Raw genomic sequence first — 72,089 nt, 5'->3', positions numbered from 1 at the left:
GATATACTTGCAGGAAATTTATAGCAGGATGTTTTTGGAATGAACATCTGTTGGGAATTGAAACCAACAGGATTGAACAGAGGGAAAAGATGAGCTTCTCTCTAGCTTTCATTAAAGTTACATTCATTGGTATAGTTACTTTTACTTTTTAGCAAACACAACTTGCATTTTTCACTTAGCAATTTTCTTGAATATCTGTTAGTATTAGTACCCATATAATTAAAAAAAAAATTGCCACATGTATTCCATGATATGGTTGCTTTCTTAAGAGCAAATTTAATTTAAGCATACATACTTGATGGACATTTGTTTTTTTTTTTTTTCAAGTTTTTCAGTACTGCAAACTATACTGCAGTGAGCACAGTTGTATATGTTCCTGTATATGAAACAAAGATTGATCAAGAGATCAAATATTTATTGATCAAATATTTATTTGAATAAATGAATTTGTTTCAGTATCTTAGTATCTGAATTATTTTTTCTCAAAAGCATAAATTTCATAATACCAAAGATAAAGTATATTCTTTCCCCCATGATGTGAAATGGTAACTTTTTCATAAATTATATTTTTATATACAATTATGTCTATTTCTGGATTGTTAAAATTATTAATGTCATCAATATTATAATATTTTACCTCCTTTTAATATGTTTTATACCTGGTAAAAATAAACTTTCAACCTTCTTCACACAATCTGTTTTCATATTTTCAGAATTTATTTAACTCTAGGTTATTTACTATTCCTTATGAATTTTAGAATCATTCATGTCAAGCTCCATGTAACATTTTGTTTTTTGAGATGGCATTGATTTTAGATGAATTTGGAGAAAATGTCACTTTCTTCAAGACTTCTTTTATGTCCTTCATTAAAACTTTGGCCTTTTCTATATAAAGATCTTGTCTATTGCTTATAGTGTTTAATTCTAATTATGTTTTAGTTTCTATTTTGAAAGGTATCACTTTTTTTTCTTACTATATTTTCTAATTGGTTTTGATAGTGGATATTGATTTTAATAGATTGGCCTCCTAACTAGAAACATTGCTAAACTCTCTTAAGATATAATGCAACATGTGGTTCTATGAATTTGCCTCTTTATGAGACCTGAGCATTCTCCAGCCTTCCTGGATATTTATAACCCCTATGGAGACCCCCTCTCCAAACTGAACTCTCGTCATCTGTTATCCTGACTGATGGCAAACACTTTCATTGTTGCTTAGTCTAGTTGGGGGTGAGAGGGAAATGTGTGGGCATCTTCTCACCCAGATGATCCTGCTACAGCATGGCAACTAAGAATTCTGTCAGATCCCTCAGCTCCTTCTTGTATTTATCATCTTTAAAGGTGAAATACTCTTGGTAACTCTTCCAACTTTTTCAGCATTAATCGTCTAAACATGTTCTGGACCATGATTAAAATGTTCAAACTGATCTCATCAGTTTTCTTCCATATCTCCACCACCCCTGCCAATTTCTTGTCTGTCAAGAATTTGACTTCATTTGTAAGACCAATAGTATATATGGATAAAAATAGAAATACCAAAGAGTCAGACTATTAGTTCAGTTCAGTTGCTCAGTCGTATCCAACTCTTTGTGACCCCATGAATCGCAGCAATCCAGGCCTCCCTGTCCATCACCAACTCCCGGAGTTCACTCAGACTCACATTCATCGAGTCGGTGATGCCATCCAGCCATCTCATCCTCTGTCGTCCCCTTCTTCTCCTGCCCCCAATCCCTCCCAGCATCAGGGTCTTTGCGAATGAGTCAACTCTTCGCATGAGGTGGCCAAAGTACTGGAGTTTCAGCTTTAGCATCATTCCTTCCAAAGAAATCCCAGGGCTGATCTTCAGTATGGCCTGGTTGGATCTCCTTGCAGTCCAACGGACTCTCAAGAGTCTTCTCCAACACCACAGTTCAAAAGCATCAATTCTTCGGCGCTCAGCCTTCTTCACAGTCCAACTCTCACATCCATACATGACCACAGGAAAAACCATAGCCTTGACTAGACAGACCTTAGTTGGCAAAGTAATGTCTCTGCCTTTGAATATGTTATCTAGATTGGTCATAACTTTTCTTCCAAGGAGTAAGTGTCTTTTAATTTCATGGCTGCAGTCACCATCTGCAGTGATTTTGGAGCCTCCCCCCCCAAAAAAAAAAGTAAAGTCTGTCACTGTTTCCCCTGTTTCCCCATCTATTTCCGAAAAACTGATGGGACTGAATGCCATGATCTTCGTTTTCTGAATGTTGAGCTTTAAGCCAACTTTTTCACTCTCCTCTTTCGTTTTCATCAACAGGCTTTTTAGTTCCTCTTCACTTTCTGCCATAAGGGTGGTATCATCTCTGCCATAAGGGTGTTGTCATGTGCATATCTGAGGTTATTGATATTTCTCCCGGCAATTGATTCCAGCTTGTGTTTCTTCCAGTCCAGCGTTTCTCATGATGTACTCTGCATATAAGTTAAATAAGCAGGGTGACAATATACAGCCTTGACGTACTTCTTTTCCTATTTGGAACCAGTCTGTTGTTCCATGTCCAGTTCTAACTGCTGCTTCCTGATCTGCATATAGGTTCCTCAAGAGGCAGGTCAGGTGGTCTGGTATTCCCATCTCTTTCAGAATTTTCCACAGTTTATTGTGATCCACACAGTCAAAGGCTTTGGCATAGTCAATAAAGCAGAAATAGATGTTTTTCTGGAACTCTCTTGCTCTTTCCATGATCCAGCGGATGTTGGCAATTTGATCTCTGGTTCCTCTGCCTTTTCTAAAACCAGCTGGAACATCAGGGATTTCATGGGTCATGTTTTGCTGAAGCCTGGCTTGGAGAATTTTGAGTATTACTTTACTAGCATGTGAGATGAATGCAATTGTGCAGTAGTTTGAGCATTCTTTGGCATTGCCTTTCTTTGGGATTGGAATGAAAACTGGTTTTTTCTAGTCCTGTGGCCACTGCTGAGTTTTCCAAATTTGCTGGCATATTGAGCGCAGCACTTTCACAGCATCATCTTTCAGGATTTGGAAAAGCTCAATTGGAATTGCATCACCTCCACTAGCTTTGTTTGTAGTGATGCTTTCTAAGGCCCACTTGACTTCAGATTCCAGGATGTCTGGCTCTAGATGAGTGATCACACCATCGTGATTATCTGGGTCGTGAAGATCTTTTTTGTACAGTTCTTCTGTGTATTCTTGCCACCTCTTCTTAAAATCTTCTGCTTCTGTTAGGTCCATACCATTTCTGTCCTTCAAACATTGAAGCCTATTTTTTCCCAAATGGATAGTCAATTGTTCCATTACTGTTCATTAAATCCTTCATACTTTCTCACTATTTTTTAAAGACTGCTTTTTCATAGATTTTTTTTTTGTACATACAGATTAATTTTAGTAGAATTTACATATTTTAATATTATAATATTAATTCTAAATCCTAGTGTCTATAAGCCATGGGCATGATATATATATCTCACCATCTATTCTTGCCTTTTTTATTCTGTGATAAATTCTTATGTCTTTCTCCACAGTTCTTGCAAATTTCTTCTATGGTTTATCCCTACATGCTTTATTATTTATGTTGTGATATAAATGGGATCTTCAAAAAGACAACTTTTTCTAATCAGTTATTGCTATTAAATAGGAAGTTAATTATTTTTTCCCACTCCCTTTTTTTTTGTTGCAGTTCAGTGTGGGTATCTTTATTAAGTTGTTTTCAAGTTCAGTAATCTTTCTTCTACTAGATTCAATTTTTTATTAAACTTATCTATTTAATTTTTTTTTTTTCCATTCTAGGATGTCCTTTTGATTCTGCTGACTCCAGGATCTGGATCATCGATGAATTTTCTTCCATTGGATATTTTTTTCTTGGCATGTGTCATATGGGTCCTGTGCCTTGTCATGCCTAGTAATTAGCTACTGAATGAAGGACTTGTTATTATAAGAGAAAACAGAGAGTTACCAGATGACGCTATTTCCACCAGAGAGGTTCACCCTTTCCTCTATAGAGTATGGAGATAATCCTTAAATCGAGGGAGATAATCCCTTGATTTAGCCAGAAAGTAAATGAGTCACACCTGAGCTGCACTTTAAGCGAGATCCAGTCTACCTGCTTTACCCCGATTCCAAGGCTTTCACTATTCTTGCCTTTCTCTGAGAGTGTACCAGTTATTTGTACTTCTGTTCTACTTTTAGAGATTTAAAGCTTAGCTTCCCCCCACTACCCCTTCTATTTCACATAACTATAGACTGCAATAATTATTCTAAGGGGAGACCAGCAGTGTGTTTTTGTCCCTTCAAATCTCCACTTGTATCATTCTAGCCTCCATATAGCTACCCCCTGTTTGTTTTTGTTGTTGTTGTTGTTCCTATACTGGGAACCAGATCTGGATTCTGGATTCCAAGCCTCTATGCAGCCCAAGTTGGCATATTCTCCTCACCACAAATAAATAAATAAATAACAGTTGCAGCTCATCAATGTGAATGATTTATTCCATCTAGAGATGTTTAACCTTAGAGGCTCCCCTTGTTGGCAGTTACTTTTCTCTAAGGCATCATGAGAATGCAGAAAATTATACTTTGCCTTCAGATTTTAGTCTCCGCCCCAGCACAGCTTTGGAATTCTGCAGATGTTAGGGGAAATTATCCATGTATTTGAAGCGCCTTGAGTTTGCAGCTTTGTCACCACTTCACTGTAAACTCTGCTGGCTTCTCTGCTCCCCCTCCATGGATCCTCTGCCAGGGACGAGTGCTGATTCTCCAACCCTGGCCCATAGTCAGAGTCAGCCACTGCCCATGACTGATCTTTATTTCACTCTGAAAGTGTCTCTTCTCTCTAGAATTTTAGTCCCTGTAGTTCCAAAGCCCGGGATTTTCAAATTATTTTTAGTGTGAATGTCAAGCTACTTACTGTATCTTACCCATTACTAGGAATGTCAGGCCATTTATTTGTATATTTTGGCCCTGATTTCAGCGCAACATTTTCTTTACTTGCCATCACCACCACTGCCATCCCTAAGATCAATGTTTCTCAGAATCTTAGGTTTGGTGGAGAAACCAGACATATGTGAGTAACCTTGGGTTGTGAAGTGACCGATATCCCTGGACATGAGTATTTCCACAGTTGAGACTTGGCCCACTAGAATTTACTTTCAACAGTAGAGAAACTGTAGGTATTTTTATACTGTATATTTCCAATTTGTGAACTCTCAGTGCAAATGCATTTATTGATTATCTCAGCTATTCTTCAGGTTTAAAAGCATTTGGAATATTTAGTATATTTTATACATGATGTATTTTCTGAGCCCTGTGCATTTGAGTTCTTTCTGTTGCCTTCATACATGAATGGTTTGATATCAAACTCTTGAATAATAAATGCTTTATCCCTTTCCCAGGACTCGGAGGAATTTTTCTTCCTCAGAAGGAAACCTGTTTTTCTTTGTAGATGTTGAGACTTATAGACATTTTCTATGCACTTCAACTGTTTCTATATTTTGGGTCCAGAAAGTTTCTCTAACTTTGCCTATTTGACTTTAGAAGTGCAGGCAAATCTCAGAGATATTTTGGTTCAGTTCCAGATCACTGCAATAAACTGAATATCACAGTAAAGCAAGTTACACAAACTTTTTGATTTCCCAGTGCATGTAAAAGTTGTGTTTACACTGTACTGTGCTCTGTTAAGTGTGCAACAGCATTATGTCTAAAAAGATTACCAATCATAGCCTGAACGCCAAAGAATTGATGCTTCTGAACTGTGGTGTTGGAGAAGACTCTTGAGGGTCCCCCAGACTGCAAGGAGATCCAACCAGTCCATTCTGAAGGAGATCAACCCTGGGATTTCTTTGGAAGAAATGATGCTAAAGCTGAAACTCCAGTACTTTGGCCACCTCATGAGAAGAGTTGACTCATTGGAAAAGACTTTGATGCTGGGAGGGATTGGGGGCAGGAGGAGAAGGGGACGACCGAGAATGAGATGGCTGGATAACATCACTGACTCGATGAACATAAATCTGAGTGAACTCCAGGAGTTGGTGATGGACAGGGAGGCCTGGTGTGCTGCGATTCATGGGGTCGCAAAGAGTTGGACACAACTGAGCGACTGAACTGAACTGAACTGATTATGTTAGTTTCAGATGTATAACACAGTGCTTCAATAATTATACATTATGAAATAAGGATAAGGATAAATGATCACCATAAAACTGAACTGAACTGAACTGAACTGAATGTAAAATATTTTATTGCTAAAAAATGCTAGCCATTGTCTCAGCCATCAAGTAGTTGTGGTGGTAATATCAAACGTCGCTGCTCGCAGGTCACCATGACTAATATGATAGTAGTGAAAAGCATGAAATATTCTGAGAATTACCAAAATTTGACAGAGACGCAAAGTGAGGAAATGCTGTCAGAAAAGAAATATCAGTAGACTTGCTCTATGCAGAGTTGCCACAAACTTTCAATTTGTTAAAAAAAAAAAAATCTGCCAAATAAAATGAGGTATGCTGTAATATCTTACTTTTTAAATTAAATAGGACACATGTTTGCTACAAAAGTTTTCCAGCACAATTTAAGGAATATTAAAAAAATCATAAAAGTCACCCTAAACCCCACCATCCTGAACAAATATTAACATATTTGATTATCAGTCCAGACTCAGTGTATATACACAAATATAAAGGTGGACAGATAGATAAGTAAATGTAAATAATTTCATAAGAATAACATTGTATTCTTATTAAAAACCAAATATTAGATTTTATTGTATTTTAACTTAACAAAATAAGAAAACTAAAGGAAAACAAAATGAATCATTAAACTTCAGAATAATGTGTCTTTACTTCAAGACATATTTATTTCTAAAAGATTCCCCTAATATTAAAAAAAAAAAAACCATAATAGACATGTTTCTGTTTTATTCATTGACTCCTAGCTATGCATCAATGCTAACAATGAGTGCTAACAATGCTAATCAGTTAGCATGCTCTTATTATTCCTTTTCATTTCCTGTCACCTCTGCATTTTCTGTTGTTCAATTTTATTTGGCATTTGTAACATTCAAAGTTTTTTACAACCATATTCCTTCATTCTTTGTTGTCTAAATTAATTCACCATTTTATACCAGGCCTTCTGTCACAATTTCTTGCTTGCTCTAAGCATCATTACTGCTCTTTTCTCGTTGTATGCGGCAATTTTTCAAAAAGTTCTTTGAGAATTATTATCATCCTTGAATGTTTTCACATTTGGTTGTGTCTTCCTCTTCCTTTTATAATTGAATTTTCATGTGTCTGAGTCGGGCACTGCTCGTTTCTGCTTGTTTTCCCCTAGCCATTTTGACATGTCTCCTAACCTTCAGCATTGTTACTGCTGTGGGTAAAGCTGAGGCTGGGGTGGTTTCTTACCCTTCTTGTTACCTCTCTGTATCTGGATGTCTAAAGAATTGTTTTTTATTATTAAAGTTTATTTCCCAGAAATCTTGATATTGATCCATTTGAGTCAAAAGATGACATTTTTATTTGCAGTTTCGGTTCTGCCTAAATGCTTAAAAATATTTTTGGTGTCAGTTTTGGGGTTCTTCAAAGAATTTGATTATCCTTATATTGTATTGTATTTGTTTTCCATGTACCTCATTTCTTATCTAATTGGTTTAGACTATATTCTTTCGTCTTCTTTTTCAATGTCATTAGTTTGCTTGTCAACTCTATTCTATTTTTTGCTATTTAATTTTTATGTCAGTATATTGTGCTGCTACCGCTGCTGCTAAGTCACTTCAGTCATGTCCGACTTTGTGTGACCCCATAGACAGCAGCCTGCCAGCCTCCCCCATCCCTGGGATTCTCCAGGCAAGAGTGGGGTGTCATTGCCTTCTCCGACAGTATATTGTATTTGTTATCAATTTGTTGCATTCTTTCTGTAATCTCCTTTTAAATTTTATTCTTTACTCCATGGTTTTTTTTTTTTTTTTAGCTCTTATTAGTTGAATTAAATCCAACAATTCTTTGCAAAAATATATAAGGAATCTTGTTACACAGATTATGTTTTCTTCAATTCTGAGCTGTTTCTCTCCCTTTTGCATGCTGTTTCTCTTACTTTGTTTTACTTTATTTATTACAATATATGTTTCAGTTAAGGTCCTGGCAGGAAGTAGATGGTACATGAAAACCTGGATTACTGAGGATAGTTTAATAAAGAAACTTTACAAAGGTACTGGCAGGCTTCCAAGATGCCCAAATCAGCAGCATCCCTAGGCCAGCAACACCAGGGAACCATTACCACCCTCAAGCCTAAAGGGGTGAAGAGATGGTTTACCTCCTGGAGCCTAGGGAAGGCAGCTGTGGAGAAGGGTGCCTGATAGAAACTGTGTCCTTTTAAGAAAGGGTCAGGCTTCTCCATGGTCACATGAAGTCAGATGACAGAGAATAAACTCCCCAGCCTCATTCCTCTCCTTTCTTCTAACCTTTTGCAAGTGTCTTCCAGTAGGAAGCCAGCAGATAAATGTAGTGAACATCAGCCTTCCAGGGTGTTAGTGTAGGAGGGAGATGTGTGGAAAGTGGCTGGAGAGAAGGGCCGATGTGAGCCATCCAGCATTCAGAATACTGGCAGAGGTGCCATCCCTCTGCTTTTCCTCTTGCTTATGTTTCAGTGGTTCTGCCCAGATCTTCTTATACTCCAATGTAATGTGGGTTAATTCTCTGTAGTGTTCATCACACCTAGTCTGAGTCTGTTTTCCCTTTCCCTCCAAATCATTCTCTGAGAATGAGGTTGCTTCCCTTTTACTTTCCTAGTGTTGGAGGCTACAGTTATAAATATAGGCATATGGGGAATGGCAGAGTTTAGATAAGATATGTGATCTGGATTTTACTCTCTTTGATTTCCATTAAGTTTCTGGTTTCAGTGCTGCACCAAAAGCTATTCATGGGTTTTGGACTCATTTTCCCAAGATATTTTTCTACATCTATGATTTTAAATTCTGATATAACATTTCTGCTTTTCTTTCCTTTGAACTTTCTTTCCTTTAAACTTTATCTAGTGAAATTTTCATTTCTTTATACTCTTTTGCAATGCATTAGGCTCATTTTAAATCTTAATTTAATATCTTTGCAACTTGTCCTGTTATATTTTTACCTTGCCATTAACTTCTTGTGATTTTCTTTATATATAGACAGTTGCTTCTTGGGTCCTTGAGGAACACATGTTTTCCAAAAATACTTATTTCTTGTAAGAAGTGATTTCACTCATCTGCTATTACTCTGAATGTGTAGGATAATGTTCCTTTCTCCTTATTCTGCAAATATTCTCATAGGGCCAAAGCTTTTCTCTCACTTTGATTGAAACAAGGCAGGAAATATCTATACACTTTCTTTGTCAAAGGACTGGATGTGTGGAATTCCCTGGGCTTTTCTCAGTGTCAGCTTGGGTATTGGTCAAATCCCCCTGTCAAGTCTACTGTTTAGAGGCAAGATTGAGGTGGACAGCATCCAGACAACTTCCTCGTGTTCAGCAGACGTTTGTCTAACACATCTTGGCTGTACTGAGGTGGGAGCTTCCCCTGCTCCCTCTTTTTGGCAATCTGACATTTTGAACAGATGCGATCCATGAGAAACTATAATTATAGTGCAAACCACTTGCCAGGGTTTTCTCTGCTGGGGAATTTCTATGCCTAGCTAGAGTACCTCTCGTTGTGGTCTGTATATCCTAGATTAGACTGTGCCACAGTCAGTACAGGCCTGCTTGGTTTATTGCCTCTTGATGGATGCAGAGAAACTACAGAGAAAGGGAGGCATGATCTGCTTACTTGAGGAACACCAATCAAGAACTGACAGATTATATTTAAAAATTGTTTCCTGAGTTAGAGTCTCGCATGGGGACTCAGTGGGTGGAGGAGGAACACAATATCCTTCTACCTGCTTTCAGACAGGTGGCAAATCAGAATAGCTTTTCTCAGTCTTACACTATAACCTTTCAGAGTTCATGGAAAGTCCTCAGCTTCTGCAGCGGTTTTTGTGAAAATCTGAGGTTTTATCTTTCAGGGGGCTCTTCACCATGAGAAGTTTTGAGTGTACATCACCGTGGCTGGAACTATACCATTTTCAATTGGGAGCCATACTCTCCTGGTTCCTGAAAATACAGAACATGTGAGAAAATTGGACATAAGGTGTGTAATCATTCTTTCTTGGTTTTATTAAGTCTCAGAAGTTTCCTCCTCGTCTAGACTGACTTTTCCTTGATGTTGTTGCTGTTTTTAGTTGGAAGATAGTGTGTAATTTTATTTAAATTTGCTTCATATGTGAGTTTAGGGGCATTATTTACTATCTGCAAGAGCATGCTGAGTAAAGTTAGTTTAATAATAAATTATTACTAACCAAATGAATCAGTAAAGAGAAGTAAGAAGTAACTGTGAAATTCCTTGCTTGGCTGTTTTGTAATAATGAGATGGAACTATCTGCTTAGATTCTCTGTAGTGTGACTGACAGGAGCAGATTCTAGTAATTGTGGGGCTTCTGTGACCTTTGATTGACTCCCCTGCTAACAGATGTTTAATACACTAACCAGAGATACCAGAGTGGCTCCCCAGAGAGCCATCTGGAGATTGCAGTCAGCCCTCAGGATCCATGGGGAATTGATTCCAGAACCATCAGAGATGCTGAAGTTTGCAGAGGCACGAGTCCCTTATATAAAACATAGTGTTTGGACAAAGCCAGATGCATCTTCCCATACAGTTTAAATCATCTTTAGTTTACTTATAATCCCTGATACAATGTAAATGCTATGTAAATATCACCAGCATGGGACAAATTCAAGTTTCACTCTTTGGAACTTCCTGGAATTAAAAGTTTTTTTTTTCAGTCTGTACCTGGTTGAATCCATGGACAATGAACTCACAGATACAAAGGCCCATATGTTATTCTTTTTTTTCTGTTTCTTCCTACCAATAAACATTTAGCTAAATTTCACCAATAATTTTTCTTTTGCTACTAATTTATCTTTATTTCTGTGATACTAAAAATGCAATTTTCCCTCTCAACCTCCATATATATCTATGTATGTGCCCATCCTTTCCTTTTGTCCATACAACACCAGCCTAATCCCCTCATTTTCTTCAAGTCTTACTTTTTCAGTAATCTCTACTTTATAATGCTGTGAAAAAAGTATACCTGCCTCCCATCTTGACTCTCTCAGTCTCCCTTACCTACCCCACCAAATGCTGTATTTTTTACTCGGCATTTGTCACCTTCTAACAAACCTTAATTTATATATTTATTGTGTTCTTTGTTCTATTACATCCCCCCATCAATTTTTCTAGACTATAAACTCCATAAGGGCAGGCTTCTTTGTTTGTTTTCTTCATATATATATCCCAAGGGTCTGGAACAGTGCCTGGCATATAATAGATGCTCAGTAAATATATTTTTTGAAGGTGTGAATGGTATGTCTTTTCTCTTCTATGTCATCTTCTCATTCTATACTTTAGAGCTTCATCTTCTCTGAGATTTTGCTTATTTTTCTTTTTGTCCCCTCTATAATATCTTAGCTATTATTATTCCTTTTTCTTTGGACCCTAAAAACACAATCAAATCTCTCTATTTTAAAGGAAAATGGGTACCAATCCTGCCTTGATCCTTAATGTCCCATCTCTCCTTCCTGACATCACAGGACTTCTGGAAAGGGTGCCTCTGTTTTAATTTTACTCCTGTATTCCCTGTTTTGCTATTTGATTTATCTTGGCTACTAGATCAAAAGGGCTAATGGAAACCATCACTTGTCTTCCTTCAGTTCTCATCTTATTTCATTTCTTTGTGGACTTTTGTGGTAATAACTAATCCCTTCATCTTGAAGATTTATTCCCATTGGCTTCTGATATTATTTTGGTTTTCTTCTTGTCCACTGAGCATAGTGTTTCTAACTCTGCTATATCAACTTCTCCATCTGCCTCTTGACTTGTGTCTCCAGAATTGAGGATTGTTCTTTCTTCTTTCTTTACATACTCTCTAGCCAGTTTTATCCACCCTGGTAGTGTTCGTTACTGAAGTCACCCATCAACCATGCCCCAGACCCAGCTTCACATGTGGTTTGCAAATTACTATTGAGCATTTTCAACTCAATGTGCAAACACACTTCAGTAAAACATACCTAAAATGTGTCTCACTAGTTTTTCAGTCTCTACATTTTTTTCAGCCTCATCCTCTGCTTTCATTACATTAGCTAATGATAATCCCATCTACATATTTTCCCAGGCTAGAAACATTAAGGTCATTAGTGAATCCTACCTTATACCTAAATTATTCATCCAATTCTTGTCCCTCTAAGTGAAACTTAGCTAAGCAGTTAACTCCTTTATCTCCATTCAATGTGCATTGGTTCATAGGCACTGGTTCCTATCATCTCTATCTGGATTGTTGAAATATTTCTTGATTTCACTTTCTTACTATCTACACCAAATTCAACCCAACTAAAACCTTCAAAACTAATTTCTATGCCAATAAACACTTTTTAAGTACCTACTTCAGTCTTATCAGTTAGAAATAATGGTCCCTGCTTGTAGAAGACCATGCATTTACAAGAGGCCCATGTATTATAAACAGAATGCAGTGTGGTTGAGTGAATAAACACAATACTAAAGAGATGAACAAAATGAAATGAAGTGGATGGTCTCAGAGTCACTTGCATCTGTCAGAGCAGATGCCTGCTTCTCTTGATTCCTAGTGCAGCACACTGTTCACTGTGGCAGTTCAGTTCTGTCACTCAGTCATGTCTGACTCTGCAACCCCATGGGCTGCAGCATACCAGGCTTCCCTGTCAATCACCAACTCCCAGAGCTTGTTGAAATTCATATCCATAGAGTCAGTGATGTCATCCAACCATCTCATCCTCTGTCATCCCCTTCTCCTGCCTTCAATCTTTCCCAGGATTAGAGTCTTTTCCAATGAGTCAGTTCTTCGCATCAGGTGGCCAAAGTATTGGAGTTTCAGCTTCAGCATCAGTCCTTCCAATGAATAGTCAGGACTGATTTCCTTTAGGATGGACTGGTTGGATCTCCTTGCAGTTCAAAGGAGTCTCAAGGATCTTCTCCAACACCACAGTTCAAAAGTGTCAATTCTTCGGTGCTCAGCTTTCTTCATAGTCCAACTCTCACACTGATACATGACCACTGGAAAAACCATAGCTGTGGAAGTATCATCACCATTTCCTGCACACCAGTTACAGCACAGATAATATTTCCCTTTTGTTTTGGTGATAGTAGAAGGTGTTTATTGAACTGTAGCTTATTTTTCTCTGGTATTTGTGGATAGCTCAGACTAGGGTGGCAGTGATAAGTGATAGTTGGGATGTATTTTGAAGGTAGAACCAATAGATTTTGCTAATTCGTTGTGTTTAAAAGCTTGAGAAAAGGAGTTGAATGAAAAATGATACTAAGATGTTGGACCTGACTCCAACAGGAAGGGGCAAAGTTGTTACTGATTGAGATGCAGAAGGTCACAGGAAAAAAAAAGCTGGGCAGCAAGGTGGGTGTGAGGTTGGAATCAAGAATTCAGTTTATGATATATAAAGTCTGAGACATCTATTGGATATCCAAGTTGGAGATGTTGACTAGGCAGTTAGATATCACAGATAAAGCTTCAGTGAAGAGACAGAGCTTGATACATTAATTCATGATTACTAAATATATTGTTTAGGTCCATGAATCAAGGCAAATTGGAAGTGGTCAAACAGGAGATGGCAAGAGTGAATATTGACATTCTAGGAATCAGTGAACTAAAATGGACTGGAATGGGTGAATTTAACTCAGATGACCATTACGTCTACTACTGCGAGCAGGAATCCCTTAGAAGAAATGGAGTAGCCATCACGGTCAACAAAAGAGTTTGAAATGCAGTACTTGGATGCAATCTCAAAAATGACAGAATTATCTCTGTTCGTTTCCAAGGCAAACCATTCAATATCACAGTAATCCAAGTCTATGCTCCAACCAGTAATGCTTAAGAAGCTGAAGTTGAATAGTTCTGTGAAGACCTACAAGATCTTTTAGAACTAACACCCAAAAAAAGATGTCCTTTTCATTATAGGGGACTGGAATGCAAAAGTAAGAAGTCAAGAAATACCTGGAGTAACAGGCAAATTTGGCCTTGGAATACGGAATGAAGCAGGGCAAAGGCTAATAGAGTTTTGCCAAGAGAACACACTGGTCATAGCAAACACCTTCTTCCAACAACACAAGAGAAGACTCTACACATGGGTATCACCAGATGGTCAACACTGAAATCACATTGATTATATTCTTTGCAGCCAAAGATGGAGAAGCTCTATACAGTCAGCAAAAATAAGACCAGGAGCTGACTGTGGCTCAGATCATGAGCTCCTTATTTCCAAATTTAGACTTAAATTTAAGACAGTAGGGAAAACCACTAGACCATTTGGGTATGACCTAAATCAAATCCCTTATTTGATTTGTACAGTGAAAGTGAGAAATAGATGTAAGGGACTAGGTCTGATAGACAGAGTGTCTGATGAGCTATGGATGGAGGTTTGTGATATTGTACAGGAGACAAGGATCAAGACCTTCCCCATGGAAAAGAAATGCAAAAAAGCAAAATTGCTGTCTGGGGAGGCCTTTACTAGCATGTGAGATGAGTGCATTTGTGTGGTAGTTTGAGCATTCTTTGGCATTGCCTTTCTTTGGGATTGGAATGAAAAGTGATCTTCTCCAGTCCTGTGGCCACTGCTGACTTTTCCAAATTTGCTGGCATATTGAGTGCAGCACTTTCACAGCATCATCTCTCAGGATTTGAAATAGCTCAACTGGAATTCCATCACCTTCACTAGCTTTGTTTATAGTGATGCCTGTCTGAGGAGGTGAAAAGAAGAGAAGAGAAAAGCAAAGGAGAAAAGGAAAGATATAAGCATCTGAATGCAGAGTTCCAAAGAATAGCAAGAAGAGATAACAAAGCCTTCCTCAGCAATCAATACAAAGAAATAGAGGAAAACAACACAATGGGAAAGACTAGAGATCTCTTCAAGAAAATTAGAGATACCAAGGGTACATTTCATGCAAAGATGGGCTCAATAAAGGACAGAAATGGTATGGACCTAACAAAAGCAGAAGATATTAAGAAGAGGTGGCAAGAATACATAGAAGAACTGTATAAAAAAGATCTTCACGACCAAGATAATCACTATGGTGTGATCAATCACCTAGGGCCAGACATCCTGGAATGTGAAGTCAAGTGGGCCTTAGAAAGCATCACTACGAACAAAGCTAGTGGAGGTGATGAAATTCCAGTTGAGCTATTTCAAATCCTGAAAGATGACACTGTGAAAGTGCTGCTCTGAATATGCCAACAAATTTGGAAAACTCAGCAGTGGCCACAGAACTGGAAAAGGTCAGTTTTCTTTTCTTTGTTGTTTTAAACCTGTTTTATTTTATTTTATCTGTATCACAATGACCTTTTTTTAAAAAATACAAATTTATTTATTTTAATTGGAGGTTATTACTTTACAATATTGTATTGGTTTTGCCATACATGAACATGAATCCGCCACAGGTGTACATGTGCTCCCCATCCTGAACCCCCTCCCACCTCCCTCCCCATACCATCCCTCTGGGTCATCCCAGTGCACCAGCCCCATGCATCCAGTATCATGCATCGAACCTAGACTGGCGATTCGTTTCTTACATGATAGTATACATATTTCAATGCCATCTTCCCCAGTCATCCCACCCTCTCCCTCTCCCACAGAGTCCAAAAGACTGTGGTATACATCTGTGTCATTTTGCTGTCTCATATACAGGGTTATCATTACCATCTTTCTAAATTCCATATGTATGCGTTAGTATACTGTATTGGTGTTTTTCTTTCTGGCTTACTTCACTCTGTATAATCGGCTCCAGTTTCATCCACCTTGTTAGAACTGATTCAAATGTATTCTTTTTAATGGCTGTGTAATACTCCATTGTGTATATGTACCACAGCTTTCTTACCCATTCATCTGCTGATGGACATCTAGGTTGCTTCTATGTCCTGGTTATTATGAACAGTGCTGTGATGAATATTGGGGTACACGTGTCTCTTCAATTGACAAACCATTAGGCAGACTCATCAAGAAACAAAAGGAGAAAAATCAAATCAATAAAATTAGAAATGAAAATGGAGAGATCACAACAGACAACATAGAAATACAAAGGATCATAAGAGACTACTATCAGCAGTTGTATGCCAATAAAATGGACAACATGGAAGAAATGGACAAATTCTTAGAAAAGTACAATTTTCCAAAACTGAACCAGGAAGAAATAGAAAATCTTAACAGACCCATCACAAGCACGGAAATTGAAACTGTAATCAGAAATCTTCCAGCAAACAAAAGCCCAGGTCCAGATGGCTTCACGGCTGAATTCTACCAAAATTTTAGAGAAGAGCTAACACCTATCCCACTCAAAGTCTTCCAGAAAATTGCAAAGGAAGGTAAACTTCCAAACTCACTCTATGAGGCCACCATCACCCTAATACCAAAACCTGACAAAGATGCCACAAAAAAGAAAACTACAGGCCAATATCACTGATGAACAGAGATGCAAAAATCCTTAACAAAATCCTAGCAATATGATCTTTTTAAGCTCATACACCATGATGGTGTAAAAGATCATACACCATGACAAAGTGGGCCTTATCCCAGGGATGCAAGGATTCTTCAATATCTGCAAATTAATCAATATAATTCACCACATTAACAAATTGAAAAATAAAAGCCATATGATTATCTCAATAGAAGCAGAGAAAACTTTTGACAAATTTCAACATCCATTTATGATAAAAACTGTCCAGAAAGCAGGCATAGAAGGAATATACCTCAACATAATAAAAGCTATATATGACAAACCCACAGCAAATATTATCCTCCATGGTGAAAAATTGAAAGCATTTCCCCTAAAGTCAGGAACAAGACAAGGGTGCCCGCTTTCACCATTACTATTCAACATAGTTTTGGAAGTTTTGGCCACAGCAATCAGAGCAGAAAAAGAAACAAAAGGAATTCAAATTGGAAAATAAGAAGTAAAACTCTCACTGTTTGCAGATGACATGATCCTCTACATAAAAAGCCCTAAAGACTCCAGAAGGTCAGTTTTCATTCCAATCCCAAAGAAAGGCAATGCAAAAAAATGTTCAAACTACCACACAATTTCACTCATCTCACACGCTAGTAGAGTAATGCTCAAAATTCTCCAAGCCAGGCTTCAGCAGTATGTGAACTGTGAAATTCCAAATGTTCAAGCTGGTTTTGGAAAAGACAGAGGAACCAGAATTCAAATTGCCAGCATCAGTTGGATCATCAAAAAAGCAAGAGAGTTTCAGAAAAACATCTATTTCTGCTTTATTGGTTATGCCAAAGCCTTTAGCTTTGTGGATCACAATAAACTGGAAAATTCTGAGAGAGATGGGAATACCAGACCACCTGACCTACCCCTTGAGAAAACTATATGCAGATCAGGAGGCAACAGTTAGAACTGGACATGGAACAACAGACTGGTTCCAAATAGGAAAAGGAGTACGTCAAGGCTGTATGTTGTTACCCTGCTTATTTAACTTCTATGCAGAGTACATCATGAGAAGCACTGGGTTGGAAGAAGCACAAGCTGGAATCAAGATTGCTGGAAGAAGTATCAATAACCTCAGATACACAGATGATACCACCCTTATGGCAGCAAGTGAAGAGGAACTAAAAAGTCTCTTGATGAAAGTGAATGAGGAGAGTGAAAAAGTTGGCTTAAAACTCAACATTCAGAAAACGAAGATCATGGCATCTGGTCCCATCACTTCATGTGAAATAGATGGAGAAACAGTGGAAAGTGTCAGACTTTATTTTTGGGGGCTCCCGAATCACTGCAGATGGCGATTGCAGCCATGAAATTAAAAGATGCTTACTCCTTGGAAGGAAAGTTATGACCAAGCTAGATAGCACATTGAAAAGCAGAGACATTACTTTGCCAACAAAGGTCCATCTAGTCAAGGCTATGGTTTTTCCTGTGGTCATGTATGGATGTGAGAGTTGGACTGTGAAGAAAGCTGAACACTGAAGAATTGATGCTTTTGAACTGTGGTGTTGGAGAAGACTCTTGAGAGTCGCTTGAACTGCAAGGAGATCCAACCAGTCCATCCTAAAGGAGATCAGTCCTGGGTGTTCTTTGCAAGGAATAATACTAAAGCTGAAACTCCAATACTTTGTCCACCTCATGCAAAGAGCTGACTCATTGGAAAAGACTCTGATGCTGGGAGGGATTGGGGGCAGGAGAAGAAGGGGAAACAGAGTATGAGATGGCTGGATGGCATCACCGACTCTATGGACATTAGTTTGAGTGAACTCCGGGAGTTGGTGATGGACAGGGAGGCCTGGCGTGCTGCAATTCATGGGGTCGCAGAGTCAACATGACTGAGCTACTGAACTGAACTGAAATATATTGTTTATATTCAAAACATTAGGATTAGATGTGATCACCTAGGAAGGGAGTGTAGAAAGAGCATGTTTCTGAGAAATTATTCTCAAAGACTCCAACCTTTAGACTCAGAAGGTAAGAAGAATCCAGTAAAGGAGAGAGAGAAGGAATAGCTATTGAGGGAAAGGAGATCTTTGAGAACACGGCATCCCACAATGAAACAGTTTTAGTTGCTCAGTCATGACTGACTCTTTGTGACCCCAAGGATTGTACCCTCTCAGACTCCTCTGTTCATGGGATTCTCCAGGCAAGAATACTGGCGTGAGTAGCCATTCCCTTCTCCAGGGGATCTTCCCAACCCAGGGAATGAACCTGGATCTCCTGCATTGCAGGAGGATTCTTTACCATCTGAGCCACCATGGCATCCCAAAGGGCAAGAATAAGGTGTTTTAAGGAAAAGGCAGGGGTCATATATGCAGCTGCAATTGGTGGTTTATGTAGTTTGGGGACTGTGATTCAATTGCTAGATTTAACAACTAAAAAGTCATTCATGATTTAACCGGAGCAGTTTCAGTGGGGGACTGAAAGCAGAAAGCACAATTGGAGGAGGTTCAGGAGATAGTAACTAGAAAGACTACAGACAAATCTCTCAAGGACTTACGTTATAAAAAGGAGCCAAGAGCTGGAGCAATAGCTGAAGGGATACAGGGTTTAGAGGAGAAAAGGATGGAGGCAGACAAGAAAGGGAACAACCCCAAGAATCACGTTTTTGAGCTGGCAATTGAAAACAGGATCTAGTGCCCAAGAGATGGAGTTGCCCTGAATAGGAGTCCAGAAACTTAGAAAACCTGGCAAATGAAATGATATAAAGTTGTAAATTCATACATTTTCATGAAGGGCTTTGGATGATATTTTTTGAAAGTTTTGAGTTCATCATATAGGATATAAGGTATCATACAGGATATTGTATATTTTGAGAAAGAGAAACATATGAGTAGAGAATGATATGTTTCTGACAATGAATGGCTCTCAGGCTAAAAGCTGTAGAAATGAGCAATTCACACTGCTGGTCCCTTCCTCCAAGTGACTTTCCTCCAGACTCAGTCTTCTTTTAGTCATCCTGTGGTGGCAGAACATTTCTGATTTGCTTTATGTTGTTTTTGTCCCAAGTTCGTAGTGTTGTCTGCAAAGATAAGACTCAGGATGTATTGCATAGCTATACTGGAAGTAAAAGTTGAAACTTTAAATTCTTGGCAAAATATTCAATTGTATGAATTGTTCCACCAAAAGCATGGTTAGACTCTTTGGCATGTCCTATTGCCTTCCTCCACATGTCAGCTGTTAATATCCCTCCCATGTTGGAGTGCTTTAATTAAAACAAATTATCATGGTGGTATTACACTTCCCAACCAGATGGCATTATCAGAAATTTTAGTATACTCTTACAAGTAGATTAGACATTGAAAGGAAGGTGCTAGATAGTGACAATAAATGTTTTTTTCTAAATCATCTGGTCTAAGGTAGGCCTTGGCTCTGATACTACATTATATCACTTTAAAATTCCACAGTACTTGATATTTCATTTGCTATTTGACAAGGTCACTTTGTTCACACACATTAGATAACCAGTAATTCTCCAATGAATATGACATTGCTTCAATTCTGTTTCTTGGTTTCTCTCCATAATGACTATAGATGTAAGCGACATAGAGATCTAAATGATCAAAGCATCATTCTTGAAAAAAATCACTTCATGTTTTCTCAGCTTACTCAATCAGTGTTAAATTAAACTAAGTCATGACATAGAAAATGAAACTTGGATCATACCAAGCTACTGACTCATTCAAGGCAAAGCTATTTAAGTCCCTCTTTAATGAGAGAGTGACTTTTAGTGTTAGATACTCAAATGATAGCTTGAGAATCATGTTCATTATATAATTTTCTGAGCTTCCTGAATGTTTAACACAGCATGAATACAAAGCATTAAGTCTGTGTAGGTTTTGACAATAATAGACTAGGCTTTCCAGAATATGCTGAGTAAAGAATTGAATAATTATTAACTAAGAACTCAAGAGAAAGATAAAAATGATAGGCTCCTTATTAAAGGACTTAATTTGACTGTATGGAAAGCTTGAAAGCATTATCTTAATATATTAGGAAGCACCAGTCAAACCTCAGCTCCACACTTCCAAACAAATAGAGCCTTTATTGGCATTATCAGCTGAGCAACATAGTGTGCTTGTTTTGGTTCATAACAGGGGACAGAATGCAAAGTGTGTCCTTCTGGGGAAACTGACTCATTGATTTAGTCATTCATTCATAAAAATGTGTGTATCAGACCATGTGCTAAGATGGGTAAGACATGATCTGTGGTATTAAGGAGACTTAGTTGGAAGTGAAAAAATATTAACAAAACATGCCATCAAATGTCATAAGTAGCTCCACAGCAGTGTGTACAGCCTATCATGGGCTATTCAGGGAGTGGTCAGTGTACCTGCAGAAGCAGCAGGACAGGCAGAAGACTAGAATACAATTGAGATGAGTAACTGTTTATGAGGCATAAATGGGAAGAGAGGGCTTTACAGGCATAAAGAACCATTAGAACAGAGCCAGGATGACTTCTCTGAGGACACGCCAGTAGTTTGGGATAATAGAATATTGGTAGCAAGAAATGATGGAGAAGGACATGGCAACCCACTCCAGTACTCTTGCCTGGAGAATCCCAGGGATGGGGGAGCCTGGTGGGCTGCCATCTATGGGGTCGCACAGAGTCAGACACGACTGAAGCGACTTAGCAGCAGCAGCAAGAAATGAGACTAGAGGAAAAAATAAGGGTTGTATCAGGTGGCGTTATTTAAGTCATAGAGAAACAGACTGGAATGCGAAGAACACCAAGGATGAGCACTGCTGTGATTGAAATTAGGGACTCTGGAGTAACTAGAGTCTAGACTCGGCCACGTCACCCATGTGTGAATTTGGTCTACTTACTGAGCTTGTTCAAGTTTTAGTTTTACAATTGAGCAGAGATATAATGTGATCCCCGAGCCTGCTCATCTCTTGCCATCTCACTCTTCCCTCAGTCACTAGGCTCTAACTACACCAGTTGTCTAATCTGACCTCCAAGGAATGAAACTTACTCCTGTATTCAAGCTTTTGCCTGTGTTGTTCTTCAGCTTAGTATGCTCTTTATCCAGCTCTTCGGATTGCTGGCTCCTACTCATCATTGAGTTTCCAGCTCAAATGTCCCCTCCCTCGAAGGGCCTGGCCTGTCTGTTGTCGGTGAAGAAGTGTCTCCCACCCTCCCTCTCATACAGTCAGCCTCTATCTCATAACTCTGGCTCATTTCTTTCTTGATTTTTATCATCATCAGAAGTTATCTCGATTTATGATGTACTTGTGTATTGTTTATTTCATACCACTGAAATATAAGATGCAGAACCCTGTCTCTATCTCTACGTATTTATTTTGTGGGGGATGCTTTCCACAACTTTCATTCAAATCTTAAATATGTATTCTTAATATAAGCCAGAAGCCACTGATTTAAATCCTGATTATCCACTCTTTTATCCAAATAGAATCCTAATGACACAAACATTTGGATATTTTAGAAAGTAAAAACAAAGATTTTATAATTGCACTATCCAATGTAGTAACCATCATCACTTGTAACTATTTACATTAAAATTAAATAAAATTGAAAATTCAACTCCTGTGTTTTACTAACTGCATTTCAAGTACTCAGCCCCTTGGGGCTAGGTGGCTACCATATTGAATAGTGCAGATATAGAACATTTATACCACTGAGAAAGTTCTACAAGACAACTGGGTGGATTTATTTATAATGTTACAGAAAAAAGCCTTTCAAAGCAGGTTATAAAAGCTAAAAAGGGAGAATTTGACAAATTTTATTATATGAAAATTAGAAAGTTCTGCATAGTCAAGTATATTATCAACAAAGTAAAACAAAATAACAAAGATGGAATATATTTGCAACTGCAGTGACAGATTAAAAGGTAATTTCCTTGGGTGTATAAAGATTTGTATAATTGAGTAAGTAAAAGAAACACAGCTTGATTGAAAATGTTAAAGAAAATAAAGCCAAATGTCAAAAGAATATGAAGAGATGTTTAATCTCACTAGTTAAAAAATATGTCTAAACAATAGTGACAGCCCCTTTAAAATCTATTAAATTGGCAAAAATGTATGTTTGGTACTAGTGAAGTTAAAGGAACTTGCCCTATTCATCAAATAAATGTGCATTTTTAAAAATAAAATAGAGATTCTAAAGGAAATGATGAAAAACAAGGAATTAGAATATACTGTTTTAGTCAGTTTGAGCTGCTTTAATAAAAATACAGTAGACTAGAAGCTTAAACAATAAACATTTATTTCCCACATTTCTGGAAGCTGGGAAGTCTAAGAGGAAAGCACCAGTGGATCCAGTGTGTAGGGTGGGTCTGTTTCTGGCATATGTATGGTTGGGTACTACCCTCATGACCTAATTACCTCCCAGACTCCTTATCCTCTAATACCAACACCTTGGGGCTTAGAATTTCAGTGTGAGTTTTGAGGGGACTCAAACATTCAGTTCATAACATGAATATTGCTTGTTATCCTTTTGAAAAATCTTCCCAATAAGCATTATGTTATATATATGCTTCTGTAACTTGTTTTTCCATTTATATTTTAAGGATTTTTTTATCAGCCCATAGATATCTAGTTCATTTTTGTGGCTGTATGATATCCTGTTGTCTGTGTGTGCATTGATTTAACTCTTGCTTATAGCCATCAATTCTTTTGAAACCTCTGGAGTTGATCATGCTTGGTCTATATCAATCATGGTGGTTCCATTCCTGCTTTCCCTCTTCCCCACCCCGACACCCCCTCCATCTCCCCTAGCCCCAGCATTTGCTTTAGGAGTTGGCATGTGACCCTGCCAATGAGACATGAACAAGAGCTATCAGAAGGGCTTCTGGAAAATGTTTACCTCTATGATTATTAATAAAAGAGATACTAATAGGAAATGGGGCCTCTACTACTGGATGTGATAACTTTTAACTTTGATAGCCATCTTGGGGCCATGATACAAGCTAGCCTAAGGACCACATTTATTTGCTAATGATGACATAGCAGAACTATAGAAACATCCTGCATTCTTGATGATTTTGATGAACACTTAATTACTTAGTCCCAGAGCTAAGCTATCTCCATATTTCTTGTTGAATTAGATAGTAAGATATGCTTCTATTTTTTAAGCCAATTGAATTAGAATTTTCTACTACTTGTAGCACCACCCTTATAGCAGAAAGTGAAGAAGAACTAAAGAGCCTCTAGATGAGGGTGAAAGAGGAGAGTGAGAAAGTTGGCTTAAATCTCAACATTCAGAAAACAAAGATCATGGCATCCAGTCCCATCACTTCATGGCAAATAGATGGGGAAACAGTGGAAACAGTGGCTGCCTTTATTTTGGGGGGCTCCAAAGTCGCAGCAGATGGTGACTGTGGCCGTGAAATTAAAAGACACTTACTCTTTGGAAAGAAAGTTATGACCAACCTAGACAGCATATTAAAAAGCAGAGACATTACTTTATCAAAAAAGGTCCGCCTAGTCAAGGCTATGGTTTTTCCAGTAGTCATGTATGGATGTGAGTGTTGGACTATAAAGAAAGCTGAGCACCAAAGAATTGATGCTCTTAAACTGTGGTGTTGGAGAAGACTCTTGAAAGTCTCCTGGACTGCCAGGAGATCCAACCAGTCCATCCTAAAAGAGATCAGTTCTGGGTGTTCATTGGAAAGACTGATGATGAAGCTGAAACTCCAATAGTTTGGCCACCTGATGCGAAGAGCTGACTCATTAGAAAAGACCCTGATGCTGGAAAAGATTGAAGGCAGGAGGAGAAGGGGACGATAGAGGATGAGATGGTTGGATGGCATCACCGACTCAATGGACATGTGTTTGGGTGGACTCTGGGAGTTGGTGATGGACAGGGAGGCCTGGCATGCTGTGGTACATGGGGTCATGAAGAATCAGACATGACTGAGTGACTGAACTCAACTGAACTACTTGTAGCCAAAAGTATCCTAATTTTACAGCTGGTATATCTGTAACTTTAAAAACAACAACAACAACACATTTTTATGTTGAAATCATCATAGACTCACAAAAGCCTGCAAAAAATAGTGTAGAAATAGCTGCCTATATTTCATCTTGTATCCCTCAAAGATAATAACTTGTATAAGCACAGTACTTTATCAAAACTGCAAAACTGACTTTGGTGCAATACTACAGATCTTACTGAGTTTCCACTGTTTTACATACATTCCTCTGTGTGTGTGATTCTGTACTTTTTTTTTCCATATATAGAGTTCTGTAGCTACCACCACATTCAAGAACTGTTCCATCAGCTCCAAGAAACTCCTTTCTGCTATCCTTTTATATCCCACCCACTCTAACAACCACTAACAACCAACAACTCCTGTTAGCCTAGAATTTTATCATTTTCAAGATGTTATTTAAATGGAATTACTTTTGAGACTGATTTTTCCCCTAAGCATAATGCCCTTAAGAACAGTTTGTTTACATATATAAGTAGTTTGTCCTTTTTCATTGATGAATATGTTCATTATATGAATGTGCTAGAATTTGTTTAACCATTCACTAAAGGACATTTGGGTTGTTTTCAGTTTTTGCTTTTATAAATAAAGCTTCCATGAACATTTACATACAGCTTTTTATTTTATTTAATTTTTTGGTGTATGTTAATAGAAGTTTTCATTTCTCTGGATTAAATGCCCAAGGATATGATTTCCAGTTCATATAGTTAATGTTTAACTTTTTAAAGAGACACCAAACAACATTCCAGAGTAGCCATACCATTTTATATTCTGACCAGCAGTGTACAAGAGTTACGGTTTCTGTGTAACCACCAGCATTTAGAATTATACAACATTTTAAAGCTCTTCTAACAAGTTTATTAGAACGTTCTTCTAGTAAGTGTACTGATATCTTGTTGAAATATCACATTTTCAAAGAATGCATAGAGATTATCAACAAGGGTTATATTGAGGAAAACAATGTGAAAGCAAGAGGAAAAATAGACATTTTCCTTGTAACTTTCTATTTTGTATTTCTTCAGTGTATATATGTTACATTTAACAGATCAGCAGGATTATGGGTCATTGTCTTATTTTTATGTTTATATTTTTGTTTTCAAATTCATAATCAATGTTTAACAATTCTGATATTTTAAGTTGTTGGTAAACGTCAGCATACCTATCTCTGTGTTATCATCAGAATTAATGTCAAGGAAACGCTGCAGGCTTCTAATAATGTGGGTTGTCCTGGTTTTACATTTCACTGTCTTAACCCTCATTTAAATAAACTAAATATAATCATTCCCTTGTGCCTACAAATTTGCCAGACTACATCCTGTACTAAACATGACTCCATTTGTTGTCTTCTGAAGTCACACAAAGCAAAATATATTTTCCTGTTAAATGCCATGCTTAATAGCATTTTGGAATTTAATTGCTTGTCTTTTGTGGAACTAAAAGAGAATGTAGAAAACAAAAAATTGTATATTGCCTTCCCTGAAGTCTGTTTTCCTCACAACAATATTTTTACTTTCAATTTGATCATTTTAAGAGGAACTAGCTTTTTGAGACATAAGAGTAAATGTGTAGACACTGGTTATTTTCTATCTGAAAAATGACTCTCAGGGAGGCCTGCAAACCCTCTCCATCATCAGAGACAGAAAAAAATTAAAATGCCTATTCAAGAACGTGAAAGGAGCAGAAATAGAATGAAGTAGAGCCTGACCTGGCAGGGAAAGTGTGTTCTGCTCAGCAGAATCATTTCAGCCACCTTCAGCACCTTTTGACATGAATGGATTGATTGTGTGGTAAACCACGCTGATTGTTCACCTGTTAGTGCCCTTCGGGCAAAGACCAGCAGGAACACACCTATAGTGAAGAAAGAGTTCATTACCAATTGTGACAATGGAGAGCAGTCACCATAGAGAACTACTGGTGTCTTATTAAGAGGATATTGTTGTTGTTCAGTCGCTCAGTCATATCTGACACTTTGCAACCCTGTGCACTGCAGCACCACAGGCTTCACTGTACATTACCAACTCCCGGAGCTAACTCAAACTCATGTCCATCAAGTCAGTGATGCCATCCAACAATCTCATCCTTTGCCATCCCCTTCTCCTCCTGCCTTCAGTCTTTCCAAGCATCAGGGTCTTTTCTAATGAGTCAGCTCTTCACATCAGGTGGCCAAAGTATTGGAGTTTCAGCTTCAACATCAGTCCTTCCAATGAATATTCAGGATTGATCTCCTTTAGGATGGACTGGTTGAATCTCCGTGCAGTCCATGGGACTCTCAAGAGTCTTCTCCAACACCACAGTTCAAAAGCATCAATTCTTCAGCGCTCAGCCTTCTTTATGATCCAACTCTCACATCCACACACGACAAGAACCATAGCTTTGACAAGACAGACCTTTGTCGGCAAAGTAATGTCTCTGCTTTTTAATATGCTATCATATGTCATAGCTTTTTACCCCCAAGGAACAAGTGTCTTTTGGTATCATGGCTGCAGTCACCATCTGCAGTGATTTTGGAGCCCAAGAAAATAAAGTCTGTCACTGTTTCCATTGTTTCCCTATCTATTTGCTATGAAGTGATGGGACCAGATGCCATGATCTTAGTTTTTTGAAAGTTGATTTTCCAGCCAGCTTTTTCACTCTCTTCTTTCACCCTCATCAAGAGGCTCTTTAGTTCTTCTTTGCTTTCTGAAGCGTTCTGACACCATAAGGGTGGTGTCATCTGCATATCTGAGGTTATTTATATTTCTCCTGGCAATCTTGATTCCAGCTTGTGCTTCATCCAGCCTGGCATTTCACATATTCTGCATAATTTAAATAAGCAAGGTGACAACATACAGCTTGACGTACTCCTTTCCCAATTTTGAACCAGTCTGTTGTTCCATGTCAGGTTCTAACTGTTGCTTCTTGACCATTATACAGGATTCTCAGGAGGAAGGTAAGGTGTCTGGTATTCCCATCTCTTGGAGAATTTTCCAGTTTGTTGTGATCCACACAGTCAAAGGATTTGGCATAGTCAGTGAAGCAGAAGTAGATGTTCTGGAATTCCTGTGCTTTTTCTATGATCCTACAGATATTGGCAATTTGGTCTCTGGATCCTCTGCCTTTTCTAAATCCAGCTTGAACATCTGGATGTTCTCAGTTCATGTACTGTTGAAGCCTACCTTGGATATTAGAAAGAGCATCTTTATGAAAAGGTTTGGAAGAGGGTCTAAGGAAGCTGGGCTTTTCTCTAAGCTGGCTGTCAGAAAGCAGAGACAATTCTATGGGTATCTAAATCTTATCTGTGGGGAGGGGGAAATAGAATGAGCATAGAGATCTGACTGGTAAAGTAGCCATCACTCATCTTAACCAAGAAATGGAGGTGTTTGATATTTTATGGGTGACACTTAATTTTGCCCAGCATCAGGGTCTTTTCATTGAGTCAGCTCTTCCCATTGGGTGGCCAAAGAGACCTTGATTTTTGTTTCTGCTTTCTGCCTCCCTGTCCCTCACTATCTCCTAAAGTTTTCCCAAGTTCAAATCCATTGAATTGGTGATGCTACCCAACCAGCTCATCCTCTGCTGCTGCCTTCTCCTTTTGCCTTCAATCTTTCCCAGCCTCAGGGTCTTTTCTAATGAGCCAGTTCTTCACATCAGGTGGCCAAATTATTGGAGCTTCAGCTTCAGCATCAGTCCTTCCAATGAGTATTCAGGGTTGGTTTCCTTTAGGATTGACTGGTTTGATGCCTTTGCTGACCAAAGGACTCTCAGGAGTTTTCTCCAGCACCGCATTTCAAAAGCATCAATTCTTCAGCACTCAAGCTTCTTAGAGTAATCCTGTCTGAGGACTATGAGATTTTGAGATTGTTAATATTCAGTGAATCCATATTATAGACTAGCTGTGGGTACCAGAGCAGCTTCTGAATGTCTATGATTGCTCCTCTGCTTTCTTCCTCACATTATTGAAAAAGCTGAAGTCCCCATATCATCATTTGCCATAGGTACCATAGCTTGGTATATGTAGTACTCCTATGGTCTAAATGGATTTCATTTACATGCCATAGCTTTTTGACCTGATTTTCAAATATGTTGTCATTATTCCAAGGTAAACTGCAGACATAACTTTCCCATCAATCTGGAAGTCAGTCTCTAGAGTCTGTATGATCTAGCCTTCTGCCTCCAGGCTAAGCTACTCATGATGACTGTGAACATTCGATGCCTTTTTAGCTTCTAATGATCTAACTGAAAGGAAGAAACTTCCCTGTTGCCCTCAGAAGTCCATAGCCTCCACTCTGACCCACTGAATATGTTTTCTACTTTATTCCCCATGGAGACACTCTCTCTTGTGCAACTGAGCTCATTTTCTAAAGCAGGCTTTAGAATTGAGCACTCAAAACCAGAAAAATTTGACCCGAATCTGGCCACCTAACCTGTTTTATGTTGTATGCATTATGTTTTACAAAGAGGAGGAATTTTGTATAAAATTCTCCTTTCACCTGCTTGATGAATCAGAATATTTGGCCACCCTGGGCAACAGACTAACTGAATTTGAGTAGCAACTGTTGTTTCAGGTTATCCAGAGATTATCCTGTTCCCCACCACAGTCTACTACACTACTGCCCTGAATCACTCATTGTGTTTCCTGCTCAGCTTCTTAACATTTGAAGTGTCAGCCTTGGCATAGAGAACTTTTTTTCTGCTGGTGGTATTTATTTCTCAAAACAGGATATGGATTATAAGGCGGTCTGTGGGCTATATTGCATCATTCAATAAACATAATAGACCTTGCTAGAGTGTGAATTGTGCCTTAAGTTTTATAAAACACACTATTTTTATATTAAGGGCAACTTAGATATATTATGAAATGCAATGTGGAGTGGATTTAAAGATCAATCTAGAAATTTTTTAAAAATCCTGCTTCATGTAGCTGCCTCAGGCTACACCCAAGACCAACCCATGAGGTAGTTATGGAGACCTTGATATTCGCCATTGGAGTCACTTTGGTGGAAAAGTTACAGAAAAGCAGTACTAATATAATCATTTCAAGTTTGTGTTTTCACATTTTTGCAGACTTTCAGAATGTCATAGAGTTTCTGAAATGTAAGGAAATTTAACTATTAGATAACCTTTAGTTAACTAGTTTATTAGAGGTATGAAAAATACTAATACATAAAGCCACTCTGGGCAGACAGAACCCAGATAACCAGATTTCCAGTTTTGTTCTATTTGAAATGTATAATTGCTCAGCATAATAGCAAAAGAATTAGAGCTAAATTATATAATACTGCTACCTCTTTGGTTTAATACTTCTCTTGTTACTTACAGAATAGCAGATTGAAAACTTATCTCTCAAAGAAATTCAGAAGTCTTCCCTGCTGCTGCTGCTGCTGCTAAGTTACTTCAGTCATGTCCAACTCTGTGCCACCCCAGAGACGGCAGCCCACCAGGCTTCCCCATCCCTGAGATTCTCCAGGCAAGAGCACTGGAGTGGGCTGCCATTTCCTTCTCCAATGCCTGAAAGTGAGAAGTGAAAGTGAAGTTGCTCAGTCGTGTCTGACTCCTAGCAACCCCTTGGACTGCAGCCTCCCAGGCTCCTCCGTCCATGGGATTTTCCAGGCAAGAGTACCGGAGTGGGTTGCCATTGCCTTCTCTGAAATTCTTCCCTAATGTAATATAAAAATAGTTTCTAATGATATAGAAGATAAATAATCTCAGGTAAGACTCAAATGAAATTTGCAGGCTTCACTAGTTTTTATAGATTGACACCTTTAGACGGTTTTAACTCTGCAATGATTTGAAGCACAGTAGCTGTGGGAGATGGCGAGAGGCAAAATATTACAAGTCAAAAATGAATCTGAGTTTTCAAATGTGACTTGTGATATATTTCTCATCTTTGTATAATGAAAATGGCATATTTACAGATCAAACATCATGCTTCTGATTTAATGCATTCACGTTTCCCTTTATTAATAATCTCTCTTTTTTGCTTTTAATTGAAGTATAGTTTATAGAGGCTTCCCTTGTGGCTCAGGCGGTAAAGCGTCTGCCTACAATGTAGGAGACCTGGGTTCAATCCCTGGGTTGGGAAGTTCCCCTGGAGAAGGAAATGGCAACTCACTCCAGTATTCTTGCCTGGAAAATCCCATGGATGGAGGAGCCTGGTAGGCTACAGTCCGTGGGGTCACAAAGAGTCAGACACCACTAGTTTATGTATAATACCATATTAGTTTCAGGTGTGTAACTGTGAGTCAACATTTATATACAATACAAATGACCACCACAATTAGTTTAGTAACCATCTGTCACCACACACAGTTATTAGAATATTACTGACTGTATTCCTTTACTTTACATTAGATCCCCATGACCTGTTTATTTTATTTTATTTTATTCTGGTTGAGAATGACTCTTTATTGTAATCCAGACACCATGCTTCCCAAAAACATATGGCATTGCTTCGCTTCCTTCATTTACAATGTTGTTCCTCTTTCTTTTCAAATTCTCCCCACCCGTGGTGGATTCATGTCAATGTATGGCAAGACCAATACAGTATTGTAAAGTAAAATAAAGTAAAAATAAAAATAAAATAAAATAAAACTAGACCTTGTAGGAAGGGGAGTATTTGTTTTATAACTGTTGGTTTATATCTCTTACGCTCCACCTATTTCACCCAAGTCCTCAGACTGCCTCTTCTGCAGCCACCAGTTATTCTGTGAGTCTTTTTCTGTTTTGTTTTTCTCTGTATTTTAGATTTCACATATTAGTGAGATCACATGGTATTTGTCTTTCTCTGGCTTTTATTTCACTTAACATAACACCCTCTATAACTCCATCCATGCTATTGGAAAGATTTCATTGCTTTTTATGACTGAGTAAATATTCCATTGTGTAATGTAACCACATACTCTTTATTCATTCATCCATCTGTGGACACTTGGGTTGCTTCTGTATCTGGGTAATTGTAAATATACTGCAGTGAACTGGAGGGTGTACATATCATTTCCAATTAATGTTAGGGTCTACTCTGTGTGGGCTGCCTGCACACACCTGTTATGGCTGGACCCTGATTACTGCTGGTAGACTTGATAGGCTCCCAGGTCAGCTGGCTTAGAAGCTTACATGCGACTGTGGTGGGTGTCCTGGTGGGCAGGACTTGCCCTCAGTCTGGCTAGCTAGGAGGCCTGGCCAAGACTACTGCAGGTGTAGGGATGCACAGGGCTGCTCCTCCGTGTGAGTGGCTGTGATGCCTGGCTGCAGCTGTTGTAGTGGCCTTGCTGGAGTGCAAAGCTGGGCCCCAAAAGTGAAAGCTGTTTTAGAGGCAGTGCTGGTCAGGACCACCTGCTGGGTCGGGCAGAGCAAGTTTGGAGGAAGCTTAGTGCTGGCTGAGATGCTCTGCTGAGTGGGGCTAGGTGGAGGTTGCTTTGGAGGGGTTAGCCCAGGTGGATGGGTTAAACCTCAGTTAACACAACTGGATGGGTTACACCCAGCTTTCCTGGATGTAAGCTCTGCTAATTTTCATAGCCAGACATTGTGGGGGCTCATCTTCCTGGTGCAGGTACCCTAAGCTCGAAGCCTGACATGGGGCTCAGACTCCTCCCTCCTCAGTGGGGACCTCCAAGGTTGTGATATTTCTCTAGTGTATGGGTCACCACACCACGGGTGTCAGTTCAAACTATACCACATCTCTGCCTGGTCCTACCCATCTTGATATAGCCTTTTCTTTATATCCTTAGTTGTAGAACTGTTTTGGTAGTCTCCAGGTCATTTGGGCTTCCTAGGTGGCTCAGTGGTAAAGAATCCACCTGCCAATGCAGGAGATGCAGGGGATGTGTGTCCAATCCCTGTTTCGGGAAGATCCTCTGGAGTAGGAAATGGCAACCTACTCCAGTATTCTTGCCTGGAGAATCCCATGGACAGAGGAGTGTGGCAGGCTACTGTCCACAGGGTTGCAAAGAGATGGACGCAACTGAGCAACTGGGCATACACACGTGCAATCATTCACAGATATAGTTGTTCTATGTGTAGTTGTAGTTTGGTGTGTCCATGGCAGAAGGTACACTCAGGATCTTCCTGTTCTTCCATTGTTTTTCTTTTAACTGAAGTAGAGTTGATGTCAATACCTCAGATATGCAGATGACACCACCCTTATGGCAGAAAGTAAAGAGGAATGAATGAGTCTCTTGATGAAATTGAAAGAGGAACGTGAAAAAGCTGGCTGAAAACTCAGCATTCAGAAAACAAAGATCATGGCATCTGGTCCCATCGCTTTATGGCAATTATATGGGGAAACAATGGAAAGAGTGACAGGCTTTACTTTCTTGGGCTCCAAAATCACTGCAGATGGTGACTGCAGCCATGAAATTAAAAGACTCTTTGGAAGAAAGATTATGACCAACCTAGACAGCATATTAAAAAGCAAAGACATTACTTTGCTGACAAAGATCCATAGAGTCAAAGCTATGGTTTTTCCTCTAGTCATGGATGGATCTAAGAATTCGACCAAAAAGAAAGCTGAGCATTGAAGAATTGATGCTTTTGAACTGTGATGTTGGAGAAGACTCTTGAGAGTCCCTTGGACAGAAAGGAGATCCAACCAGCCCATCCTACAGGAAATCAGTCCTAAATATTCATTGAAGGACTGATGCTGAAACTCCATTACTTTGGCCACCTGATACGAAGAGCTGACACATTAGAAAAGACCCTGATGCTGGGAAAGATTGAAGGCAGGAGGAGAAGGGGGCGACAGAGGATGAGATGATTGGATAGCATCACTGACCTGATGGACGTGTGTTCGAGCATGCTCCAGGTGTTGGTGATGGACAGGGAAGCCTGGCATGTTGCAGTCCATGGGGTCGCAAAGAGTTGAATACAACTGAGCAACTGAACTGAATCACTTTGCTGAATAGCAGAAATTAACCCAGCATTGTACATCAATTATCAGTTCAGTTCAGTCATATATATTTGTGTGTGTGCATGCTAAGTCGCTTCAGTCATGTCTGACTCTATGTGACCCTATGCACTGTAACCGATGAGGCTCCTCTGTTCAAGGGATTCTCCAAGCCAGAATACTGGAGTGGGCTGCCATACTCTCCTCCAAGGAATCTTCCTGACCCAGGGATCAAACATGAGTCTCTTACATCTCCTGCACAGTCAGGCAGGTTCTTTACCACTAATGCCACCTGGGAAGCCCTACACACACACACACACTTATGTGTACATATATATATGTATGACAACATATATGTGCCTACTTATGTATAAATATGTGTATATGTATGACAACATATAGTATATGTGTATATATATGTTATATATATATTCTTTTTCATATTCTTTTATATTGATGGGAACCTATTAGTTATCTCCTGAAACCTATTCCTGTTACAGTTGGTGATTAGATTGCATTTGCTTACCTACAATTGAATAGTAATTGGTAAAATTTTGTACAAATATTACAACAGAAGGAATTTTATAGCATATTTGAGTCTTTGGAATCTGAAGTTTGACTTATAGAAGGAGTTAACTGATATGTAAGTTAACTGATATGTAAGTATATTCTACATCGTATGCAACTTTGAGACTTACATATCAGTTAACTGTGAGGAGCACCTGTGAGCCATACTTGAAGAATTTATTTTTCAACAAATATCCAATGGTGGCTTCTTTTCCAAAAGCCTTTAGTTATTTATATCAGCTTCTATGGTGGATCATAATTACTTTAATTTGTTTTGAAATAAAATGATTAATAACTACTGCCAAAAATATAGGATGCATAAGTATATTTCACATCGTATGCAACTTTGAAACTTACATATTCTTTATTACTCGTTCTACATTAAAAAGTGTAGTTGCTATAATAATTTTGCTTGAAGAATAGTCAGTGTTTGCTTTACAAAAAAAAAAAAAAAAAACGAAGGCAATGGTATCACTCTTGGCTGGATAGGAGCTCTAGGAACTTACTAGATCCAAACATAGGAGTTACCTTTTATAGGTCACAGTGGTTGAATGTTAGTATTTTTATATGGTTTAATCTCAACTCTCCAATTGCCTTACTTGTCATATTTGTAGCACCTGGAGGAAAACTTTTATTCCCACATGTATAAGAACAACCTCATGATCTTCTCTTGCAAAGCTGCTTTCCCTTGTTAGGAGAGGTACCTTGTCCACTCCATTCAGTGAGTTGGAAACCTGTGCCCCCTCTTTTACACCTGATGCTGTGAAATTTTGTTCATGTCTTTGGGCACTGCGTTCTGTGCCCAGCCACTGTAGCTTACTGTCATTTTCCGAGATCAGGGTGTACCATATTTCTTGCTACCATCAATCCTCTGTATGTATTTCACTCTCTACTTCAAACACTCTGTGTACATAATCTCTTCTCTCCTTTACCACTAATCATTCAGTTTTAGTACCTTGGGAAAGCCTTTATGTTTGCATTGACATATATCAGACTCCTTCTAATATCTCTCTGGGAACTGTGTTTTTTTCAACTTTCTGTTTGCCTCAATTTTTAAAAGGTATTTAGTGGTATTCTTCCTCTGGAGAAGGCAATGGCAACCCACTCCACTACTCTTGCCTGGAAAATCCCATGGACAGAGGATCCTGGTAGGCTGTAGTCCATGGGGTCGCTGGGAGTCTGACATGACTGAGTGACTTCACTTTCACTTTTCACTTTCCTGCATTGGAGAAGGAAATGGCAACCCACTCCAGTGTTCTTGCCTGGAGAAGCCCAGGGATGGGGAAGCCTGGTGGGCTGCCATCTCTGGGGTCACACAGAGTCGGACACGACTGAAGCGACTTAGCAGCAGCTGCAGTGGTATTCTTCACATAAAATAAAATTTTTTCTTCTCATTTGACTGGTTTGGTGACTTTTGTCAAATGTATAACCACCACGGTAATCAAAATATGTAACGTTTTCATCAACACAAAATGTGACCCCTTTGCAGTCAGTCTCCTCTCCTGTCCTTCAGCCTCTGATAATCATTTGTATGATTTCCATCCCTATGGTTTTGTTTTTTCCAGAATGTCACATAGAGAAAGCATATAGTATATCACTTTTACTGTCTAGCTTCTTTTACTTAGCATAATAGTCTTGAGATTCATTTGCATTTTTGCATGTATCAATATTTCATCCTTTTATTTCCGAGTAAAATTCCATTGTATGGTATACTACAGTTTGCTTATCCATTCAATTCATTTATTTGTTGTTACACATTTGGATTGTTTCTAGATTCCAACTGTTAGAACCAAGCTGCTGTAAGCATTCACATAGAAGTCTCTGTATGAACATATGTTTTCATTTCTCTTGGATAAATACCCACAAGAGGAATTGTTGACTCATATGGTAAATGTATATTCATCCTCATGTGAAATTAGGAATCTCTTTTCCATATAGGTTATATTATTATCCTATTTTGTACTTCTACCAACAGTAGATGAGAATTCTATTTGCTCTGCACCCTTACCAGTGATTGGCATCATAGTTCTTTTAAAAATTTAGCCATTTTAGTGGTTTAGTGATATTTTGTTATGGTTATTAATTTGTGTTTTTCTAATGGGTAATGCTGTTCATTAATTTTCATGTACTTATTGGCCTTTGTATACTTTATTTGGTTAAGTATTTATTCAGATTTTCTGTTCATTTTTCAGTTGTTGTCTTCTTACTGATGCATTTAAGAGTTTTAAAAAATATATTCTGGATACGGGTTTATATTTTTAAGTTAAATACCTGTTTTTTCAAACTCTTTTACAAAGTTGTCTATTTTACATCCCTGCCAGTAGTATATAAGAGTGCTAATAACTCAATGTCTTCATCAAAACTTGCTATGCTACTGCTAAGTCACTTCAGTCGTGTCCGACTCTGTGTGACCCCATAGACGGCAGCCCACCAGGCTCCCCCATCCCTGGGCTTCTCCAGGCAAGAACACTGGAGTGGGTTGCCATTTCCTTCTCCAATGCATGAAAGTGAAAGTGAAGTCGCTCAGTCGTGTCTGACTCTTCGCGACCCCATGGACTACAGCCTACCAGGCTCCTCTGTCCATGGACTTTTCCAGGCGAGAGTACTGGAGTGGGGTGCCATTGCCTTCTCCAAAACTTGCTATAGTCACTCTTTTAATTTTAACCATTCTAATAGTTGTGTGTGTGTGTGTGTGTGTTTAATAGGCTTAATTTTCTAGAACAGCTTTTGATTGAAAATTTTTGATTTACTGAAATACAGGAAGTTTCCGTATATTGTATACCCAGTTTCTCCTATTAGTAATCTCCTACACTAGTATAGCACATTTGCTACAATAATGAATCTATACTGAATATATTATCATTAACCAAAGTCCATACTTTATGTAGATTTCCTTATTTAGATTTATTTATTTATTATCCCTTTATTTAGATTTTCCTAGACTCCCAGATTCTAGGATGCTGTGTAGAATAACAAATTATATTTAGTTGTCATAAATCCTTAGGTTACTTTTGGTTGTGAAATTTGTTTTCCATTGTGTTTTTAGTTTGCATTTCTCTAATAATTAGTGATATTGAACATATTTTCATATGTGTATCTTCTTTGGTAAAGTCTCTATTCAAATCTTTTCTCATTTTTGTTATTTTTCTACAGTTTTGAGAGTTTTGAGAGTTCTTGCTAAATATTCTGGCTAGAAGTTTTAAATACGTATATGCTGCTTAGTCACTCCAGTTATGTCCAACTCAGGGCTCCTCTATCCATGGAGATTCTCCAGGCCAAGAATACTGGATTGGGTAACCATGCCCTCTTCCAGGGGATCTTCCCTACCCAGGAATCAAACCCAGGTCTCCTGCACTGCAGGCAGATTCTTTACCATCTTCAGTTCAGTTCAGTTCAGTAGCTCAGTTGTGTCTGACTCTTTGCGACCCCATGAACTGCAGCACACCAGGCCTCCCTGTCCATCACCAACACCCAGAGTACACCCAAACCCATGTCCATTGAGTCGGTGATGCCATCCAACCATCTCATCCTCTATCGTCCCCTTCTCCCCCTGCCCTCAATCTTTCCCAGCATCATGGTCTTTTCAAATGAGTCAGCTCTTCACATGAGGTGGCCAAAGTATTGGAGTTTCAGCCTCAGCATCAGTCTTCCAATGAACACCCAGGACTGATCTTATTTAGGATGGACTGGTTAGATCTCCTTGCAGTTCAGGGGACTTTCAAGCATCTTCTCCAACACCACAGTTCAAAAGCTTGAGTTCTTTGGCACTCAGCTTTCTTTATAGTCCAACTCTCACATCCATACATGACTACTGGAAAAACCATAGCCTTGACTAGATGGACCTTTGTTGGCAAAGTAATGTCTCTGCTTTTTAATACCCTGTCTAGGCTGGTCATAACTTTCCTTCCAAGGAGTAAGCATTTTTTAATTTCATGGCTGCAATCACCGTCTGTAGCAATCCTGGAGCCCAGAAAAATAAAGTCAGCCTCTGTTTCCTCTGCTTTCCCATCTATTTGCCATGAAGTGATGGGACTGGATGCCATGATCTTAGCGTTCTGAATGTTGAGCTTTAAGCCAACTTTTTCACTCTCCTCTTTCACTTTCATTAAGAGGCTTTTTAGTTCTTCACTTGCTGCCATAAGGGTGGTGTCATCTGTATATCTGAGGTTATTGATATTTCTCCCAGCAATCTTGATTCCAGCTTGTGCTTCCTCCAGCCCAGCATTTCTTATGATATACTTACTCTGCATATAAGTTAAATAAGCAAGGTGAAAATATACAGCCTTGACGTATTCCTTTTCCTATTTGGAACCAGTCTGTTGTTCCATGTCCAGTTCTAACTGGACAGTTCTAACTGTTGCTTCCTGAGCTGCATGCAGGTTTCTCAAGAGGCAGGTCAGGTGGTCTGGTAATTCCCATCTCTTTCAGAATTTTCCACAGTTTATTGTGATCCACCCAGTCAAAGGCTTTGGCATAGTCAATAAAGTAGACATAGATGTTTTTCTGGAACTCTCTTGCTTTTTCAATGATCCAGCAAATGTTGGCAATGTGATCTCTGGTTTCTCTGCCTTTTCTAAAACCAGCTTGAACATCTGGAAGTTCATGGTTCATGTATTGCTGAAGCCTGGCTTGGAGAATTTTAAGCATCACTTCACTAGTGTGTGAAATGAGTGCAACTGTGTGGTAGTTTGAGCATTTTCTGGCATTGCCTTTCTTTGGGATTGGAGTGAAAACTGACCTTTTCCAGTCCTGTGGCCACTGCTGAGTTTTCCAAATTTCCTGGCATATTGAGTGCAGTACTTTCACAGCATCATCTTTCAGGATTTGAAATAGCTCAACTGGAATTCCATCACCTCCACTAGCTTTGTTTATAGGGATGTTTCATAAGGCCCACTTGACTTCACATTCCAGGATATCTGGCTCTAGATGAGTGATGACACCATCGTGATTATCTTGGTCATGAAGCTCTTTTTTGTGCAGTTCTTCTGTGTATTCTTGCCACCTCTTAATATCTTCTGCTTCTGTTAGGTCCATACCATTTCTGTCCTTTATTGAGCCTATCTTTGCATGGAATGTCCCCTTGGTATCTCTAATATTCCTGAAGAAATCTCTAGTTTTTCCCATTCTATTGTTCTCCTCTATTTCTTTGAAGTGATCACTGAGGAAGGCTTTCTTATCTCTTTGCTATTCTTTGGAACTCTGCATTCAAATGGGTATATCTTTCCTTTTCTCCTTTGCTTTTTGCTTCCATTCTTATCATAGATATTTGTAAGGCCTCCTCAGACAGGCATTTTGCTTTTTTGCATTTCTTTTTCTTGGGGATGGTCTTGATTCCTGTCTCCTGTAGAATGTCATGTACCTTCATCCATAGTTTATCAGGCACTCTGTCTATCAGATCTAGTCCCTTAAATCTATTTCTTCAGTCTTATTCAGTTCACTTGCTCAGTCGTGTCTGACTCTTTGCGACCCCATGAATCACAGCACTCAAGAACTCCCTGTCTATTACCAACTCCCAGACTTCACTCAGACTCACGTCCATCGAGTCAGTGATGCCATCCAGCCATCTCATCCTCTGTCTTCCCCTTCTCCTCCTGCCCCCAATCCCTCCCAGCATCAGAGTCTTTCCCAATGAGTCAACTTTTCACAGGAGGTGGCCAAAGTATTAGAGTTTCAGCTTTAGCATCACTACTTCCAAAGAAATCCCAGGGCTGATCTCCTTCAGAATGGACTGGTTAGACCTCCATGCTGTCCAAGGGACTCTCAGGAGTCTTCTCCAACACCACAGTTCAAAAGCATCAATTCTTCAGCGCTCAGCTTTCTTCACAGTCCAAGTCCCACATCCATACATGACCACTGGAAAAACCATAGCCTTGACTAGATGGACCTTTGTTGGCAAAGTAATGTCTCTGCTTTTGAATATGCTATCTAGGTTGGTTATAACTTTTCTTCCAAGGAGTAAGCGTCTTTTAATTTCATGGCTGCAGTCACCATCTGCAGTGATTTTGGAGCCCCCCAAAAATAAAGTCTGACACTGTTTCCACTGTTTCTCCATCTATTTCCCATGAAGTGATGGGACCAGATGCCATGATCTTCGTTTTCTGAATGTTGAGCTTTAAGCCAACTTTTTCACTCTCCTCTTTCACTTTAATCAAGAGGCTTTTTAGCTTCTCTTCATTTTCTGCCATAAGGGTGGTGTCATCTGCATATCTGAGGTTATTGATATTTCTTCCAGCAATCTTGATTCCAGCTTGTGTTTCATCCAGCCCAGTGTTTCTCATGATGTACTCTGCATATAAGTTACATAAACCGGGTGACAATATACAGCCTTGACATTCTCCTTTTCCTATTTGGAACCAGTTGTTGTTCCAGAAGAATCTGGAACACAATAGACACAAGTTCAATCCCTGGGTAGGGAAGGTCCTCCGGAAGAGTAAATAGCATCCCACTCCAGTATTCTTGCCTGGAAAATCCTATGGACAAAGGAACCTGGTGAACTACAGCTCTTGGGATCACAAATAGTAGGACATGACTTAGTGACTGAGTGCACGGGCGAATACACACACACACACAGGTACATATACATATATTTATATGTATATATACTTTTTTACAAATCTTTACTCCCAGTCTGCCGTTTGTGGCTTGTCTTTCCACTTTCTGAACAGTATATTTTAAAGAGCAAAATTTACAGTATTGGTGAGGACCAGTGTATCACTATTTTCTTTGTATGGTTTATGCTTTTTGTGACTTTTCAAGAAATCTTGGTCTAAATCAAGGAAAAAACAATTTCCTCCTATGTTTGTTCTATATCTTTATAGTTCAAATTTTTACATTTAAATTTTTGAAAGTTTATTAATAATCTACATAACAGTTTGATTTTGACTTTTTGCAGCTGAACATTTTAGATTAATTTTAAAATCACTCAAATAAAATATATAAAATATAATACATAAATTAATATATTTAAATTTTTCAGTGACTCAGTATTCTTTCTTTTGCACCTCTCAGTTATTGGATTGCCTATAATGCTAAAAGTTCTTTGCATATCACCATTACAATTCAATTTCTTTTTGAAATGTGCATATATTGTTTCTTAATCACAGTTCCTTGGTTGAAAGCAATAGAAGCCAGAAGCCAACTCTACTTCTATTAGCTAAACGGGTAACTTTTGGAAGACTATGAAAGAGCTGAAGAACTTGACTTTATACAGAAGGAACTAATTAGCTTTAAAAGGTCCATTATCTTGCTTCATCATTTCCACTGTAACAAATGACCTGAAATCATCTCATTGTCTGGGTAGGGTAGGGTTGGAGGAATCATTCTTTGGCTGCTGCTGCTGCTAAGTTGCTTCAGTCGTGTCCGACTCTGTGCGACCCCATAGACGGCAGCCCACCAGGCTCTCCCGTCCCTGGGATTCTCCAGGCAAGAATACTAGAGTGGGTTGCCGTTTCCTTCTTCAATGCATGAAAATGAAAAGTGAAAGTGAAGTCGCTCAGTTGCGTCAGACTCCTAGCAACCCCATGGACTGCAGCCTACCGAGCTCCTCCATTCATGGGATTTTCCAGGCAAGAGTACTGGAGTTGAGTGCCATTGCCTTCTTGGATCCCTTGGCTACTTGCCTCAAAATTAAAACTGAAGTCTAGCAGGGGTCTGGGAATGAAAACTGCCAACTGGGTTAGCTTGTGAGTGGGTCATATGTTCACTTAATGACTGGGAAAGATGTTCTAATCAATAGCTCTATCAGACTGTATTCAGTGGGCTAGGGTCCTTTCCTAAAATGAATTTTGGGTGCTAATATTTAAAGGAGGCATGGATTCTGGGAAGCCTCCAGCAACAGATGTTCTTTCTATATGATGTGTTGCCTTGAAACTCTCCTTGCAGCTATGTGTGTGTTTGTGTATATTTTATCCCATATGCAGAAACAAAAATGATGCATAAATAGGTGTATCTGTCTTAATGAAGTCATCAGTCTAGTCCAAATTTGTTGCTGAAAAACTAAGTAGTAGTTCAGACTTAAGAGAGAAAATATATAGTGTTAGAAAGAAGTGGAATCCAGGACAACTGTTTTCTAGTTCTTTCTCTAAATATTAACTAGCTGTGGAATCTTGACAAATCATTTAATTTGTTTGCATCTCAGTTTGTTTAATTATAGAATAAAATTATTAAACTACATTATGTCTATGGATCTTCCTGCTCTAAACTCTGTAGTTCTAAGGATATGATCTATGTAAATATTAGGTATTCTTGTGTTAAAAAAAAAAAAGTAGTTATAACAAGACAACTGCATACACAGAGATATACATACATAGGCATGCTAGTTTGCCAGACAAAGTATAGGAAACCTAGTTAAATTTGAATTTCAGATAAACAATAGATAATTTTACACATAATAAATTTTATCTGTTTTTATCTGAAATTCAGGTTTTACTGGGTGTTCTGTATTTTTACTTGCTAAATCTGGCTGCCCTAAGACAGACGCACACATACACACAGAGTAAGAACAGGAGGAATTACTTGGATTAGCATTGTCTATGCAGCTCATTCTTAATTTAATCTATTGCAGCTTCAGTGTATTTTTTCAACTGAACTCAAGAGGTTTTCTAGATGAGATAAAACCCTGTTCCTCCATTAAAGGACAATGTTGATTTAGTTGCTTTCGAGAAATAATTTTTTTAATCAAGAAAATATTTCTTATCGAACGTCATGAATGAATTTGCTAAATGTGCTATCATCTACAAGCTCATGCTAGTTTTTCACCTGGGGCAGAGAAGTATTTTTCTAAGCAGCTTACTGGGTTGCTGATTAAATGAGTATTTTGCCTTGCTGAGAGTTGAGGTTGACTCTATCAATAAAACCCATTGGCTTTTTAACGCCTTTGTTTTGTACTCCTGTACCTATTAATCACACAGAAGTTGTTTATCCATCATCATCTTGGCTTTGATAAATACTTTATGTAATAAGTCTGGACCTTCAGCACTGAGTAATCACTTGGGAATTCCTGCTTATGAAGGTTCAATAACTATACAACAGTGATACTCTGGATATATGATCTCTTTTGCTTTCATACTTTCCCCACTACATGTATCAAAATGACAGAATATATTTATTCTGTCTTTGTAATTTGCAATTGTTTATTTTAACTTTGACATTTGATGCATGCAGCTTAATCTGAACAAGGACTTCTCATTTATAAGCCCTATGCCAGGTATTCGAGGGAATGCATGCTTTTAAAGGCAAAATATACTGATGAGAGTACTTTCTCTTTTGTTATAGCTCTAATATGGAAAATTAGTTTAGTAGTCTCTCTTAACAATCTGTGACTTTGCTGTCAGAAAAGTACTAATGTAAACTAAAGTGATAGAATGAAAAACAACAGGTTGATTGCTTAAGATAAAAGAAATGACTACAAAAGAAAATCACTTGTTTGTATTGAAACTCAAGTGAAAAATAACGATTGGGAAAATGATGTGAAGATTTTATGAATCATATAAAATAAAATTTCCTAATAGTTTGGTAGGTAAATTAAAAATTCTACAATTCTGCCATTACATTTGTTTCTGAAAATCATGACTAGGGTAAAATGCTGAGTCTCATATTCATAAATTTCTTAAACATATTGAGTAAAATAGATTTCTTACTTATCTAAACTTCTTCCCAGTCTATGAAGAGCTTTTTATTACATATTCTCTGGAGTCCCAATTTTTTTCCTGCTTAGTTAGTAATGTCTACTTAAGTCTACTTTTTCTTAACTTCAACAATGAACTTTAATTAGTTCAGTTCAGTTCAGTCACTTAGTCGTGTCCAACTCTTTGTGACCCCATGAACCCCAGTACACCAGGCCTCCCTGTCCATCACCAACTCCCAGGATCCACCCAAATCCATGTCCATTGAGTCGGTGATGCCATCCAACCATCTTATCCTCTATCATCCCTTTCTCCTCCTGCCCTCAATCTTTCCCAGCATCATGGTCTTTTCCAGTGAGTCAGGTCTTCGCATGAGGTGGCCAAAGTATTGAAGTTTCAGCTTTAGCATCACTCCTTCCAAAGAAATCCCAGGGCTGATCACTTTCAGAATGGACTGGTTGGATTTCCTTGCAGTCCAAGGGACTCTCAAGTGTCTTCTCAAACACCACAGTTCAAAAGCATCAATTCTTTGGCACTCAGCTTTCTTCACAGTCTAACTCTCACATCCATACATGACTGGGAAAAAAATAGCCTTGACTAGACAGACCTTTGTCGACAAAGTAACATCTCTGCTTTTGAATATGCTGTCTAGGTTGGTCATATCTTTCCTTTCAAGGAGTAAGCATCAGTTAATTTCATGGCTGCAATCACCATCTACAGTGATTTTGGAGCCCAGAAAAATAAAATCAGCCACTGTTTCCACTGATTCCCCATTTATTTTCCATGAGGTGATGGGACTGGATGCCATGATTTTATTTTTCTGAGTGTTGAGCCAAAAAAATGTTGGCTTTAAAGCCAACTTTTTCATTCTCCTCTTTCACTTTCATCAAGAGGCTTTTTAATTCCTCTTCACTTTCTGCCATAAAGGGTAGTGTCATTTGCATATCTGAGGTTATTGATATTTCCCCTGGCAATCTTGACTCCAGCTTGTGCTTCCTCCAGTCCAGCGTTTCTCATGATGTACTTTGCATAGAAGTTAAATAAGCAGGGTGACAATATACAGTTTTGATGTACTCCTTTTCCTATTTGGAACCAGCCTGTTGTTCCATGTCCAGTTCTAAGTAACTGTTGCTTCCTGACCTGCATCCATATCAAGAGGCAGGTCAAGTTGTCCGGTATTCCCATCTCTTTCAGAATTTTCCACAGTTTATTGTGATCCGCACAGTCAAAGGCTTTGGCATAGTTAATAAAGCAGAAAGAGATGTTTTTCTGGAATTGTCTTGCTTTTTCGATGATCCAGCACATGTTGACAATGTGATCTTTGGTTCCTCTGCCTTTTCTAAAACCAGCTTGAACATCTGGAAGTTCACGGTTCACGTATTGCTGAAGCCTGGCTTGGAGATATTAAAGCATCATTTTACTAGCTTGTGAAATGAGTGCAACTGTGTGGTAGTTTGAGCATTCTTTGGCATTGCCTTTCTATGGGACTGGAATGAAAACCGACCTTCTCCAGTCCTGTGGCCACTGCTGAGTTTTCCAAATTTGCTGACATATTGAGTGTAGCACTTCCACAGCATTATCTTTCAGGATTTGAAACAGCTCAACTGGAATTCCATCACCTCCACTAGGTTTGTTTGTAGAGATGCTTCCTAAGGCCCACTTGACTTCACATTCCAGAATGTCTGGCTCTAGGTGACTGATCACACCATTGTGATTATCAGGGTTGTGAAGATCTTTTTTGTGCAGTTCTTCTGTGTATTCTTGCCACCTCTTCTTAATATCTTCTGCTTCTGTTAGGTCCATACCATTTCTGTCCTTTAACGAGCCCATCTTTGCATGAAATGTTCCCTTGGTATCTCTAATTTTCCTGAAGTTATTTCTAGCCTTTCTCATTCTATTGTTTTCCTCTATTTTTTTTAATTTAAATTTATTTATTTTAATTGGAGGCTAATTATTTACAAAATTGTATTGGTTCTGCAACACATCAACATGAATCCGCCATGGGCGTACACGTGTTCCCCATCCTGAACGCTCCTCCCACCTCCCTCCCCGTACCATGCCTCTGGGTCATCCCAGTGCACCAGCCCCAAGCATCCTGTATCATGCATCAAACCTGGACTGGTGATTCATTTCTTACATGATATTATACATGTTTCAATGCCATTCTCCCAAATCATCCCACCCTTTCCCTCTCCCACAGAGACCAAAAGACTGTTCTATACATCTGTGTCTCTTTTGCTCTCTCACATAATTACCATCTTTGCAAATTCCATATGTATGCATTAGTACACTGTATTGGTGTTTTTCTTTCTGGATTACTTCACTCTGTATAATCGGCTCCAGTTTCATCCACCTCATTAGAACTGATTCAAATGTATTCTTTTAATGGCTGAGTAATACTTCATTGTGTATATGTACCACAGCTTTCTTATCCATTCATCTGCTGATGGATATCTAGGTTGCTTCCATGCCCTGGCTATTATCAACAGTGCTGTGATGAACATTGGGGTACACGTGTCTCTTTCAATTCTGGTTTCCTTGGCGTGTATGCCCAGGAGTGGGATTGCTGGGTCATAAGGCAGTTCTATTTCCAGTTTTTTAGGGAATCTCCACACTGTTCTCCATAGTGGCTGTACTAGTTTGCATTTCCACCAACAGTGTAAGAGCATTCCCTTTTCTCCACACCCTCTCCAGCATTTATTGCTTGTAATCTTTTGGATCACAGCCATTCTGACTGGCGTGAAATGGTACCTCATTGTGGTCTTGATTTGCATTTCTCTGATAATGAGTGATGTTGAGCATCTTTTCATGTGTTTGTTAGCCATCCGTATGTCTTCTTTGGAGAAATGTCTATTTAGTTCTTTGGCCCATGTTTTGATTGGGTCATTTCCTTTTTCCGGAATTGAGTTGCATAAGTTGCTTGTATATTTTTGAGATTAGTTGTTTGTCAGTTGCTTCATTTGCTATTATTTTCTCCCATTCTGAAGGCTGTCTTTTCACCTTGGTTATAGTTTCCTTTGTTGTGCAGAAACTTTTAATTTTAACTATGTCTCATTTGTTTATTTTTGCTTTCATTTCCAATATTCTGGCAAGTGGGTCATAGAGGATCCTGCTGTGATTTATGTCGAAGAGTGTTTTGCCTATGTTTTCCTCTAAGAGGTTTATAGTTTCTGGTCTTACATTTAGATCTTTAATCCTTTTTTAGTTTATTTGTGTGTATGGTGTTAGAAAGTGTTCGTTTCATTCTTTTACAAGTGGTTGACCAGTTTTCCCAGCACCACTTGTTAAAGAGATTGACTTTTCTCCATTGTATATTCTTGCCTCCTTTGTCAAAGATAAGGTGTGTGGATTTATCTCTGGGCTTTCTATTTTATTCCATTCATCGATATTTCTGCCTTTGTGCCTGTACCATGCTGTCTTGTTTGCATTGATCACTGAGGAAATCTTTCTTATCTCTCTTTGCTATTCTTTGGAACTCTGCATTCAAATGGGTATATCTTTCTCTTTCTCCTTTGCTTTTTGCTTCCCTTCTTTTCACAGCTATTTGTAAGGCCTCCTCAGACAGCCATGTTGCTTTTTTGCATTTCTTTTCTTGGGAATGGTCTTGATTCCTGTCTCCTGTACAATGTCACATACCTCCATCCATAGTTCATCAGGCACTCTGTCTATCAGATCTAGTCCCTTAAATCTATTTCTTATTTCTACTGTATCGTCATAAGGGATTTGATTTCGGTCATACATGAGTGATCTAGTGGTTTTCCCTACTTTCTTCAATTTCAGTCTGAATTTGGCAATAAGGAGTTCATGATCTGAGCCACAGTCAGCTCCAGGTCTTGTTTTTGCTGACTGTAAAGAGCTTCTCCATCTTTCGCTGCAAAGAATACAATCAATCTGATTTTGGTGTCAGCCATCTGGTGGTGTCCATGTGTAGAACTTTAATAGGCATGCTCTTTCTACTCTTTACAAAATTAAATTTTTATAAATTTATTTTATATTTTCCTTTTATTATATCAATTTATCTGAGCATTATTTCATGTAGGACTGATTGAAAAGAGCAAGAACCTTATTTATCATCTTAAAAAGGTATGTTGTTTTATGTCCTACAAAATTGTCTTATACTCTGTGTTTTCCTTCTAATATATTCATGATCTGATTGAATTGCTTCTTGACATTTCCCCTCTTTCACTGCACTATTCACATATAGAAACTTACCTGCTACCATGAATCCTATTAAATCAAAGTCTCATTAAATAGCTCGTTGAAAATTTATTCTGAACTTTGTCTATTTCTTTCTGTCTCCACAGAATCTCCCTCTTCTGTCTGACTTCATCTCTTGCTTGCCCTAGTGCAGTAGGCTTCTAGCAGTCTCTCTGTTATTGCTGTTCCTCCTTCATACCCATTCTCTAAAAGGCATCCAGCAGTTATTTCCAGGCGTACAAGGCCACATATGAGCAGCTCCTGCCTGTCTCTGCAACTGCAAAAGTGTAATTTTCAAACAATTATGTAATTCATTAATGAGGAAAACTGTAAGATGAAAAAGTTGGTTTAGAGAAGGATGTAAAACAGAAATATATAGAGGATCAATAAAAAAAATAAAAGCAAAGGAAGTTGGAGTTGTAATATTGAGGGATTACTCAGAGTAGGATGAGAGGTTAACATAGTTTGCGAAACTTAGCTAAAATGTGCATTGACAATAAGCTAGTGACTATAAAAATGAAAGAGTTTTAAAATTTGAAACTACTCTTTATGTCTACAGATTGCACCCCCATGGATTTTAGTATCCAATTTGAAGAGTTTGAGGCATTTCTGTAATGCATTTTGGTAAAACATGGTAAGTTCTTTGAATAGCCACTTGCAAAGTTTCCTTTTTCTGTTGTTCCTGTCCTGGTTCACCCAAGTTCAGATGGCCAGATAGCCCAGAATCATTTACCAGCTGTAGCAGGAGTCTGGATGAGCCCTGTGATTTTCTTGCTGGGGAAAGCACAGAGGAGAAGAAACCACACACATACGCATATCCCTGTTTCCACACAGACTGTGTGGTGTCTCAGCTGATGTGATAGGAATAACTAAAGGAATGCATAACCCAACTCAAAGGAGACTTTATTTTCGATCAGCAGTGTCTAATATAAAATTAAAAGAGGCAAAAAAAAAAAAAAAAAGGTTACCTATTGAGCCTAGAACAATCTGGAATTGGAAAAGAAGACACTGGATGCTCAGAGGGAAGTACAAAGTCCCAAAGGACAGCCTGTGAGCATCTCCTGTCCTTCAGGTACTTCACTTCCTGTTCAGCCAGTGAAAGACCCAGCTTGCCATTTCTCATTCACCAGCTACTTCTATGAGTTGTTACTGAAACACCGATTTTGGTTAGTTAGGCTATTTAGGCAAACAACCGTTGTAGATAATTTTGATTCACTGGATTGACTTGATGTTTCACCAACTTTGTATAAATCTGATAGCTATCTTGTACCTTGAGGACAAACTTTGAAAAAGGAGGAACTTGCATTATGCAGTGGAAATGGGACTCTATGGGGGTATGTAGATTGTTGTCTTAGTTTTGATACTGAGTTGATTAATGATTTCAACTGGAACTGAATCATAACCATTAGGTAAAACCTATAGAAATCTGGAACTTCCCTGGTGGTCCAGGTGTTAAGACTCCACCCTGCCAATGCAGGGGGTGCCAGCTCCATCCCTGGCCAGGGAATTAAGATTCCACATGCTGTGTGGCATGGTCAAAAAAAATAAATAAATAAAAGGAAATCTGAATAAGGACTGGACTTCTGTTAAAAACAGTATACTAATATTGGCTTATTAGTCATGACAAATGTGCCATACTAATGTCAGATTTTGGAATCAGGGGAAATTGAGCTCGAAGTATACAAAACCTCTCTATAAATATTTATGACTCCTCTATGAATTTAAAATGATTCTAAAATTTTTTATTTAAAAATGCATGTATATGGTTAAGGAGAGCATTTCTTAAAATCTAGGTAATATGGTGTTCAGGTTTCTACTTGGTTCTGTTGATTTGGCAAAGACAAGGAGTTTGTTCTAAATTTATTAGATGATCTTAAGATAGCACTTTAATAAGTTATATCTTCTCAGGAGACTCTTTTCGTGTTTTCTTCCAATCTGCCAATAACCTAAGAGCAGGATGAATTTGCTTTGTGCTCAGGTAGACAGAATTAGAGACATGATCAATGTGGTGGTTACCGAAATAAAATGACTTTTCTGTTCTCAGAATAATAGCCTACATTCTCTTGACTTGGAAGGAAATATTTCCTCAATAAACAAGGAAGTTTTATGCCTTATAAAATCTGGAGAATTGAAATAAAAGGTAGAAATAAAACATTTTCATCATTCTAACAAAAAATTAACTGTTACGAGCAATTCAACATATTAAAAATGCTTGTAGCAAATTAAATGAAAGCAAATGTAAAAACAGAAATAATGTCAAAAAACCAGGGAGATATAAAAACCATGGTGCATTATTGCAAAATAACTCTAAACAGGGGATGTGCTTAGTTAAGATGATGAATAGTCAGTAATACCCTATTCCTCTTACTTATTTCCCCTTCTTTATAATTTCTTTCCTTCTGAGTTTATGGGTTCCATCACAAAGTAATTAAGTTTTAAGTCTCTAACACTTATAACTTTTGGTAGCTTTTAGTAGGAGGATACAGAAATTAGCTGTTTCACTTTGTGTTCGTGCTTTTGGTAATACCACTACTGCGAAACCAGAAAAATTTTATAGAAATTCTCAACAAAAAAAATATTGTGCACACACACACACATATGCACACATGCCATACTGTAAAACACACACCACACATGCCTGCATATGTTAGTAGGCTAGCTGGAGGTCCTCAGCTTGCTAAGGGCACAAGCGGGAATGGACCATGCCAGTTAATCTGGAGAGTCAGCTAAGTGCAGATAGGTTAAGAAACCTCATATATAGGTAGATTTAACAGATTTTCAGCCAAATGTTTGCTGAGACTTTGAGAGAATAGCAGATTCCCTGGTGGCTCAGACTGCAGTCTGCCTGCAATGCAGGAGACCTGAATTCAATCTCTGGATCATGAAGATCCCCTGGAGAAGGAATGGCAACCCACTTTCATATTCTTGCTTGGAAAATCTCATGGACGGAGGAGCCTGGTGGGCTACAGGCCATAGGATCACAAAGAGTTGGACACAAATGAGCGACTTCAGTTTCTTTGAGAGAATAGAGCACAGGACAGATAAACTTTAGTTTAAGAGAGATGGATTGTGAGCAGGCTTAGGGAGTTTCCCAAGGGGGAAATTTAGGATAGAAAGTTAGCATGAGAACCCCTGAAGAATCAGGGGCTGCAGGGCAGGTCTTTATAACAAACCGTCCTTAGGGAAGAATAAAATCCTATTTCCCAACTTCGTCCCAAGGAAACCTTCTTAGGAAAACATCAGTGTAGCCTTGTAACCAGAATGACAGGTTTGAGACTTGGGAGTAGGATATTTCATTGTCCCTTGTCACATACACAGAAGAGAAAAAGCGTCATTGCACAGGGGGTCAAGACCTGCATCTAGTCTCAGCTTTCCTTCTAATTTAACTTACAACCTTGGGGAAAACATCTTACTGCTCTGATTTTAGTTTTCCTAAGATGAAGTTACTGGACTAGAAACTTTCTGAGAGGCTACGATAGTGATGTAAATATGTGATCAAATTTCCCAGAGAGCTTCCCCAGAAAACTGGCACGTTAAGAAAATAGCTTTAGAAGAAGTATACAGAATTCAGATTCTATAACAGAAGAATTTTAGCATTTTGTCATTCCCATGCCCATTTTCCTCTCTGTTCTGGTCGTGAATATAAAAATTATTTTATATTCAGTCATTTGCTGTCTGTCCCCCTGTTGTTTGTTGATACTTTCCTCTTCTCTTCATATATTGAATTTGAAGCAGCTTCAATATTTGTAATCAGGAGTACAGACTCCAGAACTTGAGGACTTCCAAGCAATGAGGGAATGTTCCTATTTCTAGCAAGCATGGATAACTTCTGCCTCCCTTACATCAGGTGCATGTTGCTCTCAGAAGGTCTTGGGAAGATCCCTTACTGTTCACTGAATCAATATGACCCATATACATGCTAACTTCCTAGAAATGATGTTATGCCCAAATTGTGTTTCTGACTCTGGTATTTTGAGTTCAGCAAGAATAGCCCAAAACGTCAATTCTGCATGAGACATGTTTTCATTTCTGGCATGGGCCCCTAGCCAAAATGGCAGTAATGTCCTTACTCACAGCTTTGGGCTCCCTGGGACCATAGTAGGCTGCAAGCTGTTGGTCTTTCTATGCCTGTTCTTCACCAGCCTTGTCACTGGAGCATGGCTAGGCATTGACAAGAATCCTCTTTTTCATAGGAAGCAGTAATTCCAGAAGGGAGGGAGAGAATTTCTACCTGTTAGCCATTTTCAGGGTTTTTAGATGACAGTTTGTAGAGTGGGATGCAAGTCATATTCTTTATGAAGCTCCTAGCCACTGAAACTTCAGCTGACAAATTAACTAGGGGATTTTCTCAGTCATTAACTGCTTGACTGGTTGTCTGAGAGTACTAACTGTCTCAGACTGATTCTTGGTGACAGTATAGTTTAAGCTGTGATTCATCATGTCTCTAATGACTTCATTCTAGTATAAAATGCTCAATGATGTCTGTACAAATAAAATGTCTTTGGATGAAGAAATAGTAATATTTCAGCAGTCAGCTTGATATTAGATACAAAAGAGAAGGAAATACTAATATATTAATCAAATAAAATAGACCTGTTCCCATAAGGACAAACTTAAAACTTGGAATGACAAAATCCTTAAAAGACTGAAATCTGATGGCTCATTTACAGGTTATATCTAACCATAGTGATGAGAAAAAGAAGACAAAATTTTGATCTCAGAGCTAGAGGATGAGAGATGTGGTAGCTTGAAGCAGGACCTTGGCCTTGTCTTCTTTGAAGAAAGAATTCAACAAAGAGACAGAGATTGTGAAACAGATAAAGTATATGGGCATATGCTCATGCTGATATTTGGTCTGATTCAGGGAGCTTCTTGATATATATGTGCATCTTTCAGCCAAGATGGATCCCAGGACAAGTGTTTCTGGGAGGTTCAGTTCAGTTCAGTTCATTTCAGTCGCTCAGTTGTGTCCGACTCTTTGCGACCACATGAATCGCAGCACGCCAGGCCTCCCTGTCCATCACCATCTCCTGGAGTTCACTCAGACTCACGTCCATCGAGTCCGTGATACCATCCAGCCATTTCATCCTCTGTCGTCTCCTTCTCCTCCTGCCCCCAATCCCTCCCAGCATCAGAGTCTTTTCCAATGAGTCAACTCTTCGCAGGAGGTGGCCAAAATACTGGAGCTTCAGCTTTAGCATCATTCCTTCCAAAGAAATCCCAGGGTTGATCTCCTTCAGAATGGACTGGTTGGATCTCCTTGCAGTCCAAGGGACTCTCAAGAGTCTTCTCCAACACCACAGTTCAAAAGCATCAATTCTTCGGTGCTCAGCCTTCTTCACAGTCCTATTCTCACATCCATACATGACCACAGGAAAAACCATAGCCTTGACTAGATGGACCTTAGTCGGCAAAGTAACATCTCTGCTTTTGAATATGCTATCTAGCTTGGTCATAACTTTTCTTCCAAGGAGTAAGCGTCTTTTAATTTCATGGCTGCAGTCACCATCAGCAGTGATTTTGGAGCCCCCCCAAAATAAAGTCTGACACTGTTTCCACTGTTTCCCCATCTATTTCCCATGAAGTGATGGGACCGGATGCCATGACCTTCGTTGTCTGAATGTTGAGCTTTAGGCCAACTTTTTCGCTCTCCTCTTTCACTTTCATCAGGAGGCTTTTTAGCTCCTCTTAGCTTTCTGCCATAAGGGTGGTGTCATCTGCATATCTGAGGTTATTGATCTTTCTCCCAGCAATCTTGATTCCAGCCTGACTTCTTCCAGTCCAGCGTTTCTCATGATGTACTCTGCATGTAAGTTAAATAAGCAGGGTGACAGTATACAGCCTTGACGTCCTCCTTTTCCTGTTTGGAACCAGTCTGGTAGGTTAGCAGAACATATTATAGTCTGGTGCCCCCTCCATTTGTGGACCCCTGGGGACCTTCTCTGCTCATGAATGGGCTGGGAAATCCCCTTGAACACAAAAATGAGGAAAGCTCTACCTTTGCTGTCGTTCAGTTGCTCAATCATATCCAACTCTTTGCAACTCCATGGACTGCAGCATGCCAGGCTTCCCTGTCCTTCACTATCCCCCAGAGTTTCCTCAAACTCATGTCTACTGAGTTGATGATGCCATCCAACCATCTCACCCTCTGTCACCACCTTCTCCTCCTACCCTCAATACATAAGGACTTTCCCATACATAAGGGCTTTTTCAATGAGTCAGCTCTTCTCATCAGGTGGCCAAACTATTGGAGCTCTAGTTTAAGCATCAGTCCTTCTGGGGAGTATTCAGGATTGATTTCCTTTAGAATTGACTGGTTTGATCTTCTTGCTGTCCAAGGGACTCTCAAGAGTCTTTTCTAGCACCACAGTTTGAAGGCGTCAATTCTTCAGTGCTCAGCCTTCTTTTTGGTCCAACTCTCACATCCATTCTTGACTACTGGAAAAACCATAGCTTTGACTAGGCAGACCTTTGTCAGCCAAGTAATGTCTCTGCTTTTTAATAATACTGTCTAGGTTTGTCACAGGTTTTTTTTTCCAAGAGGCAACCGTCTTTTAATTTCATGGCTGCGGTCACCATCTGCAGTGATTTTGGACTCCAAGAAAATAAAGCCTGTCACTGTTTCGATTGTTTCCCCACCTGTTTGCCATGAAGTGGCAGAACCATATGCCATGATTGTAGTTTTTTGAATGTTGAGTTTTTAGCCATCTTCTTCACTCTCCTCTTTGACCCTCATAAAGAGGTTCTTTAGTTCCTCTTCACTTTCTTTCATAAGGGTGGTGTCATCTGCATATCTGAGGTTATTGATATTTCTCCCAGCATTCTTGATTCCAGCTTGTGCTTCATCCAGCTCAGCATTTCACATGATGTACTCTGCATATAAGTTAAATAAGCAGGGTGACAATATACAACTTTGACATACTCCTTTCCCAATTCTGAACCAGTCTATTATTCCATGTTCGGTTCTAACTGTTGCTTCTTGACTTGCACACAGGTTTCGCAGGAGGTAGGCAAGGTGGTCTGGTATTCCCATCTCTTTATGAAGATTCCGCAGTTTGTTGTGATCCACACAGTCAAAGGCTTTAGCGTAGTCAATGAAGCAGAAGTAGATGCTAGATGTTAGAAGCAGATGTCTCTGGAATTGCCTTGCTTTTTCTATCATTCAGTGGATGTTGGCAATTTGATCTCTGGTTCCTCTGCCTTTTTAAAATCCAGCTTGAATTATTGTTTTTTAATATACCAACATTTAATATAACATTACAGTTGAATTATTGTTTTTAAATATTATCTGAAGACAGTACAACCCTTAGGCTCTACATCTGAATGGTATTCTCACATCACCTCCCCTCCCCTTCGTGTACTTCCCTTTCTTGGTCATGCAGGAGACATAATTTTGAGAAGTAGTGTAATTTAAGCATATATTTCTTCTATAAGATGCTTCCTAATATGCTTAAAAAAAGAGCCCAGTTCCTCAGAAAGATCTGTTGGAATTTTAAAAGTGAGATTCAAAGAGATTAAATAACATTCTCAAAGTCAAATCACTAGAAAGCAGTAGAATTTAAATTGAAAGAAGATCTGTTTGACTCATGACTACTGTTGTGAATTTACAGAATAATGTTAGTTTTCTCTGAAGTCTAATGACATATGTTAATATTCTACATTATTGAGCATTTACTCTGTACCAATACTGGTGTTAAGTATTTCATGTATATTATTCTGCATAATTCTCATGGCAACTGCCTGTAGCAATATAAAGACTTCATTTAACAGGTTAAGCGGCTTTTCTATAGTCACATGAGTAGGAAACGATAATGCTTTAGAGCAGTGCCGTGGAGTCATGTACCAAAGCTGCTGAATTTTAGGCCAATTTTCTGGGATAAATTTCATGCACAAAACTAGACATTCTCATACACGATCCTCACTACTGTCATCAAGACTAAGAAACAAAGGACAACAGCAAATGTACACACTGTGTTCTTTAAAAAACTGTGTGCTTCCTCTTTTAGTTGTTTTTTAAAAAGGTCCTGTGAGTGTGTGTGCTCAGTCATATCCAACTCTTTGTGACACCAGGAACTGTAACCTGCCAGACTCCTCTGTCCATGGGGTTCCTCAGGCAAGAATACTGGAGTGGGTTTCCATTTTCTACTCCACAGGATCTTCACAACCCAACCCAGGGATCAAACCTGTGTCTCTTGTGTCTTCTGCACTACCAGGGGGATTCTTTACCACTTGAGCCACCTGGGAGTCCCTAAAGGGCCCTAGTTGTATTCGGAGTTTCAGTTTGTTGAGTGACTGGCTAGATCTGGCTTGCCATGGGGTAAAAACAAGACTACAGTAGCCAAGATATTTGAAAACCAAATGTGGATTCTTCCAATTTAGTCCTCTGTTAATTGATATTTTCCTACCAGCCAGAATCTGGCTAGGAGTTTCCATTTATATTTAAATAATACTTCCTGATCTGATAATTTCTGTAGATCCTGCTATCTTATGATTATAAAGAAGTATTTGTACATTTTTAAATAATGAATTTTGGGTCACAGGGCAATAATAGCTGCTTTTGGGGAGCTGAATCTCATTGGTTTAAAGAAATAGATGGAGGCAGAGAAAACTGTGACAATTACAATCTAGAACTTCGCAAAATCAAATGTATATTGAACATGTTAACTGTGGGTTTCTTTGGAAAGCAATTTGCAACTAGAATTGAAATCCCAGCTGTCACATGCACTTCTTCATGTGGAAAAATGCTTTGCACTACTCTTGATCCTGCTCCAAAAGTTATTTTTTAAACTGGCAACTGAATAGTAGAAAAACTTTGGGTCTAATTGGGCTGATCTTAAATTATAGATGGACTTAACCAAGCATGGCTCATCTATATTATACTTGCTTTTAGTGAATTGCTGAACAGTAGGAAGCCTACCAATGTGCTTAATCAGATAGTGATCCCCACAGGAAAAGGTGCTGGAGTTCCACAGCACAGTAAAATCTCACACAGAACTGTGTACGACTCAGCTGCACACAGCTACCACCCATGCAGCTCATTCCAGCTTTCATTGCCTCACAGTCCATTTATGGGCAAGCCATTCCTATGGCTCCTGGGAGACTGGCAAACAGTCACTGAATCTCAGAGCTGGAGATGCTCCTATCTAGGTTAACATCTGGGTTTGAATCTTTGCTCTACCATTTATCAGTTCTCTGACCATGGCCAGGTAATTTAGCCCCTCTAAACTTATTTGTTCCCCTAATGAAAGGGGATATGAATATTTATAGGATTATTATACAGATATAGCACAGTACTGGACAAGTAGCAATTTAACAATAGCAATAATTGGTAGCTATTATTACTAAAGTGAAGTTGCTCAGTCATGTCTGACTCTTTGCAACCCCATGGACTGTAGCCCACCAGGCTCCTCTGTCCATGAGATTCTCCAGGCAAGAATACCAGAGGGGGTTGCCATTTCCTTCTCCAGGGGATCTTCCCGACCCAGGTCTCCCGCATTGCAGGCAGATGCTTTAACCTCTGAGCCACCAGGGCAGCCCATTTTTATTGTCCATAGGTAGAATTCCTCTTTACTCTAACCCAGGGAGTTTCTATATTGTTCCAATACGAAATATCTTTTGAGAAGGAGATTTCATTCATCTCTAGATAGTTCATTTCCATTTTTAACTTATGTTTGCATTTGTTTTATTATGCTGCTGCTGCTGCTGCTGCTAAGTTGCATCAGTTGTGTCCGACTCTGTGAGACCCCATAGATGGCAGCCCACCAGGCTCCTCTGTCCCTGGGATTCTCCAGGCAAGAACACTGGAGTGGGATGCCATTTCCTTCTCCAATGCATGAAAGTGAAAAGTGGAAGTGAAGTCACTCAGTCCTGTCCAACTCCTAGCGAGCCCATGGACTGCAGCCTACCAGGGTCCTCTGTCCATGGGATTTTCCAGGCAAGAGTACTGGAGTAGATTTAAGACAAATTATCATTACTCTTGAGCAAATCTCAAAGGCTGATGACTTATTATAGTTAAAATGTTAAATTCTACTCTGGAAAAATTTCTCAAGCAGTTTTTAAATGCCCACAAACAACTTTTTAAGAGTTTGACCTACAACAGCTCTGAAGATCTGGAATGGCACACTTGGCCTGTGACATGTAGAGCTGAGGAATGTTAGAAATAAACATTGTTGATGAAAGCCTGACTCTGCACCAGTCTGTGTGCTCAGTAATATGGATACAAAAGTAAACTGAACACAATTCTTGACTCCTGTTGGGCTAGCTGGCAGTCCCCATTTCTTTCTTTCTTTCTTTCTTTTTTTTGTTCTGGAGTCTTTATAGTTTTAGCTTTTATTTATTTATTTATTTATTTTACTTTATTTTACTTGACAATACTATATAGGTTTTCCCATACATCAACATGAATCCTCCACGGGTGTACATGAGTTCCCAATCCTGAACCCCCTCCCACTTCCCTCCCCATTCCATCCCTCTGAGTCATCCCAATACACCAGCCCCAAGCATCCTGTATCCTGCATCGAACCTAAACTGGCGATTTGTTTCTTAGATGATATTATACATGTTTCAATGCCATTCTCCCAAATCATCCCACCCTCACCCTCTCCCTCTCCCACAGAGTCCAAAAGACTGTTCTATACATCTGTGTCTCTTTTGCTCTCTCGCATACAGGGTTATCATTACCATCTTTCTAAATTCCAAATATATGTGTTAGTATACTGCATTGGTGTTTTTCTTTCTGGTTTACTTCACTCTGTATAATCGGCTCCAGTTTCATCCACTTCATTACAACTGATTCAAATGTATTCTTTTTAATGGCTGAGTAATACTCCATTGTGTATATGTACCACAGCTTTCTTATTCATTCATCTGCTGATAGAAATCTAGGTTGCTTCCATATCCTGGCTATTATCAACAGTGCTGCGATGAACATTGGGGTACACGTGTCTCTTTCAATTCTGGTTTCCTCAGTGTGTATGCCCAGCAGTGGGATTGCTGGGTCATAAGGCAGTTCAATTTCGAGGTTTTTAAGGAATCCCCACACTGTTCTCCATAGTGGCTGTACTAGTTTGCATTCCAACCAACAGTGTAAGAGGGTTCCCTTTTCTCCACACCCTCTCCAGCATTTATTGCTTGTAATCTTTTGGATCACAGCCATTCTGACTGGCGTGAAATGGTACCTCATTGTGGTATTGATTTGCATTTCTCTGATAATGAGTGATGCTGAGCATCTTTTCATGTGTTTGTTAGCCATCTGTATGTCTTCTTTGGAGAAATGACTATTTAGTTCTTTGGCCCATTTTTTGATTGGGTCTTTTATTTCTCTGGAATTGAGCTGCATGAGTTGCTTGTATATTTTTGAGATTAGTTGTTTGTCAGTTGCTTCATTTGCTATTATTTTCTCCCATTCAGAAGTCTGTCTTTTCACCTTGGTTATAGTTTCCTTTGTTGTGCAGAAGCTTTTAATTTTAATTAGATCCCATTTGTTTATTTTTGCTTTTATTTCCCAGCCAACTTTTTTGATCTGGGAGGTGGGTCATAGAGGATTCTACTGTAATTTATGTCGGAGAGTGTTTTGCCTATGTTCTCCTCTATATCCAGGCTACCCAAGGCCTAGAAGAAACTGGACTTTCCCTTTTACTCCACTCTCTTACCTCACCCTCTCACATCCCTTTTTGCATCCCGGAGAACTTGAAGGCAGGGATAGAACACATCCATGAAACTGGCTGACCAATGCTTATGGGTCTAAAATACTTCATTTGATTTCTGGTGATGAATTTCTAACTTCTCAGATGACCAGACAAACAACCATTATTTGACACTGATCCTAAGAAGCCCCATTCCCATATATAAGGCCCATAGATCTGGTTAGAACTGGACATGGAACAACAGACTGGTTCCAAATAGGAAAAGGAGTACATCAAAGCTGTATATTGTCACCCTGCTTATTTAACTTCTATGCAGAGCACATCATGAGAAACACTGGGCTGGGAAGAAGCACAAGCTGGAATCAAGATTGCCGGGAGAAATATCAATAACCTCAGATATGCAGATGACCCCAAACTTATGTCAGAAAGTGAAGAGGAACTAAAAAGCCTCTTGATGAAAATGAAAGAGGAGAGTGAAAAAGTTGGCTTAAAGCTCAACATTCAGAATATAAAGATCATAGCATCTGGTCCCATCACTTCATGGGAAATAGATGGGGAAACAGTGGAAACAGTGTCAGACTTTATTTTGGGGGGCTCCAAAATCACTGCAGATGGTGACTGCAGCCATGAAATTAAAAGACACTTGCTCCTTGGAAGGAAGGTTATGACCAACCTAGACAGTATATTCAAAAGCAGAGACATTACTTTGCCGACTAAGGTCCGTCTAGTCAAGGCTATGGTTTTTCCAGTGATCATATATGGATGTGAGAGTTGAACTGTGAAGAAAGCTGAGCTAAAGAATTGATGCTTTTGAACTGTGGTGTTGGAGAAGACTCTTGAGAGTCCCATGGACTGCAAGGAGATCCAACTAGTCCATTCTAAAGGAGATCAGTCCTGGGTGTTCATTGGAAGGACTGATGCTGAAGCTGAAACTCCAATACTTTGGCCACCTCCTGCGAAGAGTTGACTCAATGGAAAAGACTCTGATGCTGGGAGGGATTGGGAGCAGGAGGAGAAGGGGACAACAGAGGATGAGATGGCTGGATGGCATCACCAACTCGATGCACATAAGTTTGGGTAAACTCTGGGAGTTGGTGATGAACAGTAGCGTGCTGCAGTTCATGGGGTCGCAAAGAGTCTGACACGACTGAGCGACTGAACTAAACTGAACTGAATAGATCTGGTGCCACAAAGACTGCCTGTCCCTAGGTACTAATGAGGGGCAAGATAAAGCTGAATAAAATAGACAAAGTATTTAGGACCTCTTTGTGTTGAAAGTCAATTATTAGTCATCATTTTCTGAAATTGATATGGTAATAAATACTGACCTTTAAGGAAAAATCCTTTAAAATTGTATTATTCTGATTATTTCTGGTTATAAATTCTTATGTTTCCATCATAAAGACTAAAGAAAAGAGACTTCTCTTGCTAGTGCTAGACTTTAAAAGATTGGGAGTCCTTTGCTTTGAGCCCAGAATAGGCTTTTTAAAATTACTGTTATTCCTTTCTGTGTATGAACTGTGGTTTTGTATTCTGTCTTTAGCAGTATATGTGAGTAAAGACCTATTGTAACAGTTAACTCAGAGTTCTCTGCGTTGGCAATCAGAAACTTTCCAGTGGGCAGAGTTCCACACTCTGTAGATCCCCACAGAGATCTTATGTTCTCAAACAAAAACAAATGCCCCATATCCACACAACACTTGCACTATATTATAAAGCCTTAAACTGGCAAATTGGAAAAGAGAACAGCAAGATTTAGAAATATGCCAACTCGGTGGCCTTCAAATTTTACCTCAGTTCAGTTCAGTCACTCAGTCATGTCTGACTCTTTGCGACTCCGTAGACTGCAGCACACCAGGCTACAACACATTGTCCATCACCAACTCCCAGAACTTGCTCAAACTCATGTCCATTGAGTCATTGATGCCATCCAATCATTCCATCCCCTGCTGTCCCCATCTTCTTCCACCTTCAATCTTTTCCAGCATCAGGGTCTTTTCCAATGAGTCAGTTCTGCACATCAGGTGGCCAAAGTATTGGAGCTTCAGACTTAACATCAGTCCTTCCTATGAATATCCAGGACTGATTTCCTTTAGGATGGACTGGTTGGATCTCCTTGCAGTCCAAGGGACTCTCAAGAGTCTTCTCCAATACCACAGTTCGAAACCATCAGTTCTTCAGTGCTCAGCTTTCTTTATGGTCCAAATTTCACATCCATAAATGACTACTGGAAAAACCATAGCTTTGACTAGACGGAGTTTTGTCAGCAAAGTAACGTCTCTGCTTTTTAAATATGCTGTCTAGGTTGGTCATAGCTTTTCTTCCAAGTAAAAATTATCTTTTAATTTCATGGCTGCAGTCACCATCCCCACCAATTTTACCTCATGCCTGGGTAAAAGGTCAATTCAAATGGTAAAAATTACCAAATATCCCCTAAAAGAATTTTGAAAAACATTCACCTTTTAAATGTTTAAACATTATAGTGAATTTACCATTTTGTTTTAAGTGTTCCAAAAAATTTATGATCTCTGTGTTCACTGACAGTGTTCTGAGTAGTATACAGAAATAGGAAGTCTAAGAAACACAATCCTCATGCCTGGCTACCCTAAAATAGTCCATATCAGAATGGTATTATTTAAATAAATCAACTTTTTGATAATATATAATGAAATGTGTCAATATTTCAAAAGGTCTGGATAGTTCATGAACCAGTATTTTCCCAATGAATATAGCATAATTTTGCTAACTCATGCCTGGGTAAAAGATCAATTCAAATGGTAAAATTTACCAAAGCATTTTAATGTAACAAGCACAAAAAGCTCATTGATATGGATTCAGATTTCACATTGTAGCCATCATTTAAGAAATTATCATTTGTTCAATTTTAATGTAGTATCAAAGAAGATCCACAGTTGTCCGAAAAAGTATTAATTAAAATACTTGTTCCTTTCCAACTATGTACCTGAGGGAGACCAGGGTTTCTTCATCTACTTCTATTAAAGTAGAATACTAGAATAGAATGAAGGCAGAAGCAGACATGGCATCTGTATGTCTCCTAGGTCAGACATTACATAAATTTGCAAAATTGTAAAGCAGTGCTACTCTTCCCACTAAGTATTTTGGTTTGAGAAAATATAGATTTTTCATAAATATGTTATTTATGCTAACATGCATTTATTGTTATTATTTTAAATGAATTAATAGGTACTTTTTTAAAATTTTAGTTTTAATAAAAATATCAATAAATAGAACTCATCTAAACAGAAGCTCTTTGGAGTCCTCAGTAATCTTTCAGAATGTGGGAAGATCTTGAGAATGCCTGGTGCTTCAGTGGGCAGTGATTTCACTGCCGTGGGCCTGGGGAACCTGAGCTCCTGCAAGCCACTCTGCAGGGTCAAAATTTTTTTTAAAATATGGGAAAATCTTGAAACCAAAATGTTTGAGAATACCTTTCTTATTCTCCCTTTATGCGATGGTTCTCAATCATGGCTGCACAATTGACTCGACTGGGGACCTTTAAACAATTCTCACCCTTAGATCCCAGCCTCAGAAATTCTGATTAAGTGATGTGTATTGTAGCCTGGATGAAAAGATTTTAAAATCTGTTCTGGTGGATCTAATGTGTAGCCAAGTTGAAAACCACGGTCAGAGACTACACGCCGAGTGGTCAGCTGGGGCATGAACGCCGACATACTCACTAGAACACATTTTCCATCTCTGTTTCCAGAGGATAAAGACGGAATGTAGCCCTTGGTGGTATCCCGTGGAAATTCTTGTTCTCTGCTGCTCCTGGAAAGCTGTGTTTTAGAAGTTGTTTGCGTCTGTTCTCCATTGTCATATTTCCTTAAACCATTCTGATTTCCATTTGTTTGGCCTTGTTCATTCACTTCCACATGTATGTATTTAATAGACACTTTAAAATAGGCTCTTTCCTTGGTCTGGGTTTTAACCGATAAAAGATAAGAAGATGGTTACAGTGATCGGAAATAACTCGGTTATGCTAAGAAATATTAATAAATGGGGTTTAGATTTAAGCCCAGGAAGAACGATAAGTTCAGAGTATAAGAATAAGTGACCAAGTTCTGTGCAGTGGCAGATAATTACTTTATTTACAGTTGTTATTTATCACATGAGGTTTTGCCCAGACTCTTAACAGTTGTCTAAATCCCGTCGCACCCTCCCCCTCCCCGTCCCCCTCCTCCCACCCCCCGGAATGTTCTTTGGACACACTGACTTCTGTTTATTCACAATAGCAGCAATATGGTATCACTTCTGATAGTTAGCATCTAACCAGAGCAAAGGTGATACTATTCTTGTACAAATGAGTCTTGTTTCACTATGAATAGCAGAGTTCTCTCCTGTCTTCAAAACTCCAGGACAAGTTCCCTGAGAATATTTCTTATGGTACGGTCCTTTGCGATGCCTTGTACTGACCACCAAGTGTCACTCTTGCTCTTTTTGCTATTGAAAACAAATGTTTTTACTGACAAAAGGACATTTATTCTTTGACCTAATCCTGATTCATAGATTCTAGTTCAAATTATGAGTGGCTGCATCTTAAACAACTTTCTTGTTTGATGCCACTTTAGCAACTTAAGGTTGGTAGTCTGGGTCCTGCTGTTTGGGTTAATGGCATGAAAAGAAAATAACAACATCTTGTAGGAATCACTCTGACATAACTCTGTGCAGATGACAATTCAGTCACTTGAAGATTCCTGTTGATAGAGGTGAAATCCTGTTTATTTATAAGAGCAGAACTGTTTAATTTCAAAGGATAAAACATGATTGTAAACTCAGTTTTCTTTCTTGTGTAAGGCCAGTTACCAAGCGAAATATAGAATATTCTACTGAAAAAATGAATAGAATGTGATATAAAGACAAACTTTTCCAGAATCCGAGTGACAAAATCCTATAGTGTGTGGCATTATCAGTTCAGTTGCTCAGTCGTGTCCAACTCTTTGTGACCCCACAGACTGTTGCATGCCAGGCTTCCCTGTCCATCACCAACTCCCGGAGTTGCACAAACTCATGTCCATTGAGTTGGTGATGCCATCCAACCATCTCATTCTCTGTCATCCCCTTCTCCTCTTGCCTTCAATCTTCCCCAGCATCAGGATCTTTTCCAGTGAGTCAGCTCTTCACATCAAGAGGCCAAAATAATGGAGCTTCAGCTTTAGCATCAGTCCTTCCGGTAAATATTCAGGACTGATTCCCTTTAGGATGGACTAGTTTGATCTTCTTGCAGCTCAAGGGACTCTGAAGAGTCTTTTCCAACACCACAGTTCAAAAGCATCAGTTCTTTAGTGCTCAGCTTTCTTTACGGTCCAACTCTCACATCCATACATGACTACTGGAAAAACCATAGCTTTGATTAGACAGACTTTTATAAGCAAAGTAATGTCTCTGCTTTTTAATATGCTATCCAGATTGATCATAGTTTTTCTTCCAAGGAGTTCAGTTCACTCACTCAGTAGTGTCCGACTCTTTGCAGCCCCATGAATTGCAGCACACCAGGCCTCCCTGTCCATCACAAACTCCCGGAGTCTACCCAAACCCATGTCCATTGAGTCAGTGATGCCATCCAACCATCTTATCCTCTGTCATCCCCTTCTCCTCCTGCCCTCAATCTTTCCCACCATCAGGGTCTTTTCAAATGAGTCAGCTCTCTGCATCAGATGGCCAAAGTATTGGAGTTTCAGCTTCAACATCAGTCTTTCCAATGAACACCCCAGAACTGATCTCCTTTAGGATGGACTGGTTGGATCTCCTTGCAGTCCAAGGGACTCTCAAGAGTCTTCTCCAACACCACAGTTCAATAGCATCAATTCTTTGGTGCTCAGCTTTCTTCACAGTCCAACTCTCTCATCCATACATGACCACTGGAAAAACCATAGCCTTGACTAAACAGACCTTTGTTGGCAAAGTAATGTCTCTGCTTTTTAATATGCTGTCTAAGTTGGTCATAACTTTCCTTCCAAGGAGTAAGCGTCTTTTAATTTCATGGCTGCAGTCACCATCTGCAGTGATTCTGGAGCCCAAGAAAATAAAGTCTTTCATTGTTTCCATTGTTTCCCCACGTATTTGCCATGAAATGATAGGATACAATGCCACAATCTTCATTTTTTGAATATCCAGTTTTAAGCCAGCTTTTCCACTCTCCTCCTTCACATTCTTCAAGAGGCTGTACAGTTGCTCCTCGATTAATGCCCTAGGGTGGTGTCATCTGCATATCTGATGGTATTGATATTTCTCCAGGCAATCTTGATTCCAGCTTGTGCTTCATCCAGCCTGCATCTTTTACTCTGCTAAATAAGCAAGGTGGCAGTACACAGCCGTGACATACTCCTTTCCTCATTTTGAACCAGTCTGTTGTTCCACGTCTGGTTCTAACTGTTGTTTCTTGACCTGCGTACAGATCTTCTCAGAAGGCAGGTAAGGTGCTCTGGTATTCCTATATTTTTAAGAATTTTCCACAATATGTTGTGATCCACACTGTTAAAGGCCTTAGCGTAGTCAATGAAGCAGAAGTAGATGTTTTTTGTGGAATTCCCTGGCTTTTTCTGTGATCCAATGGATGTTGGCAATTTGATCTCTTTTTCCTCTGCCTTTTCTAAATCCAGCTTGAACATCTGGAAGTTCTTGGTTCATGTACTATTGAAGCCTAGATGAAACCATCTCATCCTCTATCTTCCCCTTCTCCTCCTACCTTCAGTCTTTCCCAGCATCAAGGTCTTCTCCAATGTCTGTTCTTCCCAGTTAGGTGGCCAAAGTATTGGAGCTTCAGCTTCAGCATGAGTCCTTCCAATGATTATTCAGGACTGATTTTGTTCTTTAAAGTTTTATCTTATAAATGTTGTGGAAGGGAGAAGCCAATAAAATAGAATGTTGTAATACAGATTTTCACAGTTGATGTCCATGTTGATACCAACTTGATGTCCATCTGGGCCCACAGATGAGAATATATTTTTGATAAATATGTATACCTGTTTTTCTAGAGTATGCATCCCAAATTTCATGGTCTGTAGAAATAAAGTGACATTCTGATCCCCTATCAATGAGTTAATACCATTTCAGTTTTTCTCACTTATTGTCTGATGCTCTGAAGCTCTTAAAGCAGGGCCAAAAGTCTCAGGACTAAATGCAACCTGATTTAATATGATCCAGGGCTGTGATTGAGAGATTAGTTTCTGTACTTGCTTACTGTACCCTCTGGTTCCTTCAAAGTTCCTCTTTATTGGGGCAAGCTGAGGTCAGTTGAAACAAAATGGTGGAATAAAAATGGGAAACTACACTCACTGACACCCTCTCCTCTCAAATCTTACTCAGTAGGCACTGATTTTTATTATTACATACACAGCTCTTCCATGCTACACTAAAGTGAGGACGAGCTTGATGCTTAGAGTATAATGTTGTTGTGATGGAAGCCATGCTGCATCATGAAATGAACATGGACCTGGAATTCCAACAGTTCTAGGAGTTGACTTCTGGGCCTGTGTTGTTGTGTGTGTTAGTGGCTCAGTCCTATCTGACTCCGCAACCCCTTGACTTTAGCCCACCAGGCTCCTCTGTCCATGGAATTCTCCAGGCAAAAATACTGGAGTGGGTTGCTGTTTCCTTCTAAAGGGGATCTTTCTGACCTGTGGATCAAACCCAGGTCTCCTGCATTGCAGTCAAATTCTTTACCATCTGAGCTACAGGTAAGTCCTGACTTCTGGTCCTGGCACATACTAACTACATGATCTTAAGCAGGTATCTAAACCATGCCAAGACTTTATCTAGTTTTAAAATTAACAAACAAAAAAAAAGCACTAATTTTCCAGAGTAATAATTTCCAGGGTTATAATTAAAAGTAGTGTGTGTATTTTTTTTAAAGAAGCATTCAATAAAAATTGCAAACAAGTGGATGATAATATTCTTTTGTTGTCCTTCCAAACTTTCTGTATTATATCTCCACCAAATAAAAAGGAAAAGGAAAAGGAAAAAATTTGCATTATTCTATGGTTTTAGAAAAGGCAGAGGAACTGGAGATAAATTGCCAACATCCTCTGGAGCATCAAAAAAGAAAGAGAGTTCCAGAAAAACATCTAGTTTTTATTTTTTTTTATTTTAATTTTATTTTACTTTATAATACTGTATTGGTTTTGCCACACACTAACATGAATCCACCACGGGTGTACATGAGTTCCCAATCCTGAACCCCCCTCTCACCTCCCACCTCATATCATCTCTCTGGATCATCCCCGTGCACCACCCCCAAGCATCCTGTATACTGTATCGAACATAGACTGGCAATTCGTTTCTTACATGATAGTATACATGTTTCAATGCCATTCTCCCAAATCATCCCACCCTCTCCCTCTCCTCAGAGTCCAAAAGTCCATTCTATACATATGTCTCTTCTGCTATCTCGCATAGACGGTCATCATTACCATCTTTCTAAATTTCATATATGTGTGTTAGTATACTGTATCGGTGTTTTTCTTTCTGTCTCACTTCACACTGTATAATCGGCTCCAGTTTCATCCACTTCATTACAACTGATTCAAATGTATTCTTTTTAATGGCTGAGTAATACTTCATTGTGTATATGTACCACAGCTTTCTTATCCATTCATCTGCTGATGGACATCTAGGTTGCTTCCATGTCCTGGATATTATAAACAGGGCTGCGATGAACATTGGGGTACATGTGTTTCTTTCAATTCTGGTTTCTTCAGTGTGTATGCCCAGCAGTGGGATTGCTGGGTCATAAGGCAGTTCTATTTGCAATTTTTTAAGGAATCTCCACACTGTTCTCCATAGTGGTTGTACTAGTTTGCATTTCCACCAACAGTGTAAGAGGTTCCCTTTTCTCCACACCCTCTCCAGCATTTATTGCTTGCAGACTTTTGGATCGTAGCCATTCTGACTGCTGTGAAATGGTACCTCATTGTGGTCTTGATTTGCATTTCTCTAATAATGAGTGATGTTGAGCATCTTTTCATGTGTTTGTTAGCCATCTGTATGTCTTCTTTGGAGAAATGTCTATTTAGTTCTTTGGCCCATTTTTTGATTGGGTCGTTTATTTTTCTGGACTGGAGCTGCATGAGTTGCTTGTATATTTTTGAGATTAGTTGTTTGTCAGTTGCTTCATTTGCTATTATTTTCTCCCATTCAGAAGGCTGTCTTTTCACCTTGGTTATAGTTTCCTTTGTTGTGCAGAAGCTTTTAATTTTAATTAGATCCGATTTGTTTATTTTTGCTTTATTTCCACTATTCTGGGAGGTGGATCATAGAGGATCCTGTTGTGATTTATGTCGGATAATGTTTGCCTATGTTCTCCTCTAGAAGTTTTATACTTTCTGGTCTTACATTTAGATCTTTAATCCATTTTGAGTTTATTTTTGTGTGTGGTTTTAGAAAGTGATCTAGTTTCATTCTTTTACAAGTGGTTGACCAGTTTTCCCAGCACCACTTGTTAAAGAGATTGTCTTTACTCCATTGTATATTCTTGCCTCCTTTGTCGAAGATAAGGTGTCCATAGGTGTGTGGATTTATCTCTGGGCTTTCTATTTTGTTCCATTGATCTATATTTCTGTCTTTGTGCCAGTACCATACTGTCTTGATGACTGTGGCTTTGTAATAGAGCCTGAAGTCAGGCAAGTTGATTCCTTCAGGTCCATTCTTCTTTCTCAAAATTACTTTGGCTATTCGAGGTTTTTGTATTTTTATACAAATCTTGAAATTATTTGTTCTAGTTCCTGAAAAATACCGCTGGTAGCATGATAGGGATTGCATTGAATCTGTAGATTGCTTTGGGTAGTATACTCATGTTCACTATATTGATTCTTCCAATCCATGAACATGGTATATTTCTCCATCTGTTAGTGTCCTCTTTGATTTCTTTCATCAGTATTTTATAGTTTTCTATATATAGGTCTTTAGTTTCTTTAGGTAGATAATTCCTAAGTACTTTATTCTTTTCGTTGCAATGGTGAATGGAATTGTTTCCTAAATTTCTTTTTCTGCTTTCTCATTATTCAGTTCAGATCAGTTCAATTCAGTCACTCAGTCGTGTCCGACTCTGCGACCCCATGAATCGCAGCATGCCAGGACTCCCTGTTCATCATCATCTCCCGGATTCACTCAGACTCACGTCCATCGAGTCAGTGATGCCATTCAGCCATCTCTTCCTTGGTCGTCCCCTTCTCCTCCTGCCCCCAATCCATCCCAGCATCAGAGTCTTTTCCAATAAGTCAACTCTTCTCATGAGGTGTCCAAAGTACTGGGCTTTCAGCTTTAGCATCATTCCTTCCAAAGAAACCCCAGGGTTGATCTCCTTCAGAATGGACTAGTTGGATCTCCTTGCAGTCCAAGGGACTCTTAAGAGTCTTCTCCAACACCACAGTTCAAAAGCATCAATTCTTTGGTGCTCACCCTTCTTCACAGTACAACTCTCACATCCATACATGACTACTGGAAAAACCATAGCCTTGACTAGACGGACCTTAGTCGGCAAAGTAATGTCTCTGCTTTTGAATATACTATCTAGGTTGGTCATAACTTTTCTTCCAAGGAGCAAGCATCTTTTAATTTCATGGCTGCAGTCACCATCTGCAGTGATTTTGGAGCCCAAGAAAATAAAGTCTGACACTGTTTCCACTATTTCCCCATCTATTTCCAATGAAGTGATGGGACCGGATGCCATGATCTTCATTTTCTGAATGTTGAGCTTTAAGCCAACCTTTTCACTCTCCTCTTTTACTTTCATCAAGAGGATTTTTAGCTCCTCTGCACTTTCTGCCATAAGGGTGGTGTCATCTGCATATCTGAGGTTATTGATCTTTCTCTCGGCAATCTTGATTCCAGCTTGTGTTTCTTCCAGTCCAGTATTTCTTATGATGTATCCTGCATATAAGTTAAATAAGCAGGGTGACAATATACAGCCTTGACGTACTCCTTTTCCTATTTGAAACCAGTCTGTTGTTCCATGTCCAGTCCTAACTGTTGCTTCCTGACCTGCATACAGATTTCTCAAGAGGCAGGTTAGGTGGTCTGGTATTCCCATCTCTTTCAGAATTTTCCACAGTTTATTGTGATTCACACAGTCAAAGGCTTTGGGATTGTCAATAAAGCAGAAGTAGATGTTTCTCTGGAACTCACTTGCTTTTTCGATGATCCAGCGAATATTGGCAATTTGACCTCTGGTTTCTCAGCCTTTTCTAAAACCAGCTTTAACATCATTATTAGTGTATAGGAATGAAAGGGATTTCTGTCTGTTGATTTTATATCCTGCAACTTTACTATATTCGTTGATTAGCTCTAGTAATATTGGGGTGGAGTCTTTAGGGTTTTCTATGTAGAGGATCATGTCATCTGAAAACAGTGAGAGTTTTACTTCTTCTTTTCCAATTAGGATTCCTTTTATTTCTTTTTCTGCTCTGATTGCTGTGGCCAAAACTTCCAGAACTATGTTGAATAGTAGCCGTGAAAGTGGGCACCTTTGTCTTGTTCCTGACTTTAGGGGAAATGCTTTCAATTTTTCACCATTGAGGATAATGTTTGCTGTGGGTTTGTCATATATAGCTTTTATTATGTTGAGGTATGTTCCTTCTATTCCTTCTTTCTGGAAAGTTTTTATCATAAATGGATGTTGAATTTTGTCAAAGGCCTACAAAAGTACAACCTTCCAAAACTGAACCAGGAAGAAATAGAAAATCTTAACAGACCCATCACAAGCATGGAAATTAAAACTGTAATCAGAAATCTTCCAGCAGACAAAAGCACAGGTCCAGACGGCTTCACAGCTGAATTCTACGAAAAATTTAGAAAAGAGCTAGCACCTATCCTACTCAAACTCTTCCAGAAAATTACAGAGAAAGGTAACTTCCAAACTCATTCTATGAGGCCACCATCACCCTAATACCAAAACCTGACAAAGATGCCACAAAAAAAGAAAACTACAGGCCAATATCACTGATGAACATAGATGCAAAAATCCTCAACAAAATTCTATCAATCAGAATCCAACAACACATTAAAAAGATCATACACCATGACAAAGTGGGCTTTATCCCAGGGATGCAAGGATTCTTCAATATCCAAAAATCAATCAATGTAATTCACAACATTAACAAATTGAAAAATAAAAGCCATATGATTATCTCAATAGATGCAGAGAAGGCCTTTGACAAAATTCCAACATTTACTTTTGTTTTATTGACTAAGCCAAAGTCTTTGACTGTGTGGAGCACAATAAACTGTGGAAAATTCTGAAAGAGATGGGAATACCAGACCACCTGACCTGCCTCTTGAGAAACCTATATGCAGGTCAGGAAGCAACAGTTAGAACTGGACATGGAACAGACTGGTTCCAAATAGGAAAAGGGGTACATCAAGGCTGTATATTGTCACCCTGCTTATTTAACTTCTATGCAGAGTACACCATGAGAAACGCTGGGCTGGAAGAAGCGCAAGCTGGAATCAAGATTGCCAGGAGAAAGATCAATAACCTCAGATATGCAGATGACACCACCCTTATGGCAGAAAGTGAGGAGGAACTAAAAAGCCTCTTGATGAAATTGAAAGAGGAGAGTGAAAATGTTGGCTTAAAGCTCAACATTCAGGAAACGAAGATCATGGCATCTGTTCCCATCACTTAATGGGAAATAGATGGAAAACAGTAGAAACAGTGTCAGACT

This window comes from Capricornis sumatraensis, chromosome 2, assembly GCF_032405125.1.
Source record: "Capricornis sumatraensis isolate serow.1 chromosome 2, serow.2, whole genome shotgun sequence".
Lineage (NCBI taxonomy): Eukaryota > Metazoa > Chordata > Mammalia > Artiodactyla > Bovidae > Capricornis > Capricornis sumatraensis.
Note: the sequence above shows the minus strand (reverse complement) of the source record.